The sequence below is a fragment of the Mirounga angustirostris genome, unplaced genomic scaffold (genome assembly GCF_029215605.1).
Source record: "Mirounga angustirostris isolate CCGP_5_RB_7025 unplaced genomic scaffold, mMirAng1.0.hap1 SCAF_4, whole genome shotgun sequence".
NCBI lineage: Eukaryota > Metazoa > Chordata > Mammalia > Carnivora > Phocidae > Mirounga > Mirounga angustirostris.
The window spans coordinates 45,802,060-45,874,148 of record NW_026991712.1 but is presented as its reverse complement, the minus strand read 5'-3'; the positions used below and the strand labels follow the sequence as shown (position 1 = coordinate 45,874,148).

General features: G+C 35.4%; 1 pseudogene; it reads left to right on the top strand.

The window, feature by feature from the left end:
- The first annotated feature begins 47,158 nt into the window (after positions 1-47,158).
- LOC123858590 (ferritin light chain-like) lies at positions 47,159-50,128 on the top strand (annotated as a pseudogene).
- The last annotated feature ends 21,961 nt before the right edge of the window (positions 50,129-72,089 follow it).

Below are 72,089 nucleotides of genomic sequence, written 5' to 3'. Positions count from 1 at the left end.
AATAATCTGATTAAAAAATGGGCAGAAGATGTGAATAGACATTTTTCCAAAGAAGACATACAGATGGCCAACAGACACATGAAAATATGTTCAACATCAGTGATCATCAGGGAAATGTAAATCAAAACTACAATGAGATATCACATCACACCTATCAGAATGGCTAAAATCAAAAACACAAGAAAAAAATGTTGGCAAGGACATGGAGAAGGAACCCTTCTATACTGTTGGTGGGAATGCAAATTGACGTAGTCACTATGGGAAAGAGTATGGATGGAGTTTCCTCAAAAAATTAAAAATAGAACTATTCTATGATTCAGTAATCACACTACTGGGTATTTACTCAAAGAATACAAAAATGCCAATTTGGAAAGATATAGGAACCCCTATGTTTATTGCAAAATTATTTACAATAGCCAAATTATGGAAGTAGCCAAAGTATCCATTGATAGATGAATGGATAAAGAAGAAGTTGTGTATATATACAATGAGATATTTTTCAGCCATAAAAAAGAATGAATCTTGCCATTTGCAACATGGATGGAACTAGAGAGTGTAATGCTAAGTGAAATCAGTCAGTCAAAAAAGACAAATACCATATGATTTCACTCATATGTAGAATTTAAAAAACAAAACAAATGAACAAAGGAAAAAAAGAGAGAAACAAACCAAGAAACAGACTCTTAACTATAGAGAATAAACTTATGGTTACCAGGAGGGAGGGAGGTGGGGGGACGGGTGAAATAGATGATGGGAATTAAAGAGTATACTTATCATGATGATAACTGAGTACTGTATAGAATTGTTGAGTCACTATATTGTACACCTGAAACTAATATAACACTGTACATTACCTATACCAGAATTAAAATTAAAAACTTAAAAAAAAATAATGGGAATCTAGCTATGTTCCCTGCTAGAGGGTTCCCTTTCTGAAAAGCAATCTCAGATCCTAGAGTTATAAAGCCAGGGTACACAAATTTTCCCAAGTGGGGCATGAGGAGCATAGCCACTCATATTTCAATCCCTTCATTCCTGGGCCAATGTATACTACCTACTGGGAACACAGCATCTCATAATGATTACTGATTTAAGGAGTATACTATATTCTGCAGGATGATGCCACATTTCTGCAGGCTAGCTTCTCCAAGCTTGTCCCTCAGCTTTCTGCTTACAAAAATGCTGTTCTCTCATTCTATCAGGTCAGAAGCTGTGACTAAAGAGAAAATATTCTGAAAGCCCTTGTTAGGTCTGTTGTCTGTGCAAGAAAGGCATACCTGTAAACAAAATATATCAATTTCGATCAAAATAAGTTAAGTTGTCACCAAGTTGGCTAGCCAACTTTCTTGAAAGATGGGCCCAGATTGGGCTGTGGTTGTATATTTCAGGTTGTATAGTTGGCACTGACAATGGCCTTAAGTGACTTGAGCCTCAATTTCTGCTGCCATGGTTTCCCTGATCATATTTCTTTGTCGATAGTCTTTTGATCTTCCTTCTTCTGGATCTCTGAACAACCAGCCTACTCATTCCCCATGGCATGAGTCCATATATATTCTTGGCTTGAACGATTTCACTTCCCCCATAAAATGGACGATCAGGTACACCACCTGAAGCTCTGCACATTGGGAGGACTTCTGTTCATCACTGTCTTTCAAGGCCATGCCTAAATGGGGGTATAATGCAGCAGTAGTTCATTTTCAGCTCCCATCCATATACCAAACCAACCCAGGCTTGAATCAAGTTTAGACTTTTTCCCTCCCCATCAACTGATCTTAAGAAACCCTGTGTGAACCGAGAGAGTGGTACATCAAACAGGGATGAATGACAGGTGGTTGAGACACTTGTTTGTGCAACTAAGGTGTCTCTGGCTCTCCTCATGCCTGATTCCAGATGAATGACTTCTATTTTGTGACTTCTTGCTGCTATACCCCACCTTCCTACCACCACCACCACTACTATCACCACACACACACACACACACACACACACAAACTTATGAACCCATTAGTGTGAGATAACACAACTCAAAGTGGACAGTTCTAGCAACACTGTTATATGGTATCCCATGGTCACATGTGTCATATCTACCAAAGCCTAGTAGAATTCCAGGAACTTTTCCTTTGAATGGTGTTGAGTGTGCTGCTGTATGTGGCATGGCACTGCCCTAGAAGTTTAGGGTCTATGTTGCAATTCTCCAAGTAGAGTGTGACATAAAATTCACATGACCTTTTTTCCCACCAGAATTACTCTTTTATTTTTTTTAAAGATTTTATTTATTTATTCATGAGAGACAGAGAGAGAGAGGCAGAGGGAGAAGCAGGCTCCCAAGGAGCAGAGAGCCTGATGCATGACCCTGGGATCATGACCTGAGCCGAAGGCAGACGCTTAACCATCTGAGCCACCCAGGCGCCTGACCAGAATTACTCTTAATAACACAGGTCTTCCAGGGAATGTGGTACAAATGCCAGGGATGTTGGCACTATAATCTGGACATACTTCGGAATCCTTTCTTCTTTTAGCCTCACTTAAAGATGATAGCCTTTCCTGTTACTCAGTAAATTCATTAAATCAGTATTCCAAGTATGATATCATACTATCCCCCAAACCCAAAAGGACCTTCTAGTCATTATAGTTCCTTCTTAGCAGTGGAAGGTGTGAGATGCAATCATTTATACTTTATACTAGAAGGGAAGTATCAGCATGCTTCAGATCACTCTACCCCCTAAAAGTTTCACTAATGTGTCAGGTCCATGAATTTTTTTTAATAGAATTTATTTCACTTCACTGGAGCTCAGATGCTCCTATTCACCTGTCACTTCTTTTCATCTGATCCCAAAATAATATCCTGGGAGATCTGGACAGTATGACAGAAAGCAGAAGAGTTAACATAGCCCTTGAACAAGATCATAAATACTGCTGCCTGTCCTGTAAGAATATGAACTCTTTTTCCAGGCTAAGGATGGAAAAGAATTCAATCTCCAAATCAATGAGCCAAGAGCTTTGACAAATACAGTCAGTATGTACATTTCCCACAGGGAGAAATTTCATATCTACCATCAAATTATCAAGCTTCCCAAAAGGTTAAAAACAATCCGTTCCAAGACAATACTCTTATATTGTCTGTTACCATTAAAAGTTATTAAAGCTTCAAAATCTTATTGACATTCTAAAAAGCATCAGGCAAAGCATATCATAAGTCAAAAACACCTTAAATATATTTATACACATGCATTTTTAATATTGTCCCTTCTCTTGCTAAGTGGGGGTGGAACGCTAACTGGGATAATGTGGTCTCAGGATCCTCAGGGTCACAGGAAGACTGGGGGTGACTGAGTGTGGCAGAGCTCCCAGGCATTGGACGGGGGAAACTGGCTGCAAAGTGTGAGCCCAGGAGTGGGCTCTCAGCTCAGGGTTACAATAAACCATGAACTGGCATAGTCAGGCAACTGCTCTCTGAGCAGGGGCCCAACAAGTGGCAGAACAGGTGAGACCTCCCCTTCCCCTGCCACCTCCCCTGGGAGGGGCAGCATGGAGTCTGCAGGTTTGGAAACTCCAAATAGGGTCACGTGCCAGGCTGGGTGAACATGGAGTTTGGCTAGAGACCAGGGAGGCAGTAGTGATTGACTGCTTTTCTCTGAGGGCTCACTGAGGAGTGGGGCCCTGAGCTTTTGACTCAGGCCGGACATTGGGAGGATGCCATTTTCATTCTCATCCTCTAAAGTTGCACAGAAAGCCTTCAGGAAACAAAAGCCACATAGGGCAAACCAGAGCAGATTACTTAGTAGTCTGGCCCCCTGGCAAGGGCAGTGCAATTCCAGCTGGGGCAGACACTTGAGAATCAGTGTAACAGACCCTTCCCCCAGAAGATCAGCAAGAACATCTGGACAAGACCAAGTTTACCAATCAATGAGATCTGCAAAACTTCAGTGCTAAGGGAATAGAGTACATAGAATTCATGGCTTTTTTCCCATGATTCCTTAGTCTTTGAACTTTATTGTTTTTTTAATTTTTTTCTTTCCTTTTCCAACCAATTTCTTATTTTATCAACTCTTTTTTAAAATCTTTTTAGATTTTCCTTTTTCCAGTTATATTCTATCCCTTTATTGTATTTAATCTTATTTTTGTATATATATTACAATTTTGGGATGCAGTTTCTTCTTACAGACCAAAACACACCCAAAATCTAGTGCATGGCTCTGTTCTATTCACTTGTCTGACCATATTCTCATTTATGTTGTTTTTTTTCTTTTTGTTTTGTTAACGTCCTTATTAATTTTCATCTTTATAGTCCCATTCTATCCTTTCAATGTATTTAATTTTATTTTTGTACATATAAGTTTCTCTCTCTTTACAATTTTGAGATGTAGTTTCCTCTAACAAACTGACCAAAATACACTCAGGAGATAGTGTATTGCTCTGTTCTGTTCACCTGTCTGTTTATACCACTTCCTTTTTTTGTTGTTGTTGTTGTTTTTCCTTTGTTTTTTCTTATCTTTTAATTTCCATTTTTAAAATCCCATTCTATCCTTTCAATGTATTTAATTTTATTTTTGTATATATAAGTTTTCCTTTCTTTACAATTTTAGGATCTAATTTCCTAAAAAACAGGCCAAAATACACAGAATCTAGTATATTGCTTTATTATGCTCACCTGTCTTATTATATTCTCTCTCTCTCTCTTTTTTTTCTCCTGGTTTTGGGTCTCTTCTGATTTGTTTAGTGTATATTTCTCTGGGGTTGTTGTTGCCATCTTAGTATTTTGTTCTCTCATTCATCTATTCTTCTCTGGACAGAATGACAAGATGGAAAAATTCACCTCAAAAAAGAGAACACGAGGCAGTACTGACTGCCAGGGACCTAATCAGTATGGGCATAAGTAAAATGTTGGAACTGGAGTTCAGAATAATGATTATAAAGATATTAGCTGGAGTTGAAAAAAAGCATAGAAGACACTAGAGAATCCCTTTCTGGAGAAATAAAAGAACTAAAATCTAACCAAGTCGAAATCAAAAAGGCTATTAATGAGATGAAATAAAAAATGGAGACTTTAACTGTTAGGATAAATGATGCAGAAGAGAGAATTAGTGATATAGAAGACCAAATAAAGAGTAAAGAAGCTGAGAAAAAGATAGATAAACAACTCTGGATCACAAGGGGAGAATTTGAGAGATAAGTGACACCATAAAGCAAAACAATATTATAATAATTGGGATCCCAGAAGAAAAGGAAAGATAGAGCAGAAGGTATATTGGAGCAAACTATAGTAGAGAACTTCCTTAATCTGGGAAAGGAAACAGGCATCAAAATCTGGGAGGCACAGAGAATCCCTTCACAATCAATAAAAATAGGTCAACACCTGACGTATAATAGTGAAACTTGCAAATCTCAGAGACAAAGAGAAAATACTAAAAGAAGCTCAGGACAATAGCTCTGTAACCTATAAGGGTAGAATCATATTGGCAGCAGACCTATCCACAGAGACCTGGCAGGCCAGAAAGGACTGGCATGATATATTCAGTGTACTTACATGAGAAAAATATGCAGCCAAGAATATTTTATCCACCTAGGATGTCATTCAAAACAGAAGAACTGATAAAAAGCTTCCAGGACAAACAGAAACTAAAAGAATTTGTGACCACCAAACCAGCCCTACAAGAAATGTTAAAAGGGATCCTCTAGGCAAAGAGAGAGTCCAAAAGTAACATAGACCAGAAGGGAACAGAGACAATATACAGTAACAATCACTTTACAGGTAATAAAATAGCACTAAGTTCATATCTCTCAATGTTACTCTGAATGTAAATGGGCTAAATGCCCCAATCGAAAGACACAGGATATCAGATTAGATAAAAAAGGAAGAGCCATCCATATGCTGTCTGCAAGAGACTCATTTTAGACCCAAAGTCACCAGACTTAAAGTGAGGGGGTGGAAAACCACTCATCATGCTAATGGACATCAAAAGAAAGCTGGGGTGGCAATCCTTATATCAGACAAATTAGATTTTAAACCAAAGACTCTAAGAAGAGATGAGGAAGGACACTATATCATAATTAAAGGGTCTATTCAGGGCGCCTGGGTGGCTCAGTTGGTTAAGCGACTGCCTTCGGCTCAGGTCATGATCCTGGAGTCCTGGGATCGAGTCCCACATCGGGCTCCCTGCTCAGCAGGGAGTCTGCTTCTCCCTCTGACCCTCCTCCCTCTCATGCTCTCTCTAACTCATTCTCTCTCTCAAATAAATAAATAAAATCTTTAAAAAATAAAATAAAATAAAGGATCTATTCAACAAGAAGATCTAACAATTATAAATATTTATGCCCCTAACATGGGAGCAGCCAATTATTCAAGCCAATTAATAACAAAATCAAAGAAACACATTGATAATAATACAATAATAGCAGGGGACTTTAACACCCCCCTCACTGGAATGGACAGATCATCTAGGCAGAAGATCAACAAGGAAATAAGTGTTTTGAATGACACACTGGACCAGATGGACTTCACAGATATATTCAGAACATTCCATCCCAAAGCAACAGAAGGCACATTCTTCTCGAGTGCACATGGAACATTCTCCAGAATAGATCACATCCTGGGTCACAAATCAGGTCTCAACTGGTACCAAAAGATTGGGATCATTCCCTGCATATTTTCAGACCACAATGCTTTGAAACTGGAACTCAATCACAAGAGGAAATTTGGAAAGAACATGGAGGCTAAAGAGCATCCTGCTAAAGAATGAATGGGTAAGCCAAAAAATTAGAGAAGAATTAAAAAAAATTTCATAGAAACAAATGAAAATGAAAACACAACTGTTCAAAATCTTTGGGATGCAGCTAAGGCAGCCTAGGAGAGAAGTATATAGCAATACAAGCCATTCTCAAGAAACAAGAAAGGTCTCAAATACACAACCTAACCTTACACCTAAAGGAGCTGTAGAAAGAACAGGAAATAAAGCCCAAACCCAGCAGAAGAGAAATAATAAAGATTAGAGCAGAAATCAAATAGAAACCAAAAGAATAGTAGAACAGATCAATGAAACTAGGAGCTGGTTCTTTGAAAGAGTTAATAAGATTGATAAACCCCTGACCAGACTTATTAAAAACAAAAGAGAAAGTACCCAAATAAATAAAATCATGAATAAAGAGGAGAGATCACAACCAACATCAAAGAAATACAAACAATTATAAGAACATATTATCAGCAACTATATGCCAACAAATTAGGCAATCTGGAAGAAATGGATGCATTCCTAGAGATGTATAAACTACCCAAACTGAAACAGGAAGAAATAGAAAACCTGAACAGACTCATAACCAGCAAGGAAATTGAAGCATTAACCAAAAATCTCTCAAGAGCCCAGGGCTGGATGGCTTCCCAGGTGAATTCTACCAAACATTTAAAGAACAAATTCTTCTGAAGCTCTTTCAAAAAATAGAAACTCTTTCTATGAGGCCAGGATTACCTTGATCCCAAAACCAGACAAAGACCACACCAAAAAGGAGAATTACAGACCAATATCCTTGATGAACATGGATGTAAAAATTCTCACCAAAATACTAGTGAATAGGATCCAATGGTACATTAAAAGGATTATTCACCATGACCAACTGGGATTTATTCCTGGGCTGCAAGTGTGGTTCAACATCTGCAAATCAATCAATGTGATATACTACATAAATAAAAGAAAGGACAAGAACCATATGATCTTCTCAGTAGATGCAGAAAAAGCATTTGACAAAGTACAGCATCCTTTCTTGATTAAAACTCTTCACAGTGTAGGGATAGAGGGAACATACCCCAGTATCATAAAAGCCATATATGAAAGGCCCACAGCGAATATTATTCTCAAATGGAGAGAAATTGAGAGCTTTTCCCCTAAGGTCAGGAACATAGCAGGGATGTCCACTATCACCACTGCTGTTCAACATAGTACTAAATGTCCTAGCCTCAGCAGTCAGACAACAAAAATAAATAAAAGGTATCTGAATCAGCAAAGAAGAAGTCAAACTCTCATTATCATTTTTTGCCTAAAAATCTTTGATTCAGTTAACCATCACCTACCTGTCAATAAGTAAAGAAAGGGAAAATGGTAAGACAAAGTGGGTGATTGGTAAAGCAATGTCTTTGAGAAAAGAAGAGGAATGGAATCCAAAAAGATGTTTTATTTGTTTTGTTGTTTGTGGGTTTTACTTTGTTTGCAGAGTAGATGCTTAACGCAGTTCTTTTAAGTGTTATCACTAAAGCATAAATATATGTTTTATATAATTTATATCAATATAATTTAATATGCCTAATAAAATAGGCTCCAAGTTAGATTGCCACCAATTCAAACTCTGCAATCTATTCTCAGATGGATGTGAATTAAAAGACACAATATTTTCAGTTTCTTTCAACAGAACAGGAAATCCGCACTTAAACAAGAAAGGAAACAACAAAAGCCCATATGACTAAAAAGTTTAGAAACACAATTGATTTCAGGTGAGATTTATGCCTGTGGTTCAAACAAAGTGAACAGGAACCACTTCTCACCTACCTTCTATTTATTGGCCTCATTCTTGGGAGGCCGCCCCCTTGTGGTCCCAAAATGGGCTGCATGTTATAGAGAGCTTGAAAGTGGGGAGAGAGAACTCAGTTGAGTGATTCTCTTACCCTTCAGAAGAAAAATAAGGGGACGAGTTAGTTGAATCACCATCTCCAACTAGATTAGAAACCTCAGAAAAATTTTTAACTCTACTTATTAAACAAATATTTTTTGAGCATCACTGCTTATCAGGCATTAGTAATGCCCCAAAGAACAGAGAAGTATATATCCTGCTTACTAAGGGCATACACACTACTAGAGATATAAAATATAAAGAGGTATACACACTGATTAGTGAATTAATTAGATAATAAATAAAACACAAAAATACCAGGATGGAATAGCTGCTATGCTGAAAAATAAAATAGGGTGACATGATGGAGAGTGACTGATGGCTGTTGTAGATTGGTGATCAGAGACGGCCTCCCTGAGCTATTTAAGATGAGTTCAAGATGATGAGAGTGAGTCAGTCCAACCAAAGATCTGGGGAAACCCAGATTCAGAATGAAGAGATCTTGCAAAGAAACTAATCTTTAATGTTTATGGAACAGAAAGGAGATCACTACATAGTCCTGGAAAAGAGGAGAATTGCATTATATGAAAGTGATAGCAATAGGAGGAGGCAAATGATATAGAGCTTTATAGCCTGAATAAACAGTTAGAATTTAATTCTGAGTATAATGATAAGCATAGATTTAAGGAGGAGAGTGGCATGACCTAGTTACTGACTTAAGAGTCACTCAGGCTATTATGTGAAGATTAGATGATATAAGGGTAAGGGTGGAAGCAAGAGGACTAAAGAGAACTACTGTTTTAGTCTACATAAAATATGGTCATTGCCTGGATGAATGTAAAAATCATTGCAGAAGAAGCAGAAGGAGTTGGCATAAATTTTGGAGGTGGAGTCAATAGAACCTGTTGATTGCTTTGATACGGAGAATAGCCTAAATAGAGGAACTAAAGTTAAATTGTAGACGTTTTTTTCTGGGCTAATGGATAGATTAAGGGGCCATTTATTTGGTATAGGAAAGAATGGAAACAGCAGATTCAGATGGGGGAAATAGGCATCAAGAATTTCATTTGGCTATGGTTATCATCAGATGCTTATAAGGCAATCATGTGGCAATGTTCAGCAGGGAGTTGGACACAAACCTGGTGTACAAGAAAAGAACATGATGGGAAATATAGATTTTGGAGTCATAAGTACATAAAAGGATATTGAAAGATACAGAAATGAACTAGTCAATTCAATGAGAGATTAGGCCAAGAAACTGGATATATAGAAAAGGGAAGGCATCAGGCGCCTGGGTGGCTCAGATGGTTAAGCGTCTGCCTTCAGCTCAGGTCATGATCCCAGGGTCCTGGGATCGAGTCCCGCATCAGGCTCCATGCTCCTTGGGAGCCTGCTTCTCTCTCTCTCTCTCTGTCTCTCATGAATAAATAAATAAAAATCTAAAAAAAAAAAAAGATTAGAAAAGGGAAGGCATCACAGAATAAAAAGGTTAACTGAGGAAGAGAAATCAGCAAAGAGCCTGGGAAAAGTAGCTAGATCAAAAAACTAAGATAAGAAGAAATTCTTTCAAGTAGGAACTAGTTAATTGAGCCAAATATTGATAAAAGGACAGATAAATGGCCACCAAATTTAGCAACATGACCATGACAAGAGCTGTCTCAGCGGTGTGGTGGGGCAAAAACCAGAGAGGAGTAGGCTGAAGAGAGAAAATAAGGTGACCAAGTGGATACAGCGGTGACTATGGTAACTCCACTGGGGAGAGACTCAGGTAGCAAAGGAAGGTTATTTACTCAAGAAAAGAGATACTCTTGGAAGTATATTGATGAACACTATTCTGAAAAAAATTGTTGGAGAATTAATTCATTACAAGTTATGCAATTTTCTCTTTCATCATTAATTCACTGGATTAATATAATGTGTAGTATGCAGTCCAGGATGCTCTCTTAAAATGTAAATAATTATAGAAGTTGTGCATATAATCCAATATAAATTAAAAACAAACAATAATTTTTAAGATTATTAAACTCTTATTCAGCTTCTCAGAATCTGGGTGTTGTGGGACATGAAAGTTCTAATTAGAAGGAAAAGAGTGAATGAAAGCAGTAAAAAAGAAAGGAGAGGGTTACAGAATAGGAAAAGAGGGAATGTAAAAATATGCTAGCAGTTTTCTTCACAATTTCATTTGCATACTCTTGGGCATTATTATACATTTTGGAGGACATCAACTGATAAATTTAAAATTTGAAGTTCTGAGTTTGAATTTTAGTTTTGCCACATAATCTCTGAGATACAGTTTCCATATTGGAGAAAAGAAAGAATAGTATGTCCTGTAAATCTACTTCCCATATAGAGTTTTGTGATGATTTAAAAAAAATAAGGTATTATACATATTGGGAAAAAGAAAGGTCAAACAGAGCCTTGGATACTCTAGTTTGGGTGCAATTAAATGCCATACAGGTGTACATGATCATTCCAATTTATCAAATAAAGAATTGGTTCACTTCATGTTTGAATTTACAAAATTATTTTAAAGTCCTAGGTTCCTTATCAAATTATATTTCTGCTTGATGCAAAATAAGAACTAAGTTAGTTTAAACCCAAAGATTGGAATGTTGGTTGAAGCACATATCTCAGTAAGATGACTCCTGGGAGAATTTATTAGAACAACTCAACAAACATTAAAATGAGTTGCGTGCTGCCTTTGTTTCTCGATATACTTTACACTCCTCGGTATCAATGAACATTGAACTGCACTCACAGAAGAAATCTGTGTGACAAGCTCTTTAGTGCATTGCCATTTCCTAAATGCCTTTCCCATTGACATCTGCTCTGGAATTCTAGACTGCCAACTCAGTACTCCCACCACTGAAGGCCCTATGATGTCTGCTGCATCAAGCAGCATGCCATAAATATTAGCCCAAGCTGTAGAGAAATTCCTGTAAATGAAGATTAAAGAAAACCACTTTGTAATTGGCCGAGCTGTGAAATTCATGTCCCTTCTAATGTCATAAATCAACTTACACTGTACAGTCACTGACTACTTAATTAATAGCTTCACGTTCTGCCAGTCCAGAGAGGGTCACCAAGGACAAGAAATAAAAGGTGCAAAATTTCTACCAACCTCTGTATTACTCTTAGCATCAAAATATTGTCACATTAACAAAAATAATTACTGAAACAGCATCAGACATTTTTCAGAAGCTAAGAAAAAATAGGGTTTTTTCTCTTTGCATATATTTCCTGTCTTCTCTGTAGCCTACTACATGTATTTTTATGAATAGCAATCTAATAGAGCCAGCATCTCTAGTAAGAAATGAGCTGTATTTATATAGTGTCACTGATTTTCATAATTTTATACTTAAATGTATAAAATGTACTTAAGGTTTAAACCCAACAACAGAATTCTCAGTCCAGGGAATAGATTATAGGCAGAATAATTTAAATGGCAATTAAACAATCATTTAGTATATCTTAATACGATTAATGTAATCTTTCACTAAAGTTTTCCTGATTAATTCACCAAACAGTGAGAAAAAGTTCTTTGCTACATCTGGAAAACACTGATAAATATAGCTTATAAATAGGGAGGAAATCGAATTAGTATGAGAAATGTTGGAAGAGAGTTACAAAGAACTACGAGCATCAGTTACACTCTATTAAGATAGGTAGAAAAAGTATTAAACAGTCTTGTTAGCCAATTTGAATTTTTATTTAAAAATGTATCTATTTCTGAAATGGAGTTTACATTTTAAATCGTTATTTAAAATATGATTTCTAAGATTCAAATTGTGTTTTAATGCTTATATTCGTCCTCAGTCATTAAGTCCATCCATTACTAACAGGCTGGTGCTAGAACTGGTATTTCAAAATTGGAGTAACCAAGAAGGAAGATATATTGACCTGACATAGCTACTTCTGCTCTTAACCTGTGAATTTCAAAAACTGGCCTGGTGAATATCAGGACTAGCGGCTGTAGTTACATCTGCTCTCCAGGTTTCCTCTCCAAGGGAAGAAAATAAAAAAGCCAAATCAATTTAAATTCCACAGAACTTTTCTTTGCTATTAAGATAATGTGGGTTGCCTGGGTGGCTCAGTCAGTTAAGTGTCTGCCTTTGGCTCAGGTTATGATCTCAGGGTCCTGGGATCGAGCCCCGCATCAGGCTCCCTGCTCAGGGGGAAGCCTGCTTCTCCCTCTCCCTCTGCCTGCTGCTCCCCCCTGCTTGTGCTCTCTCTCTCTGTGTCAAATAAGTAAATAAAATCTTTAAAAATAAAATAAAGAATGTATTTTCTACAGATTAACAGAGGAAGTAGCATAATATTGTATTAACATGCAAGCTTTATAGTCGCATTTCCTGTGTTCTTAATCAGGTACCACTAGCTATTAGCTATATAATCTTGACTTAAGTAATCCCTCTTGGTCCCTGTTTTCTCATTTTTAAAATGGAAATGATTGTAGGAACTACATTTGTAGAGACTGCTACTTTTCTCTCATTGTCAACTCTTCTTTTAAAGTAATACCTAATTTTTAGCTGAGTGCATGGTCACCTGGGGGAAAAAAATTTATCAGACCCTCCTCCTCATAGGTGTGGCTGTATCAGTGAGTTATAGCAAATGAGATGTAAGTGGAAGAGATGAGTATAATTTTCAAGAAGCACTCTTTTTTTTATTATGTTATGTTAATCACCATACATTACATCATTAGTTTTTGATGTAGTGTTCCATGATTCATTGTTTGCGTATAACACCCAGTGCTCCATGCAATACCTGCCCTCTTTAATACCCATCACCAAGCTAATGCATCCTCCCACCCCCCTCCCCTCTAGAACCCTGTTTGTTTTTCAGAGTCCATAGTCTCTCGAGGTTCATCTCCCCCTCCGATTTCCCCCCCTTCATTTTTTCCTTCCTGCTATCTTCTTTTTTTTAACATATAATGTATTATTTGTTTCAGAGGTACAGGTCTGTGATTCAACAATCTTACACAGTTCACAAGAAGCACTCTTAAAGACCAAAGAAAATACTCTTCTTAATTCCTTTCCTACTTTAATTGGCTGCCATGCAGACATTATGACCTGACCTGGAGCACCCATATTGGACCACAGGTATACTTGGGAATAGAAGTCACACCTATTAAAGCAATGAGACACATGGAGCCTGGGTCCCTGATGCTATAGAGCATCATTCCAGCCCCTGATGTCTATGTCATCGAGGACAAGCCTAGTGGCTTAAAATAGAAAGCATTATTTCTTAATCATGAAACTTTTCCATCTTGGGTCAATAAAAGGCTCTGCTTCATCTTGACCTAAACAGAGACTAAAGCTGATGGAAACTTCACCGCATTAGAATACCATCTTCAAAACAAGAGAAAGACAAGAGAATGAAGTGTGTGTCAGATCTTAAAGGCTTCTTCCCAGAAATGACACATTGCTTCCACTCATAATTGTCTTGGCTAAGACAAGTCATATGGTCATGTCTAACATCAAGGGCTTGGAGAATTACAATCCTACCCAGTACCTGGAAGGAGAAGAATCAGAAACATCACTGAAGAACACTAATGATGATCACAACCTTCTACTGTGGCACATTTAAGTTAGAAAAAAAATGTTCTACTTGTGTAAACCATTGTTACTCTGTGTTTCTTATCCCTTGTGATCAAACCTAAACTTACCATGCTATAAAGATTAAAGGAGATGGAATTCATGAAGTGGCTCACCCTGCCTAGTACATGATAACCACTGGGTAAAAGTAAGCCACAACCTCATTTTTATTATATTGGAGTATCACAGTAGTCAGAGGTGAATGTTTTAATATGTGAGCAGAATTCATACTCGGGTTCCATGTATTTGCTATCCCCAAGTCAAAAATCATTGTCCAAAAATTAACTGTGAGTTAAGTAATGTGTTTGGCAGTTGTAGTTTTGGCAAGGATGTGGGATATAAGGAAGCCCTCCTGCTGGAGCTGTCAGTACTTCTCAGTTGGAACGTCTCAGGAGCCTGTTTCAGAAGAACATGATGAAGTACTTCTATCTGTGCCAGAATGCAGCATCTCAAAGAATTTCTAGATCTGCTTACAAGTGAAGATGCCTTGCCTAGTACAGTTTCTCAAATTTTCCCACAAGGGAGAAGTCAGCCTCTACAAAATCGCAACACATATTTTCACCTTCATACAGACACACACAGATTCTCTGAATCAACAAGATCTTGGAGAAATTAAAAATACATACTATTTGAGAAAAGGTTAGGACCCCAGTTTAATTCTGTACCAAAGTGTTTTTCTTGCAGATTTTTAGATATCAAGATAGATAGAATGAAGATATGAAGAAGGAATTACAGTGAGAAAGGATAATGTCTTCTTTCCTTTTATTTAGTTCCTCTAGCACTATTATTTTCTGTTTTTACTTTTAAATGAACTTTTACCTTTACAACAAGGAAAAAAAGCAATATAAATCTCTGTCTCATAGACTACAACATTACATTCCCTGTTGTGTCAAGAGAAAAAAGAATGTCAAATCCCCACATCTTATCTTACATGTTACACTGTTTATAGTGTCCAAATCTTTATTGTTTACTAATCCCAAGTTTTGCCCCCATATAGCCACATTCGGGGATGTCTTGTCTGTCTAGAATACTATTATCCACAGTAATCCAAAATGTCATCTCTAAAAAGAAAATGTGACCATGATTCATCCTCATTTAAAACTCTAAAATGGAATGACAAAGAAATCAGTTTTCCAATCCTCTTCATTTGATAATCTATAGTTCACGTTACTTATTATTGGAGTCTGTTCAACAATTTTGGAGTCAAGGAGCACTAATATGTTTTAGCCATCTTGAATCTTTTCTCAATACAATTTTCTGATGTACAAAATAAAATGCACTATATATTCATACTCGCTGGATTAGATTTGTCACTAATCATAAAAGTGATTTGCTTTAAAAGCAGTTATGTAGGGTTCCCCGTGTAGCTCAGTCAGTTAAGCATCTGCCTTTGGCTCAGGTAATTATCCCAGGGTCCTGGGATGGAGCCCCACATTGGGCTCCTTGCTCAGTGGGGATCCTGCTTCTCCCTCTCCCTCTGCTTGCCCCTCGCCCTGCTTGTGCTTTCTCTCTCTCTCTGTCAAACGAATAAATAAAATCTTTAAAAATAAAAATATAAAACAAAATATCTACTGTTCTATATAATATCCACACTAAAGGTGTTGGTAATTTAATCCCACTTTATAACCTTTGTTCATTTTCATCTAAATTCTCATTGACATAGAATATAAATAATAGGAAACCAAAATTAGAGAAATTGATATGGGATGTTGACTTACTGATTTTATGGTGTTAAAACAGAAAAGAAAGAAGAAAGAAAGAAAGAAAGAAAGAAAGAAAGAAAGAAAGAAAGAAAGAAAGAAAGAAAGAAAGAAGAAAGAAAGAAAGAAAGAAGAAAGAGAAGAAAGAAAGAAAGAAAGAAAGAAAGAAAGAGAAGAAAGAAAGAAAGAAAGAAAGAAAGAAAGAAAGAAAGAAAGAAAGAAAGAAAGAAAGAAGAGAGAGAAAGAAAGAAAGAGAGAAAAGAAAGAAAGAAAGAAACTGCAGTATGATGTGGTAGATCAGAGCAGGTCAACTCTCTCACTGCCACAACTAGCAATAGCTGGATAAATTACAAAACTCTGGTTTTAAAGTTTTCAGGGATTTCTGTAAGTAAGGAGGATTGTTAGATGAACTAAAATGCCAGAAAGAATAGAACTTTGTCAAGATAAGCTGATGATTACCAGCTGTGTCTTTTCTCTGTGGGCATTTGGCAATCTTCTATGTAAGGTTTTTGTACTCGTCCACACTTCAGTTTTTCCTAGGCAGAAAGTCTCTAATGGGGAAAAGAGATGCCAACAATGTTTTAAGTACCCATATGGAGCTGGAGAGGATAAGATTGGGGCTTAAAACTTCTAAAGTTCTAGGACTATCAGAAAAATTATACAATTACATTCTGTATTAGACTATAATAAGTCAAGGATAATGTTATAACTTCTAGAGTTACCATATAATAATAGTGATAGAATGTATAATAGATTAATGAAATTTTTAAAAATGGAGTATTTTTTTAAAAATCTGATGAATCTAAAATAAATCAAAAAAAAAAGGTGGGAAAGGAACATAAAAAATGGGCCTAATGCAGATTACTACTGCAGTAACAATATATGTCCAAATACATCAATAATTAAATTAAAAGTAACTAGAAAAAATACTCTAATTAAAAGAATATAAGGGTATTATTATTAAAAGGACTACAAGTATAGATTAAAATTAAAATTAAAATTAAAATTAAAAACCCACCCCAAAAAAGGGTGGGGACTCACAGCAACAAGCTCATAATCTCAACAACCTACTATGGATCCAACCAACTAGTTCACAGTCTTACCCATGAACCACATAGGTTTCCTCACCTATGAACTCCCCACAAATGGCCTATGAGCTTCCACAGGTGGTACATGGGAGCTCCTAAAGACAGTACATGAATATTATCAGCTAGCTTGACTCTACTACATTGGGAAAAGGTGCAAAGTCTTGAACATTTTAAGGCACTAATCCAGGGAAAATAAACTATGAGGCTATGAACACCTGGCCAGGCTTTGTGGGATTAAGAGAAAACATAAAACCCTGAGACATTTTCCTAAAAAGGGAACAAGTGGAGTGAAGCGGACACATCCATAGAGAAGGTCTGAGAGACTATCAGATTCTCTAGTAAGGCAGAATAGTGAAAGTCTTTCCTGAAGCCTGTCAAAAAGACTAGATGAGATGACTCTTTCTTCAAATGTAAAAACAGCAATGGAAGGCTTCAAAGTATATGAAGAATCAAGGAAACATGACACTACCAAACAAACAAACAAACAAACAATAATAAAACAAATCGCTATGGTTGATCCCCCCCCCCTGCCAATATGGAGATCTATAAATTCTCTGAAAAAGAATTTGAAATAATTGTTTTTAAAAAGCTCAGTGCTACAATAGAACACAGACAGACAATTAAATGAAATTAAAAAAAAATACATGAACAAAGTGAGTTTAACAAAGAGGTAGAAATCATAAATAAGAACCACAGAAATTCTGGAACTGAAGAATACAATGGATGATCTAAAAAAAAAAAGTCAATTGAGGGCTTCAACAGCAGACTTGATAGAGCAGAGGAAAGAATCAGCAAACTTGAAGACAGATAATTTCAAATTATTAGATGAGAAGAACAAGAAGTAAGAAGGCAAAGAAGTGAAAAAAAAGCCTACAGGACTTATGGTAAACCATCAAGTGAATCAACTTAAATATTTTGGGAGTATCAAAAGTATCATAGAAACAGAAACAGATAGATATCATATTTAAAGAAATAATGACAGAAGATGTCTCAAAACTAGAGAGGGAAATGAGCCTTCTGATCCATAAAGACCAAATTTCAAATAGATTGAACATAAAGAGGCCTTCACTAAAACACATTATTATCAAAATTTTTAAAGGCAGTGACAAAGAGAGAATTTTGAAAGCAGCAAGAGAAAAGACTCATCACATGCAAGGGAACCAAGAAAAAAATATGAACGTTTTAAACTCAATGGTAAAAGTAAGTATAAAGTCAAATTTAGAATACTCTAATACTGTAATGGTGGTGTTTTAATCACTTTTAGCTCTAGTATAAAAGTTAAAAAGACAAAACATTAAAATAACTTTACCTATGATAATTTCTTAATGGTTACATGATATAACAAGATGTATATAACAAGATATAACAAGATGTAAACAAGATGTACATGCATACCATAAAGTATCAGGGCTAGAGAAAAACAAAAATGCACAGTTTTGCATGCAAATTAGAGTTAAGTTTCTATCACCTTAAAATAGACTGCTATGACTATAAAATATTTAATGAAGCCTCATGGTAATCACAAAGAAAAAATCTGTAGTAAATACACAAAAGATAAAGAGAAAGAAATCAAGGCAGACCATTATTAAAAATCATCGAATAACAAAGGAAGAGAACAAGAGAAGAAAGGAACAAAGGAACTACAAAATAATCACAAAACAACTAACAAAATGTCAATAGTTAGATCTTACCTAGCAATAATTATTTTAAATGTATACTAATTAAATCTCCAATTAAATTAAAGGGAGTGGTTAAATGAATAAAAAATACAAGACCCAACTATATGTTGCCAAAAAGATATTCACCTTAGCTTTAAGGACACATATAGGTTAAAAGTAAAGGGATAGAAAAGATAAGCCATACAAATAGTCACCAAAAGTGATTAGAGATGGTGATACTTATATCAGACAAAATAGACTTTAGGTTAAAACTGTCAAAGAGACAAAGAATGACACTATATAGTGCTAAAGGGGTAAATGCATCATGCGTATATAACAATTGTAAACATATATGCATCCAACATCAAACCACTTAAATATATAACCCAAATACTAAAAAAATTAAAGAAATTGGCAGTAATAAAATATTGGTGGGAGACTTTACTACTCCACTCTATACAATGGCTAGATCATCCAGACAGAAAATCAATAAGGAAACAGTGGAGTTTAACACTACAGACCAAATGAACCTAACAGACATATAGACCATTCTATCCAAAAGCAGCAAAATACATATATTTCTCAAGTGCACTTGGAACAATCTCCAAGATAGATTATAACAAAACAAGTTCTAAAAAATTTGAGAAAATTGAAATATATCATGTATCTTTTCAGTTTACAATGGCATGAACTAGAAATCAATAACAAGAGGAAAACTGGAAAATTCACAAATATGTGGAAATTAAACAATACAATCTGAAACAACCAATAGGTGATGAAAGAAATCACAAGGAGAATCAAAAAGTATCTTGAAACAAAAAAATATGGAAATACAATATACCAAAACTTATGGAATACAGAAAAAGCAATTCTGAAAGTCCTAAGTTTATAGCAATGAAGATTACATTAAAAAATATATATATATATCAAACAACCTACCTTTACACATCTAGGAACTAGAAAAAGATGAACAAACTAAGAACAAAATTGGTGAAAGGAAATAATAAAGATTAAATCCAAAATAAATTAAATTGAAATTTAAAAAAATCAATAATAAAGATAAGGTAATAAAAATAAAGAGGTAAGGTAATATTATTACCTTACCCTAATTATTACCTTACCCTAATAAAGGTAAGGTAATAATAATAAAGAGTTGGTTTTTGAACAGATAAAGAAATTTAAAAAACTTTAAGCTACATTAAGAAAAAATAGAGAAAACAAAATTAAAAAATGAAAGAAGGGAATTACAACTAATACTACCGAAATACTTAGGATCATAAGAGACTACTATAAACAATTATATGCCAACAGATTGGAAAATAAACTAAAAGAAATGAATTAACTCCTAGAAACACACAGCCTACCAAGACTGAATCATGAAAAAAAATAGAAAATTGGAAAAGACTAATTTCTAGTAAGAAGATTGAAAGAAATCAAAAAACCTCCCCCAAACCAAAATAATAATAATAATAAGCCCAGGTCCAGATGACTTCACTGGTGAATTCTACCAAATATGTAAAGAAGAATTAATTAAAATCCTTTTCAAACTCTTTCAAAAAATTGAAGAGGAGGGAATACTTCCAAACTCCTTTTACAAGGCCAGACAAAAATATTACAAGAAAACTAGAAACCAATATGCCTGATCAATATATATGTAAAAATCCTCAACAAAATACTTCCAAATCTAATTCAAGAGCACATTAAAAAAAAATTATATGCCATTATCAAGTGGGATTCATCCCTGGAATGCAAAGATGGTTCAACATACTCAAATCAATAACTATAATACACCACATCAGCAGAATGAAGGATAACTATGCTACCTAGAGCAATCTACACATTTAATGCAATCCTTATCAAAATACCATCAATTTTCTTCAAAGAAATGGAACAAATAATCCTAAAATTTGTGTGGAACCAGAAAAGACCCCGAATAGCCAGAGAACTGTTGAAAAAGAAAACCAAAGCTGGGGGCATCACAATGCCGGACTTCAAGCCCTATTACAAAGCTGTAATCATCAAGACAGTATGGTACTGGCACAAAAACAGACACATAGATCAATAGAACAGAATAGAGAGCCCAGAAATGGACCCTCAACTCTATGGTCAACTAATCTTCGACAAAGCAGGAAAGAATGTCCAATGGAAAAAAGACAGTCCCTTCAACAAATGGTGTTGGGAAAATTGGACAGCCACATGCAGAAGAATGAAACTGGAACATTTCCTCACACCACACACAAAAATAGACTGAAAAAGGGTGAAAGACCTAAATGTGAGAAAGGAATCCATCAAAATCCTTGAGGAGAACACAGGCAGCAACCTCTTCAACCTCAGCTGCAACAATTTCTTCCTAGGCACATCGCCAAGGACAAGGGAAGCAAGGGCAAAAATGAACTATTGGGAGTTCATCAAGATAAAAAGCTTTTGCACAGCAAAGGAAACAGTCAACAAAACCAAAAGACAAACGACAGAATGGGAGAAGATATTTGCAAGTGACATATCAGCTAAAAGGCTAGTATCCAAAATCTGTAAAGAACTTATCGAACTCAACACCCAAAGAACAACTAATCCAATCAAGAAAGGGGCAGAAGACATGAACAGACATTTCTGCAAAGAAGACATCCAAATGGGCAACAGACACATGAAAAAGTGTTCAACATCACTTGGCATCAGGGAAATCCAAATCAAAACCTCAATGAGATACCACCTCACACCAGTCAGAATGGCTAAAATTAACAAGTCAGGAAACAACAGATGTTGGCAAGAATGCGGATAAAGGGGAACCCTGCTACATTGTTGGTGGGAATGCAAGCTGGTGCAGCCACTCTGGAAAACAGTATGGAGGTTCCTCAAAAAGTTGAAAATAGAACTACCTTACAACCCAGCAATTTCACTACTGGGTATTTACCCCAAAGATACAAATGTAGTAACCCGAAGGGGCACATGCACCCCAATGTTTGTTTATAGCAGCAATGTCCACAATAGCCAAACTGTGGAAAGAGCCAAGATGTCCATCAACAGATGAGTGGATAAAGATGTGGTATATATATATACAATGGAATATTATGCAGCCATCAAAAAAAAGGGAAATCTTGCTATTTGCAACTATGTGGATAGAACTAGAGGGTATTAAGATAAGTGAAATAAGTCAATCAGAGAAAGACAAGTATCATATGATCTCACTGATATGAGGAATTTGAGAAACAAGACAAAGAATTATAGAGGAAGGGAGGGAAAAATGAAACAAGACAAAACCGGAGAGGGAGACAAACCATAAGAGACTTTTAATCTCAGGAAACAAACTGAGGGCTGCTGGAGTGGAGGAGGGTGGGAGGGATGGGGTGGCTGGGTGATAGACATTGGGCAGGGTATGTGCTATGGTGAGCGCTGTGAATTGTGTAAGACTGATGAATCACAGACCTGTACCCCTGAAACAAATAATACATTATATGTTAATGAAAAAAATTAATAAAATAAAATAAAAGAATATCAAAATAAAAAAATAAAATCTCATAGTTCTCGTTTCATTTTTAACTATTTCACTCATTGATATTAAACTATTTGCCAAGAATTTCAATTCCATCATCATTTCAGCCTTGAAAAGGATAAAGTCTGTGATTTTACTAACAATAATAAAGCTCTTTTGAAAATTATCTTTGCTTCTAAGATTGCAAAAGGAAAACAACTTATTGTAACAACATATTTAGCACTATGGAATTCATTTATTCCCAATGCCTTAAAAATCTTAAAGATCTAAGATTTCAAGTTTGGTTTTATTAGTAGAATTCATAATTTATCACATTATTGACATTAAAGAATTAACAGAGCAGTGTTTGGATAATCTGAATGTAGTTTTAATGAATTGTTCTCCATTTTCCACCTTGCATGCCTCTGTTATATACATCAATTTCATTTTCTATATATGTTCCCATGCTCTGTAACATATATAAATATGTTTATCTTCTTTTAAGATAAAAATCCACATGATTTATGATAATTCTTAGAAATTATTGTAAATTTAGAAAATACACTGTATGATTTTACATGTTTTAGCTCTGTGCCTCAGTTAACTGTTTTTTTTTTTAATACAGGTGTCAAATGCACCCCAAATTAAGTAATTCAGATGCCATGAAGATAATCTGTCTTAACAAACTGCATTTCCTAGAAAACTAATATATAATTTTTCCTGTTTTTTTTTCACTTTTTTCTATGTATTTTTTGTGTCTTTTATCCTTGTTTAGAGAAAGAAAACCAAAAGTTGAAATGTCTTTCAATTTATTTTGAAAAAAACAATTTAGCTTTAATTTATATTTTAACATGCAATCTCTGATCAACCCTCTTTTGCCATTTAAAATATTTAACAGAGCCATTCTTAATAGAATATGAGTATTACAGCCATACATAGGAAGTAGAAGTAGAGATACGGACAAAATAATACAGTGTGATTTCCACTTCCTCTTAATATATATCATTAAAAGAACAGGAATGAGAATCACAAAAGTGCAGTGAGTGACATGTGGAAGTTATGAGATTTTTTAATACTATTTCTTTCAATTTGCTAATAGGGAACTGGACTTTTAGGACTTGTGTGAATGTTTCTCAAAGACAGCTTTCTATATATTGACCAAGACAACTTTTTACATTTCTTTAAGCTTGACTAAACTTCAGACTGGCTTTTTCCTGACTTTTGGCCTGACTTCCCATTTCTTAAAGCATTTATTTAAAAAAAAAAAAAAAAAAACTTGCAACTGTATATTTTTCTTTGCTTCTTTAAGATGTATACTTTCTGTTTTTTTTAAGCCTCTTGCCAGTTTTATAACCTAGGAATGTTATTCTCAGGACTTGGACCCTTCTGTTTGAAATGTAAACATCAAGGGAGAGAGCATCCCTATTTCTCGGTCTCTGTAGGAGGGTAGAAGCCTGCCTTTGGTGCGTGTTTTGCTTCTGGTTGTAAAACTACCTCTAGTCATAAAAAATACTAGAAAGTTTACTTTTCCTTGGGGTAAAGCCAATTAACAACACAGCTGGCCTGTGCTGTCGCTCTCACCATAGAGCTTAAAAATCATCCCGTTTTTTTTTTCAGGGGAATTAAATTCAAACTGTGTTCTGGTCTCTGTCCCCTATTGCAATAGCCTTGAATAAAGTCTTCCTTGCCTATCTAACTTTGCCGAGTGCATTTTTTGCTTTGACAATAGCTACATATATTTACTTTAGTACTACCTATATAGCTACCACCTTGCCAAAGATCTACAATCGATGTATTTTATTTCTTTAATTAAATTAAATGAAAAATTTGCATAGAACATTTTATTGACAGGTAACTCTTTATTGGGTTATCAAAAAGGTTATCAACATGTGACATATTAAATAGCAAAATGCAATTTTTAATTTCTAAATGTTAATGGTGCAGTCCCAACTGACTTTTAACTAAATTGTTCACAAAAGGAGACAATAATTAGCACCTATGGAGTCTTTTCCTATGCCAGATATTGTGTATAGTTAAAAACCATAAAATAGGTTATATAATTATCCACATTTTACAAATGAGGAAATTGTGGCTTAAGGAGGTTAAATGGTTTGCCCAATGTCACAAAGCTAATAAATGATATGTTCAAAATCTAACATAAGTCTGTCTGATCTCAATGAATTCTTTTTCCATTAGTCCACATTCTAGCCTTAGAATCACTGAATCATTAATTTGAACAAACTAACTTAAAATAAGGTTACTCTTAAGGAATTTATACCAATTCATCAAATATAAGTGTCTGTAGGCAATTCATTTGAGTAGACATTAATTCCAATAAAGATTTTATAATCAGGAAGCTAGTGTCTGATCAGTATTTTGGAAATTTGCAAATTAAAATACATCTAGACACCTGGTCTTGTCACCTATGAAAGCTCATCCATTTATTCTATAAATATTTTATTTATTTCCAAAAGAAATAGAAATAATGTTAAACTCTGAGAAAGTCCATCAGAAAAACTCTATCTGATATTCAAAGGGTGGAAGAACTTTACCAAAAAGTTCAGGAAGTTCAACAGAGAATCATTGAGGTCAAAGAAAAAATTAATTAAATTTGGCATCTATATTCGATAAGGTATCCTTGTTCTCCCCACCTCTGTGCTGCCATTGGGTACGTATTCTTTTCGAAATATCTTTTGTGGATATAGGACACTTCAAAGTGGCAGTCGAGGGTAACCATGTTGAAGCAGTTGCTTTGATGAAGCTATACTGATAGTGAGTATTCTGATGAGGTTTTAAAAACAAGCCTTTGAACTCATTTGTCTTATCTCCATGTAATCTATGAAACTTTTTTTCTAACTTACCCTCAGCCTTGGTTCATTGCTGAATGTCTCACCCAACCAAATTCCTACCTTTTGAAGAGATTGAAGATAGGGTAGGTGTGAACATGGAAATCATTACAGTGAAAAGACCATGTTCCACTCAGACTCCCTCTTCACGGCCAATGCACCCAATTCCTAGCTACCAGGAATTTCCCTCCTGGTAGCCCAATAGCTGCTTCCCTCATGAATTTTCCCTTGGTCACAAGGAAGTAACTTGCTCAAGATTATACTTCATCCCAGAAGGTGGCCATGGCCAATGACTGGCTGATGAAAGAACACATAAATTTGGGACATCTTTGAAATGGCATGCCAGCCCTAGAACATGCAGTATGATTGGCTAAGGCCTCAGTTGTAAATGCACCACTGATCAGCTTCTCTCTCTTCATTTTCTGCATTCCTTTTTTTTTTTTTTTTTTGGATTGTATATTGCCCAAGAGCACTTCCAGGGAACCAAGTCTATGACATCCCTTGAATTTTGCATGACCTGAGACTCAAATTTTCTGACATTACCCTTAACATTCCATTGAGAAATTGATTTTCTATGTCATAATGGCACATCATAGGTTTTTCTTCCTAATTTAAAAACATACTAAATTTTCTCTGCATTTGTTACTGTCTAGTAATTCTGGCTTCATCTATTTGGCTTACATATTGTGAGGGTAGAGGGCAGGGATAGGAATGTAGGAGAGGTAGAAGACGTTAATTTTGCTACAGTTTAATCATTTTCTCTCAATGTCAGATGTTCAAAATTTCAACTCTTATATCAGAATTCAATGCAAATAATCTCTCATTATACATATAATGCAAACTCTTAAAAATCTGAAACAAATAAATGTATTATGGGGAAAAGACCCCCTTAATTGAGTTTGGGGACAACAAATAATGAGTTTTTGTAGCAGACAGTGGTAGGGGCTTATGGAGATTTGTAGTACAGTCTCTAATAGAAATTGTCCCCAAGATTCCAATGAAAATATAAAACCTTGGGGGGAATAAGTCTTGCCTTTAAGCTCTACTTACTCAGATTCTTCTCCTGATATTGCAGTATATCCACATGAATAAAACATTGTTTAAAACTCTAATAAGTCAAACGTTACACACTACTGCAATGCTTGGAAAGTAGCACACTCTCAACATATATTTTTTTAAGGAAGTTAATTAATGATGGTTTGCATGCAGTAATGGACTAAAAGGAACTAGCAGAGACAAAGCAATATTTTTCCAGCCTGAATGCCTCTGCCACAGAAGATGAGAAAAACATGTGCCTCAGCCCACTGGTATCATTTTTTTTCTTTCTTTTTTTTTGGGAGAGGAGCGGTATTTGTGTTGTTTCTAAAATGTTAAGAGTGATTATCAAAAGCACATTAAATACCAAAGTGCATTAAATAATATGAAAGTACAAAAATTTACAAAATAGTGTGATAGGTCCCATATACCTATCATCCAGATTTAACAGATATTAGAATTTTGCAATATTTACTTCAAAAATTTTATTTAGAAATAAATATAACAGATGTAGCTAAACCCCTACTCTGAATTTTTCTCCCTCCATCAACAACAAAAAAAACCCCACTATTGTGAATTATGAATATCATGCTCATTGAATGTTTTATATTTAAAAACATTTAAATGGTTTAAATGTATATAAATGATATCATGCCATATGCAACTGTTTGCAGTTTGCTTTTATACCATATTGATGTATGTAGATGTGTCTAATTTATATCAATCAGCATGCATTCCAAAATAAAGAAATTACAGCTTATTTTACTAAGGGATAGTTGGGTTGTTTACACTTTCAAGACTCTTAAAAATATTGTTTTAATAAACATATTTAGACACATTGTCTTGTGTAAATGAGGACACATTTCTCTCTATAAACATTTAGAAATAAAATTGGTTTGTAGATTATGCATATCTTCAATTTCACTAGGTAGTGACAGTTGTTCTCCAAAGTTGTTCTATCAATTTACACTCCCACCAGCACTGCATATTAATTCACTACTTCTTCCCAATCTTTGCCAAAATATAGTGCTAACTTGAGCTTGAAGTGGTATCTCATTATGGTTTAATTTTAAATTATCTTACCATTAAGAAAGTTGATCATCTGTTTGTTGGATATGAAAGTTTTCTTTTGTGTGATTTGCATGTTCATATTTTTGCCTATTTTTTCTAATTGACATGCAAGACTTTTTATTTAAAATACATGATACCGCATATATATTTTCTTAATTTGTGGCTTGTTATGGTTGCTGCTATTCAAATGTTTTTTATTTGAATGAAATCAAATTGGTTCATATTTCCCTTTGTGACTTATAATTGGTATATAATAGTGATTAAAGAGCGTAGACTCAGGAGACAGGCTGCCAGGATTAAAAATCCACCTCTACCATATATTGGGGAAATGTTTTTTCCAAGTTAAATGCTATTTCTTCATCTGGAAATAGGAGTGGTAATAGAAATTACTTCTAAGGTCTTTATGAGGATTGAATTACTTAGCACATGTCAGGTGCTTAAAACAAGGCCTTAAAACAAGGAAAACAGTTCTCCCAAAGAGGCTTAGTGATTACTATAATTGCTATTAGTAGTAGTGGTGGTGGTAATACTATTATCATTCAAGAACTACTTCTCCAGCAGTTTAAGTTTCACGTATATTTATTTTGTTAATGTTCAATTTTGCTTTTCACATTTGGATATTTAAATTATCAAGATTTGATTGAGATATGAGAAAAAAATTTACTTTTATATAAATATTCAGTTGTTCTAATCAAGACTATTTATTGAATAGTTCACCAGTTTCCCACTGATGTGTAATACCACCTCTGTCATATTTCATGTTATCAGATCTATTTATTATGTATTCTATTGTAGTAGTCTAGAGCCTTGTGCAAATGCCACCTGGATTTAATTATTATAGCTTTTTTTTTTAATAATTGTTACCTAGCATTAAATCCCTTTGTTATAACTCTTCAGAAATTCTTGATAATACTTGAAACTTTATTCTTCATATGAATTTTAGGGTCAGCTTATTAAAAGTCTCTGAAAATTCTTTTGGAGTTTCAGTTGAATATTTAAGTAAACTTGAGAAAACCTACATCTTTTAATATTGAGCCTCACCATGTATGAGTATATACCAGGCACTATTCTAAAGACTTCCCTTGTTTTAATCCACTTAACTTTTAAAATAACCTTGAGGTAAATGCCATCATATCCCCATTTTCAGTTGAGAGTATGGACTAGATCCATATATGAGGAACACAAAGATAAAAAACCATGTCCCACTTCTCAAGGAGCTTATAAGTTCAAAGAAAACAAAAACATGTAAACCAACAATGTCAGTAAAAGATAAATGTAATTATAATGAGAAGAATATACAAGATGAAATGGAAGCAGAATAGAGTCTTGGGAGAAGTATAAGTGTGTAACAAATGGGCAAAGGGAAGGAATTCAAAATTGAGTAAAAATCAGGACAAAGAATATAAAAAATCAGGAGGAAGTTCTATGTGGAATGGACACTGCAAATACTTGTTTATTCCTGGAGTATAGAAGACAAAGAAGTGAAGGAGGATGAGGGCTCAAATGAGGAAGGAGCTGTTGAAGTCAAATTTGAGCAGGAGAATAAGATTTACACGTTAGTATGACAGCACTGAGGGAAGGCCAAGAATGGAGGCAGGAAACATAGCAGAGAAGCTATTGCAGCAGTTCGGGGAGGTACGGATGTTTGCACAAGGTGTCTGCTGTGTTGATAGAATTGGCAAGGTTTGTTTCTGATTCACAGGTGTGTATGTGGCAGCAGGTGAGGAGGCTAAAGCAGTTTCTGAATTTCTGGTTGGATGACTTGGTGGGTGACAATATAATTCACCAAGCTATTTCAAGGGGTCCCTTTATAATCTAGTCCACCTTCTTCAGCTAGTCCTACTCAGCAGTCATAAATAGATACAGTTTGTTACCACTTATTATATTTACATATAAATATATGCATATATGCATGTAAATAAACATGAAATATTCCTGTAAGATCCTGGTGTACCCTGAAAGCATCGAAACATTGCATAGGAACACATTGAGAGAATACAGCTAAAAGATTCATTTTAGAAAAAAAGGCAATGAAAGATAGGGACTGCGTCTACCTTATAATTTCACTTGTTATATAGTACCCTTTGTGAATATTAGTTATTTGTCATGGGACATTTGAATCAAATAAATCAAAATTGGAGACTAATATAAATGTATTGAGGACTTATTATCTAAACAGATAGGCCTTGAATGTGTGGCTATATATAACACAAACATATTGTCCTCTTCATTGACTAACTTCCAGGGCCCCATAATGTGCTATTACCTTATATATGTATAATCCATGCTTTTAGGATTACTGCAAGATCAAGGTCAAAATACAGTCACTTTAAACCATTTAACAACTAGCATTCCAGGGGAGAGACAAAAGTCCTAGATTGTAGTGTTTGCTGGTTTTCATGTGGTTTGGCTGATTTTAAGCTACAGTGTGATGTAACTGACCATGCATGACACCCTATTAATTAAACTTTAATTTATGAAGTTTTTAAGATGTTTGGGAGAGATGGTTTGACCCATGGACTATCCACATCAATAATAAGCCAAGCCATAATGTATATCTCATAATATCTTTCTGCAAAAGGCAGCCTTTTCTTAAAAAGAAATCCCTCACTTTCCAGACTGAGGATTTAATTGACTGCCTAAATCATTGCTATGTGACAGACAATAAATAGCAAACATCTATAGACTACCAAATTGGTGCATAACCCACTATGTCCATCTACCTTGGTTTTCCAGGGACTAAAAAGAATAAGAAAGATTTCTTTCCTTGAATTATTCAAGGAAAGAGATGTAAACTAAGGGGGAGGTAGAAATTACTAACTCTAAAGTCTCCACTATTTTTGAGGCAAAGTTTACTTCCAGAAACTTAAATCATTGTGTCAAAAGTGAAAGCAGGTGACCATGTCATATTCCTTTAACATGACTCTTGCTCAAAAGTAATGGCTCAATTTCACTCATAGACAACAAGTGAACAAATACACAGAAGGCAATAGAAAGATGTAGCTTTAAAAATAGAATCATTTTTGTCTCTAAAATATAGGTTGAACAAGTGAGCAATCACAAAAGTGGGAGATGACATATGAAACTGTTAATCTCTTCTAACTACATATTGAGCCCAATTCTGTCTCCCACAGGAGCAGATGAAGTGCAGAGCCATAGAGAGAAGTCATTGGCCTTGCCCTTCAAGCAAAGGTGAAATAACATTGTCTGGGCTTTTTATGAGTTCATCCCCATTTGAGAGATTGACCTGAGGTAAACTGCTTGGGAAATAGCATTTTCCTTAGATAGACTGAGGTTTCTAACAGAGTCCTCTAATACAACTTTTGACAATTCTTTTCCCTTCTTGTTTTCTTACCATTGACAGGTAACAAGAGCCCAGACTAATCTTTGGCTACTCCTTTAAACCCTATCTAAACTTAGCTATCTCCTGTTCAAATACCCTGGGACGCAAATTATTGTTAGGTAGAAATAAAACTTAACCTGATAAACTCATTCTAAATATTATTCTTCATCTTGAAAGATTAATGTTCCAAGTCTAAAATTAAAACACACACGATCCCACCATCCCAAGAATGCCTTTAAGAAAGAAGTCAGTGAGGGACATCCTAGACACTGTGGGAAGGAAAATATGTGTTGTGGTAGACATATCTTCTGAGTATTCAAATCTCACTTAAGAGACTATTTTAATCAAGGTTGGGCTCACCTAGAGATATAATTATTGTGACCTCCAAGGGCATGAGTAAAGGAAGACTCTCACCAAAAATAATTCCCTCACAGTATGGAATTTTTGTCTTTCATTCTTTATATTTAAAAATTATGAAATACTTCAAAAATAAGGTACAAAAAAGATAACATTAACTGCTTTCTACTGCTACTCACCACCCAAATGTATCAGACTTTATTGCAATATTTGTTTCAGATTATTTAAGAAATAAGTTATTACAGATAAGATCAAATATTACAGTACTCCACTACCAATTCGTATTTTCTTTTCTTCTATATCTCCAGAAATAACCACCATTCTCATTTAAAGGTTCATCATCCCTTAGATTATTTTTGTACTTTTCCTACATATATACTTAGAAAACCAGATTGCTTTGCATATTTAAAAACTTACACATGCTTATATATCAAAGAATAAACAAAATCCATCAATTTCCTTTACTGTTCAAAATTATGACAATACATACAGCTTTAGTTAATTTATTTAACTATTATCTTATATTGTATTGATAAATAGACTACAATTTATTTGCTGCCTATTCTCCAGGTAATAGGCATTTAGATTATATCCAACATTTTGTTATTCTAAACAAGAAAACATTCTTATACATGCCTCCTTGCAACATGTAGAGAGTAGATATCAAGAAAAAGAATTAGTCACAGAGGCTTTGTATTTCCAAATTTATTACATATTGAAAAATTATTCTTTAAAGATTATTTATTTATTTATTCATTTATTTTAGAGAGAGACAAAGAGAGAGACTGTCCACACAAGCAGGGCAGTGGCAGAAGGAGAGGGTGAGGGAGAAGCAGGCTCCCCTGAGCAAGGGGCCTGATGTGGGACTCCATCCCAGAACCCCAGGATCATGAGCCAAAGGCAGCCACTTAACTGACAGAGCCGCCCAGGCACCCCGAAAAAAATATTTTTTAAATCACCAACCTAGGGGCGCTTGGGTGGCTCAGATGGTTAAGTGTCTGCCTTCGGCTCAGGCAATGATCCCAGTGTCCTGGGATCAAGTCCCACATCGGGCTCCCTGCTCAGCAGGAAACCTGCTTCTCCCACTCCCCCTGCTTGTGTTCCTTCTCTCGCTTTGTCTCTCTCTGTCAAATAAATAAATAAAATCTTTTAAAAAAATAAAAAATAAATAAAAATAAATAAATCACCAACCTAATTTAGTCTCTTAGCATCTAGCACATGCTCTACATTCTTATCAACATTTAGGATTGTTGGATTTCATAATTAAGGCAAATAAATCAGATGTGTAACAATTATTCATTGTTGTTTTCATTTGTATTTCTTTGATTACTAGTGAGAATGAGCATATTTTCATGGATTTCAATGGTTTGTCACCATCGAATCATGTTCTGCATGTCCTACCTACCTTTATACATTATTCTGTTATGATTTTTTTTAATTTCTTAGAGGTCTTCTTTCTAACATAAAACTCGTGTTTATATGTACTACAAGTATCTTCTCACAGTCTTTGATTTGATTTTTAATGTTGTTTATAATACAATGTTGCTGAGACAAATGATTTTATTCATAAAAAGAAACATAAATTCCTATATCATAATATACACACAACAAACTCCAAATAAGATATGGAGGAAAAAAATTAAAAGTTTCTTTTAAAAAAATAGAAGAATATCTTTGTGAAATCGAAACAAAGAATACATAAGACAAAAAGGAAATGACTAATAATAAATTTGCCCCATCAATACTTAGCACTCTCAAAGAAAGACAACAAAATCCAGACTGAACAATGTAGCATTTCCAGTATTCAGAATAAAATAACAAATCACCTAGTGATGAAAAAAATAGAAAAACTTGACAAAAAATTGTCAATAAAACAGATTCAGAGATGATATAGGTGTTAGAATTTAGCTAAAGAAAAGAAACAAATAATCTACTATAAATATGTTCAGGGATTTAGAGGAATAGATGGGATTAGTGAGTGAACAGATAGTAAATCTCCAAAAAAAAAAAAAAAAGGAACTAAGTGCAAAATTCTAAATATACAAATTTTAGAGATTAAAAAAATCAGTCTCAGAAATGAAAGCTTCACTACAAGCTTAAGAGCAGACTGAGAGCTTTCCCCCTAAGGTCAGGAACATGGCAGGGATGTCCACTATCACCACTGCTATTCAACATAGTACTAGAAGTCCTAGCCACAGCAATCGGACAACAAAAAGAAATAAAAGGCATCCAAATCGGCAAAGTCAAATTCTCACTCTTTGCAGATGATCTATTTTATGTGGAAAACCCAAAAGACTATACCCCAAAACTGCTAGAACACATACAGGAATTCAGTAAAGTGGCAGGATATAAAATCAATGAACAGAAATCAGTTGCATTTCTATACACCAACAACAAGACAGAAGAAAGAGAAATTAAGGAGTTGATTCCATTTACAATTGTACCCCAAACCGTAAGATACCTAGGAATAAATCTAACCAAAGAGGCAAAGAATCTGTACTCAGAAAACTATAAAATACTCATGAAAGAAATTGAGGAAGACACAAAGAAATGAAAAAACATTCCATGGATTGGAAGAACAAATATTGTGAAGATGTCAATGCTACCTAGAGCAATCTACACATTTAATGCAATCCTTATCAAAATACCATCCACTTTTTTCAAAGAAATGGAACAAATAATCCTAAAATTTGTATGGAACCAGAAAAAGACCCCAAATAGCCAGAGGAATGTTGAAAAAGAAAAGCAAAGCCAGTGGCATCCCAATTCCAGACTTCAAGCTCTATTACAAAGCTGTAATCATCAAGAAGTATGGTACTGGCACGAAAACAGACACATAGATCAATAGAACAGAATAGAGAGCCCAGAAATGGACCCTCAACTCTATGGTCAACTAATCTTCGACAAAGCAGGAAAGAATGTTCAATGGAAAAAGTCTCTTCAACAAATGGTGTTGGGAAAATTGGAGAGCCACATGCAGAAGAATGAAACTGGAACATTTCCTCATACCACACACAAAAATAGACTCAAAATGGATGAAAGACCTAAATGTGAGACAGGAATCCATCAAAATCCTAGAGGAGAACACAGGCAGCAACCTATTCGACCTCAGCCACAGCAACTTCTTCCTAGAAACACCACCAAAGCAAGGGAAGCAAGGGCAAAAATGAACTATTGGGACTTCATCAAGATAAAAAGCTTTTGCACAGCAAAGGAAACAGTCAACAAAACCAAAAGACAAGCGGCAGAATGGGAGAAGACATTTGCAAATGATATATCAGATAAAGGGCTAGTATCCAAAATCTATAAAGAACTTATCAAACAACACCCAAAGAATAACCAATCCAATCAAGAAATGGGCAGAAGACATGAACAGACATTTCTGCAAAGAAGACATCCAAATGGGCAACAGACACATGAAAAAGTGCTCAACATCACTTGGCATCAGGGAAATCCAAATCAAAACCTCAATGAGTTCCCACCTCACACCAGTCAGAATGGCTAAAATTAATAAGTCAGGAAACAACAGATGTTGGCAGGGATGTGGAGGAAAGGGAACCCTCCTACACTGTTGGTGGGAATGCAAGCTGGTGCAGCCACTCTGGAAAACAGTATGGACGTTCCTCAAAAAGTTGAAAATAGAGCTACCATATGATCCAGGAATTGCACTACTGGGTATTTACCCCAAAGATACAAATGTAGTGATCCGAAGGGGCACATCCACCCCAATGTTTATAGCAGCAATGTCCACAATAGCCAAACTATGGAAAGAGCCAAGATGTCCATAAACAGATGAATGGATAAAGAAGATGTGGTGTGTATATATTTATATAATGGAATATTATGCAGCCATCCAAAAAATGAAATCTTGCCATTTGCAATGACATGGATAGAACTAGAGGGTATTATGCTGAGAGAAATAAGTCAATCAGAGAAAGACAAGTATCATATGATCTTACTGATATGAGCAATTCTTAATCTCAGGAAACAAACAGGGTTGCTGAAGTGGTGGGGGGTGGGAGGGATGGGGTGGCTGGGTGATAGACACTGGGGAGGGTATATGCTATGGTGAGCGCTGTGAATTGTGTAAGACTGATGAATCACAGACCTGTACCTCTGAAACAAATAATACATTATATGTTAAAAAATAAAATGAAGATAGTAGGAAGGGAAAAATGAAGGGGGTAAATCAGAGGGGGAGACGAACCATGAGAGACTATGGACTCTGAGAAACAAACTGAGGGTTTTAGAGGGGAGGGGAATGGGAGGATGGGTTAGCCTGGTGATGGGTATTAAAGAGGACATGTATTGAATGGAGCACTGGGTGTTATATGCAAACAATGAATCATGGACCACTACATCAAAAACTAATGATGTAATGTATGGTGATTAACATAACATCATTAAAAAAATTTAAAAAATAAAAGAGCAGATTGGACACTAAAGACAAAAAAAATGGTAACATGAGCTTCAGGGCAGGCAGCCAGTGGAAACAATCCAAACTGAATCAGTTGCTTTAAAAAAGTCTCAGCTGGACTGATGGGAGAACCCAAGGAAAAGATGCCTATTTTGAGGAATCCCTTGTCGGACTGGAATAGGTTAGAACTGGGACCTCCCTGTTCTCAGTTATTGGCCACATCATGGTGGTGGATCCACGATGGCAGCAACTGAAGCAATTAAGCAACTCTGCCCTCTACAGCAGGCTCTCTTGAAGGAAATGTGAGGAGGTCACCTCCTCCCTACCACAATAGCCATCACAGATACTGCTTAATATGAGAGTCAACCCAGATTAGGAAGATTTATCCATCTAAAGACAATAATGCTGGACTAGGGCAGGCCGTTTCATGGAAGTGGGGGCATAAGGCGGGGAGCTGAAAAGCCTACCTGACTAATACTGACATATTGATAAAGGAAGAGGAATAAGGAAGTTAAATACTCTCATAAAAAAGAAAAGGGTGGGGGGCTGACATGAGCTGACGTGTGCACTTTATTTTTCCCAGTTCACCTATTATGTCAGCTACCCTGCCCCCTCCCCAGGAGATGAGTGGGTAAAGGAGTGGAGAGAGGCCACAAAGGATAAGAAAAAGCTTGGAAGGAAGAATTAGAAGTGCCAAAAATTACGTGCCTCCCTGTATATGTGCATGGTAGTGGTTTTTATCTTTTGCTGTTTAATTCAACTAGTGTTCGTAATTCTATGGATGAAATTGATACTTTTCTACTTGAGAACTTGTTTACTGCCCAGTTTTTTCCTCCCCCTCCTGATTTTTACTCCTTAAAACCACTTCCTCTTAATAGTCAAAAGATAAGGATATATCAATTTTAAGATAACAAAAAATCTCTAAAGAGATTTGAAAAATTGATTTATTTCACACACATTTTTAAAATGTGATTGAATATCAAAACTAGATATATTTCATAAGAGGTTGAGAATGTAAATTCCAATGTACAAGAAGAGATGGTGCTGAAATAGAGTAGATATTGGTTAACTATCAAACTGGAAGATACTGTGAGCAGAAGAAAGAAAACAACTGGTATCTGAACTGAGGTTCAAGAAAAACTCACAGACTATTAATCTTGGCAGTTATATTTTAGAACTTTCATTATCTCAGTAATACCTGTAAAAATCAATACCTGAAATAAGTGTGTGATTTTCCCTGATTTCTTATGCAGTAGTTTCTGTTCTCTTCCACATAAACCCTCTTGGGTGGGACAAAATTAAATCAGACCTTTCATGATGTCACCTGGTTTAGTCCATTATTTTTGTTTCATGGTTTTGTTGATTGTTACAGTGCAAATATGACACAAAAACATCCAACTAGCATATTTCAAAATTTACAAAAATTATCACAGACTCAATAAAGTGTCCGTTTGTTATGTGATCACTTTTCCTAAAATGTTTTTTCAGGCAGTCTACACTGAGAAATAATTCTGTCCTCCAGGTAGAGCTGAAACCACTTCTACTTGTGAAGGTCTATACCTTCACTTAAAGTGAATGCTTTCACTTTACTGGAAATTTTTAAAAGAAATTAGTACCATTCTGGATTTGCAACTTAGTCAGCCTTCTTGATATATATATGTTTTTTTAATTTAATTTATAGCTATCTAATTTGGAGTTATTAAATTCTTCGAAGCATTTTCCTATTATCAACAATTTTATTTTTGGAATTGAGTTCAATTATCCTTAAGGCGATAGAATTTGAACACACTTAACGGTTCAGGCAAATTTCCTCCACTTTTTAAGATACTACCTTTTTTGTTGTTGTTGTTCAATCTCAATATATTAATAGGTATATTATTTGGTTTTAGTTTTGTTTTTATAAAAAGTTATAAAATAAATATATAATAAGTCATGATCCTACCAAATTTCCAGATAACACCATTTATATATTGTAAATCATCATGTAATTTCTACAGCTCATTCTGAGCCTATCTTATGTTTTAGTCCATATCTTTCTTTATTTTAGTTTGCATAGCAACTATAACATGGATTTCTTTTTCTACCAGATTCCATTGATCTACTGTAAATGCCAGCACTTCTGTCATAAGCATCTGCAGAATGAGCACATAGTTTGTATGTTCATGTGTTAATAAGAACTTTGAAATCACTTTAGTAAAAAGTGAACAAAATTTGTTAACCAAAGAAAGCTGTAACATAATCAATTGTATAGCAATACATCTTATATAATAATATAATAAGATAATAAACAGTTTTATAGTGTACATGGGGTATATAACAAGTAAAGTCAGGTAATATAAATTTTCTTTTTATAGTTCCCATTTTATTTATTTATTTATTTTTAAACTAACTTTTTTTTTTAAGATTTTATTTATTTATTTGACAGAGAGATACACAGAGAGAGGGAATACAAGCGGGGGGAGTGGGAGAGGGAGAAGCAGGCTTCCCGCCCAGCAGGGAGCCCGATGTTGGACTTGATCCCAGGACCCTGGGATCATGACCTGAGCCGAAGGCAGGAGCCTAACGACTGAGCCACCCAGGCGCCCCTTTCCCATTTTATTTTTTGAGATTCACTATCTGTTCACTCCTTCATCCCACCTATGAATAATAGTGAGATACACTACAATGCTAATAGTCTCAGTCCACTTTTTTCTATTAATTTTTCTGTTATATGAACCACATTAAATAAATTTAAAAAACAAACAAATTTATATTTAGAAATTTCCTAAGCTAAGGATAAATGGTGAATCAGAAGAACACAAAACATAGATGGAGACAGGATAAGCAAACAGAGGAAAGCAATAAGAAGGGGAGAGTATCTCCATAACCTTTGTCAGGTCTAGACAAAGGCAGAGAAGGGCTGCTGAGCCAGAATTTTGTGATTCATTATGTGTAAGAGTAATGGTGTGTTAAAAAAAAAATAGCATATTTATTTACATCTTCCAAGAAATGTATTTTCCGGAATTAACCAGCTTAACTAGAGGGCAGTATGTCTCCAGGCTGAAAAATATATTGAGCATTTCTTATTTCTAAGTTGTGTAAATATTTTAAGTGGCCAAAAGACTGGATCTAACTTATTTGATGGTAATAAGGTAGATCCCTGATGTTAGATCTTGGTATTCTTTATCCATGTTTCTGGCTGATGGAACGTTTAGTAAGTGAGACTCAGAGGTTAAATGATTTGATTACCAGCTTGAGAGACAAATCAATCAGACATATCGAGCGCCCAGATCAACTCAAATCTAACCCACAAAGCAGTGTATTTCTAACAACAAATATAGTTATCCGTCACTCTTGATTATGACTCAGGGACTTCGATACAATGAAATCCCCCTACTTCTTTCATAGGTACAACTGATTTGCTTAGTTTGTATGTAAGAGTCTCCTCATAATTTTACTGTACTTCGAGAAAAATAGTTATAAAGGAAGCAGTAGAGAAACCCAAAGCTAATACTGATCTCTCTAGTCAATTACTTATGCTCAGTTACACTGTGAAATCATTAGGAATTAGTGATCCAAGAACTTTGCTATATTGGGCATAAAGAGCAAGTGTTCTCAGCGCTTAACCCTGTCTGTCCACAAGAGCCGAGGGTAGGTTGCGGAAGATGTCCAGGTGAGTGCCAACACTAATACTGTCTGTGTCTTAGTTACTTAACCATATCTAAGCAACATGCAATAAAAATGACACAGCAACAATTTTCCAATTCATTTGCTAATCAAGCAAATTTGAAGGGCATGAGTACTTGGGTTTGCTTTATTTTTTTAAGCTGAATTTTCCAGTTTGACAGTGTTCATTGATCATATATTCCCTGGATAATTTCATAAAGTGATACAGTCTTGGTTTTATTTGGAAAAAAAAAAAAAAAAGCCTGCTTGTTCTCATCCCGTTATCCTTTCCTCTATCATAGTCCTCTTATCAATATCTCATCTATTTTAGAGGTAAATCTTACTGTATGAATCTCTGATCCTGACTTTGTTTCAATCTTCTTTGCAGATTTAAATGTTTTACTTCAGTTATATCATCTGGTATATTATTGTTCTTTCTTCCTGGCCACATTCTTTGGTATTTTGGTAAAATCTCAACCCAGCAGAGAAGGCGGAAGCCCTCCCTCTTCTTTCCTACGGGCCCCTGAATTAAAAACAAACAAACAAAAAACATTTCCAGCTATCCTGCAGAGAAGCCACTAGCACAGATTTGGAAATTCTGGAGTGGCTTAATTATATACATGGATCCAGAGGCCCCACTCAGTACAGTATTCTATCATCAACTTGGGCTACTGCTCTCTGTTCTGGAAGTAATAGGTACTCTGCAAAATGGGTGCTTTTAACTTTGATTCTTTAGCACTAGGCTTTTCTAAGAAGTTACATGCATACTCTTAGTGACACCTGCTAAACAATTATGGTATATCTGAGTAAATCTAAATGTCTTTATTGAGAGGGAACATAAATAATTGGCTATTGAAATCTTCAAAGAAAGGTCTTCTGTATAGGGTCCAATAGTTGCCAAAAGCACATGAACTCCTGCTCTTAGATTGAATCTGCATCTTTCCCCTGATTTCAGAGCAAGGAGGAGAGTGCTGATTGTCATCTGACCCTTCCCATTGCCCACTTGGTAGATAGATACCCTCGTGCATGCCTATTTATCTATCACCTGACTACAGCTTTGTTCAAGCATGTCTCACTTAACCACGAGCCACCTAATAAAGAGACAATCAATAATATACCTAAGTTTACTAACAGACAAGGTCTTGTGGTCTTTTAAATGTATCACTGGTTGGGACGCCTGGGTGGCTCAGTCAGTTAAGCGTCTGCCTTCGGCTCAGGTCATGATCCCAGGATCTTAGGATGTAGTCCTGCATCAGGCTCCTTGCTCAGTGGGGAGCCTGCTTCTCCCTCTGCCTGCCGCTCTCCCTGCTTGTGCTCTCTCTCTCAATCTCCCTCTTTCTCTGATAAATAAATAAATAAATAAATAAATAAATAAATAAATAAATAAAATCTTTTAAAAAATAAAATAAAATAAATGAGTCACTGGTAAGGAGCCATACTTTAGAGAAATTATAAAACTAGGCCACATAGAGGCCCACACGGAACTGCTCAGCTCACATTTAGTCTGTGTGCTTCCAACTAATAGATATTTTCCATTGCTTTTTTCTGGGTGCATTCCAAGAGTCAGGCAGCCTCAAAATCAGAACCAGCCAAGTGAGAAGCTTATGGAATCCTATCATGTGAATAATAAGAAGCTACAATTTCCAAAGATGCTCTTCAAATCCTAATTATATTATATTCTTAACATTCAAAGAAGAGATTTGAAACGTAAGTTTTATTCTTCCCAGTAGGGGTGAGGCCATTCACAGAATATGAAGAGAAAAATAATGATAATATTGAATATTTATTGCATGCTTACTATGTATCTGGTACTGTTCTAAATGCAATATTTATATCAACTCATTTAATCTACACAACATGCCCTTAAAGTAGATATATTGAAGCACTAGGGAGGGAATTGTGGCATAGAGAAATTAAATATCTATAAGTGGTAGATCTACAATATGAACTAATTGGCCTGGTTCTGGAGCCCATGCTCTTAACTGCCTAGCTTAATATTGCATCCAAAAACAAAAAAAAAAAATCCCAATACTACCTAATTTTTAGTAGTTACTGGGTAGGAAAGAAACCTAGCACTATATCAGTTCTTTCTGAGTCTTAGAACTATAAGTCAAACAATTAGAGGCTGAGGTTAATGCCTTGACAGTCACATCTATATATAAACTAATCTGAAACCATTTGGGAAGCAAGACTACCAGAAACAGAGGAGAAAGAAGCATTGACAATCCTGTACTTGTCTGAATAGGAATCTCATTTAAAATACAAAGTTTAGGGGCACCTGGGTGCTCAGTTGGTTAAGCATCCAACTCTTGGTTTTGGTTTAGGTCATGATCTCAGAGTCATGATCTTAGGGTTTTGAGATAGAGCCCCGCCTCAGGCTCTGCACTCAGAGCAGGGTCTGCTTGGGATTCTCTGCCTCTCCATCTTCCTCTGTCCCTCACTCTGCTCACACTCACTTGTATGCTCTCTCTCTCTGGAATAAATGCATAAATAAAATCTTTAAGAAATAATAATAAAATAAAAAATACAAACCTTTACATCATATATATAAACTGGGCTGGGATTTTTTTCACAGCTAAAGATTCCTATGAACAGGTAATTCTTACAATGAGTTTTCACATCAGAACATATACTGACTATTTTAGTTATTAGCTCTTTCTGTGGCTATGAGCATGTTACTTAATCTCTCTGTGCCATAGTTTAGTCATTTATAAATCAAGGATAATAACAGTACTTACATGAAAATGTTTTGTAATAATTAGGTGAGTTGATAGGTATAAAATGGTTTGAAAATTACCCAAGATATGGTAAATACTAGGAAAATATTGTGTTCATATCATCATTATTATTATTATCCAGAACTCTCAACCATTATGGTTAGAAAAAGGTCAAATAAATAGCTATGACATTGTTCAAGTTTATATTTTATCCATGATTCCATTACCTTCCCTCTCCTTCCCCAGAGTCTGCTGGTCTCTTTTTGTAAGTAGAAATATACCTACTAGAATTCCAACAATCCTCAGGATCTTGACTTCTTCTTATACATTCTAAATCTACTCATTCAGATGTTTTAGCTAAAAGTTTATTACTATCCCCATGCTAAATTCAGCCTCAGAAGTCCAAAGGACAGACAGAGCAATCAACACAGCCCTCCTCTCGCTTCCCCCATTGGCACTGTGCTCTAGGCTTCTAGTCCATTCTTTGGGACTCCACCAAACTGTTCTATCTGCCTCCTAAGCCAGGACACTGCATCCTTAGGGGACCATCAGGCACACAATATTATCCCAAGTAACTCTTGAACTAAATACCCTTACTCTCATTTTGCCTTAACCAGTAATCAAAACTTATTTCCCCTAACTCTCATATATACCAGTCATGAAGTTGTTAAATTATTTCCAAGTTTTCATCCTTTCTTTATCCATAAATTTGACATTTGTAATTTTTCTTCTCAACTCTGAACCTTGACTCACTTGAAAAGAATCCTGATTCTCCAGATACATTTTTTTTTTTTTAATCCAAGCTATGCTTCTTCAGGCTGCCATGAGAATAGTTCCTGCAAATCAAAGAGCTCCCAGTAACTGGACTACCCAGTTCTGCTCTAGGGACAATGACCTGAGAACCAGGCATCAGCCTAGATACAAGGTAAGTAGTCAGTTAAATAAGCAGTGTTGAATGAACACAAAGTGCCTAAGATTAGCTATGCAAACATTTTTGTATGGCAAAGAATATTGCAATATTTTCATGTGCTCAATAATGCTCCTTCACAATTTACAACTTTTATCCACAAGAGAAAATAAACACAAAAGAAAGGAGAAATTCTACATTAAATGCATGATGACTTTTTTAATTCTGTGAACAATTGTAATATAAATTGAAAAATAACTTCTTATGAAATTAGTGACTGATCCAAAGAATTCCCAAAGTTCTAATGATCTAAACTTCATTTTGAAACATTTGGAAATGTAATTAGGTAATGTGAATTTCCTGAATATGTAGCACAAACAATTGGCTTGAAATCAACTTGACATATTTAAATTGTACATATTCCTTGAAATATTTTATTGAACTAACAGAACATGTTTCAGGTCAAACATTATGTCCAGTTTTTAAAATAAACTTTATGTTGGGAAATAATTATCTATAAATACCTCACATTTCTGCATGATCTAGATCTTCTGAACAAAGGCATTTATAGTCAGTTTAAGAATGTTTTTATATAAGATGACATTGCAGAAGAGTAAAGTTTAGAGATATCTCCCTCCCTTGAGATGTTCTGGAGTGATAAAGACCTCTCTGGATGAGATTTGCTTATATTCTAGAGTAAAGATAAAATTTCTATCTCCAGAACTAGATGAGCAGTTCACCAGAAGTTGTATATATAATCAGAATTTTCTAATTCTAGGATTTATTCCCTGTTATTTATTCTGCATGTACAGTACCATTCAACTTCCAGCGCATCACCCTTTGGGGACTGGAACTCAGGGAATTGGTGCTATGAAGTTAGCATCTAGCTGATGCTTTTGCTGTAACTAATAAACCGTCTTTGTCTCTGACCTAGGTGTCTTGTGATTTTATGTGTATTGGTACCGGCTGAATGTTTGTGTCCCCTGCCCCATCAAAAAAATATATTTTTTATAAATATTAGGAAGTAGGACTTTTGGGAGATAATTAGGTCATGAGGGCTCCACCCTCATGGAACCCTCATGAATAGGATTAGCGCTCTTGTAAAGAAGAAACATAAGAGCTTTCTCTCTCTCTCTCTCTCTCTATCTCTCTTTCTCTGACCACCACCATGTGAAGACACAATCAGAAGATGTAACTGCAACCTGCAAGAGGTTTACACCAGATCTGTCAGCACCTTGATCTTGGATTTCCTAGACTCCGTAACCATGAAAAATAAATTTATTTAATCCGTATAGTCTATGGTAATTTGTTATAGCAGCCCAAACTGATTAAGACAGTTCAGATAAAGATAGGTAAAACCTCAGATCCCTTACAGTTTCTGACTTAACATTATTGAGATATACATACATAAGATAAAATAAAATAATTTTAAATACAGTTTGATGAGCATTGGCACATGTATATACATATGTAACCACCATGATAATCATGATATAGAATATTTCCACCACCCAAAAAAGTTCCTTTGTGTTCATTTCCAATCAATCTCTTCCATACCCTCAGATACAGGTAATCACTGAAATATTTTCTGAACTATGGATTGGACTGATCTTTTCTAAAATTTCATATAAATGGAATCATGTAGTATATAATTCTGTGTTTGATTTATTTCACTCATGATTATTTTCATGTGTGATTTCTGAGATCCAGACATGTTACTGCTTGTTATAGCAATGCATTCCTCATATTTATTGATTGGTATTCCAGGGTATGAATATTCTACAATATACTTATGGATTCTGCTATTGAGAAACACCAGGGCTGTTTTCCATTTTGGAGCTACTATGAAAAATCTACTATGAGTAGTTTGCAAGCCTTTGCATGGAAACACATTTTCTTTCTCTTGGGTAAATATGTAGGAATGGAATGATTAGGTTGCATGGTAAGTGTGTCATTAGCTTTATACAATATTGCCAAACTGATTTCCAAATTGTTTGTGCCATTTAACATTCCACCAACAATGTATGAAAATTCCACTTGCTTCATATCCTCTCTAAAACTTGTATTGTTAATCTTCTTAATTTAGCCATGCTAATGGCTGCATAGGGATGTTTCATATGCTAGATATGGTCAATTTCCATTTGGCATCCAGTTCTATACTCTTCTGTTCCCCCTATCCCTAAGAATGACAGAATGAATCTAAAGCTGTTTTTCCTAAACTCCCTTATGGCTAGGCTTCTCAATACTGTTTAGATTCTTTCAATAAGATTAATCATACCACATTTGGAAGGTGTCAAGGCAGTGGAGACTACCTGGGATGGTGCAGTTGGAAAGACGGGCTGGGAAGTAGCCGGATTCCATGCTTTTCTCTATCTTACTAGAGTCCTGGGTATGGGGAAGCTATGACATCAAGTGGTCAAGAAAGCAACCTCTGGGTTGCAGCTGTAGTACTGTATATTCTTGAAATCAAAAACAGTGGTGACTTCCTGACTTTCATTTCTTTAGGCATCCAATGATTTTGAAATCACTTAATCTTAATATTTTGCTGCTTGAAATGCCTAGAGTACTTTCTGTTACCCGAACTCTGATTGATTCAATAGACATTAAGAAAGAAAAAAAAGTTGATAAAATGTCTATGAAATACAGACAAGGGATTTTAAGGGGGAATTGGCTCAGCATTCTAAACTTCTCCACCTTAATTCTCAGTGAGAATTGCTTAATATGATGTTATCACTGTAATAATTTGTTAACAAAGATCTGTTGGCCATTATTAATGATGTTAATATTTATTGAGAGTTTACTATATACCAGTCACTGTAAGAATCAATTCAGTGCTTATTACAAACTTAGGTCAGTCATAGTACAGATACTGTTATCTTAAATTCATTTTAGCATTTCCTGCTTTGTACAGAAAAGGATTTAAACTAAGTCTGTCTAAAATAAATTTATTTCCACCAATTTGACTTCCACCATGTTGCCTCTCTGACAAAATTTGTCACTAATTATCATTTTCTACATCACTGGAAAAATAGATATTCACTCTCCCAAGTCCTTGGTATTACCTACAAACTTACCCACTTCTGACTTCCTTTCTTCTTTTCAGGGTTAATGGAAATCATCATTTTCTCCTTCTACTTAAGAAAAAGCCCTATTAGAAATACTATATAATCCAGCAATCCCTCTTCCGGGTATATATCCAAAGGAAATGAAATTAGTACCTCAAAGAGATATCTGCACTCCCAAGTCTACTGCAGCACTATTCACAATAGCCAAGATACAGATGTGACCTAAGTGTCTGTTGATGGATGAATGGATTAAAAAAATTGTGATATGTACATACAATGCAATATTATTCAGCCTTAAAAAAGGAGATCCTGCCATATGCAACAATATGAATGAAACTGGAGGACATTATGCTAAGTGGAATAATGCAAAAAGAAAAATACTGCATGATGTCACTTATATCGAAAATCTGAAAAAAGTTGATTCACCGAAGCAGAAACAGAAATTAGAAAGGTGCGAAAAATGAGAGATGTTGGTCAAAGGGTACAAAATTGCAGTTGTGTACGATGAATAAGTTCTAGAGAGCTAATGTACAGCATGATGACTATTGTTAATATCACTATATTGTATACTAGAAATTTGCTTAGATTTCAGATGCTTTCACCAAAAAAGAAGTTAACTGTGAGAAGAGATAGATATATTAATTAGCTTGACTGCAGTAATCATTTCACTATATATCAAAACATTATGTCATATACTTTAAGTATAATTTTTACTTAAAATGTCCCTATTAACCATATATGATTGAGAGACCCAAAACTCAAAACAACAGTGAATAAAATAAAGTTGATGTGTATTTCTTTACTGAGTCAAGTTTGGATGTAAGAACTCCAGAACTGACCAGGAGGCTTCACCAAAATATTGGAACTCAGACTCCTTCAATCCTGCTACTCCACTGGTCTGAGCATATAGCTTTCACTTTATGGTTGAGGACAACAGCTCGAACTCCAGCCATTTTTTCTACATACTAACCAGCAGGAAAAAAGAAAGGCTAAAAAGTAAAATGGTATCTTCCTCATTCTAAGCATACATGCTAAAAATTGCACACACATCTCTGCTTAGAGCCTATTGGTCATAACTCAGCTATCTTTAACTGTAAGATGGCTAAGAAATATAATTTTTTTTCCTGAAGACACAAGTCCAACTAAAAATTAGATTCTCTTAATAAGTAACAATTGGAAACTGGTTCTTAAAGAACGAGTGAAAATATCCACACACTCGATCTCTATTCTATATTCCATCTTACCTTCTAAGAGATTCATTCTATAAAATGTATACAAATCCATCATAAAATATAAGGTGTTTGATGACCTGTGTCATATTTAACTCTTTTGTCTCAAGTTCTGCCACCATCATCTCAAATCTCAAATTCTCCCTCACCTCCAGACACTTGGTAATCCACTATTTTGCAAAACTCTGTGTGTCACTGAAGGCTCAATCAGATCAGCTGTGCTGTAGATAAGAACCACTACAAATAATACTGAATAAAGAACTTATAGGAATTCAACTCTAACAGGAATGGACGTGGTGAAGTCTATGCAAAGCTATTGTCTCTGAGTCTGAGGATGAGCCTGAAGAGGTATGACTCTCTTGGTCTAGAGGTCAGAAAGAAAAGCTGAACATGGAGGGAAATGATGAGAAACCAGAACCACGAGGATGAGCTGGAACTTGCACCTGTCCTTAGCATCTGCTATCAGCTTCAGTGCTAGGATTGCCCTGCAGAAAAAGCTGACTCTCTTGAGCATAGATCTGTTCACATGCCAGGCACAGGATTCAGAGAACCCATGGGAGAAAATCCAGCAGGAGAGAAAGGAGTTGCAAGCCTGCGTGTTGACCCTTGCCAACAAAGTAAGCCAACACTGCCACGTGCTCAGTGCCCCAGACCAACCTCTAAAACATAAAACACTATCACCACTCCCTCATTTCTGCCTGCCAAATCACATGCAAATTCATCTTGTTGTCATCCATAATCCAGAACAATGATGGGAAGGGGATGTTTGGAAAGGTAGTTAGAGCTCAGCTTATTTGGCACAGAATAAACCTGTCTGTGTTATTTGGGTCTCATTTTTAAAACATATTTCTTCAAGATTCCTTTCCATAACTCCTAAGACTACGCTAACTACTAAAATGTGGCTCTGGAGTACTCCTCTTTTTTTCTTCAGTCATATGTAGGGGTTTTTTGGTTTTTTGTTTGTTTGTTTCTTTTTATTGATCATATCTGCCCCCACAAAATGAGAAAATAAAACTTTTCAGTCTGGAAAAAGGCACACAGGTTTTTCACTGAAAAAAAAAAAAGGTTTTGAAATAGTCCCTTCAAATTTAAAGATTTTCTCCATATTCTTCCACTTAGAACCGTTTTTGGAATTTATGAAATTGATTTCATTGAATGATTTTGTTTGCACAATTTTAAGAATTAACTTTGGCAGTTTCTATATACACAGAAGCTTTTTTTCCAAGAGGTAACTTCTGTGAAGGAAGACAGTAAAATGGAGGCCAACACGGTGAATTATTTGTCAATCTCGATCTAGCCCAAAGGCCTCGGATGTTCGTTATGCACTAGGTTTTTATCTTTCCTCCCCATCTCTACTGAATAAATAAATGTTGTAAGCAATGCAGTATTTTCTGTAATTTTTTAAAAATTCCTATCTTTAGTATTTAATAGGACTAGAAGGTATGAACAAATACGTCGAGATAATCACCAAGCAAAATCAACTGAGTACTGTTTGTCAGGGTGCGTTTTCTATACCCGTAGAGAAAGTGTTTCTAATGAAAGGAAAAATACAAAGAACAAAAAGTATACTCCTTACATAAAAATTAAATTTTCAAAGTCGTTCCCAACACACCTCTTTTCTCCCTACAGAAGTCTCTGTACTTAGTTGAACATAATTATAAGTAAAATGAATTGTTAGGTTCACAGGATATAAAGTCAGGACCATGGGAATATACAAAGTATTAAATCTGAAATATAATTTGGTTTTTCTCTGGAAAAATTTTGTCATTTTTTTCTGACTTGCACTTCAGAAGTTTTTCAATGTATCAAAATATTAGTTGATTTTAAATGTTACAGGAGTTAACAAAGAACTTGCCTCTTCCAACTGTGCTTCTCTCACCTAATGTGAACGGCCCCAGTTTTTTCATGTTGGCCACATACTGAGCGAAGTGCCTTTATGCTAATTTGGAATCACCCTGTCCTATGCTTAGCAATGAATTAATATCAAGATGGTTTTTCATTTTTGAAAAATGAACTGTGATTCTTTAATAAAAATAAATCAAGTATTATTTATTATATTTGACAAGCTACTCAGCTAACTAGGGCAACATTTAGTGATGTCCCCATATAAAGATTTAGGTAACATTCTTTGAAAATAGGAGTCCCTGGTGAATTCTTAGGCCTTGGTACTGTTTGTGATTGTTAGTTTTGCCTGTACCTCTGCGAAATGGTAAAAAGTGAATGAGTTCATTAAAGAAATCGGCTACTAGTGGAATTAATTAAATTCTACTTTTTTTCTTAGTGTATTAGGTATACTGACTAAGTTGCAAAACTGAAACAATCAGCTTAATGTACTTTTTAAGTCGACAAAATATTGTATCAGATTTAAGAGAAATAAAAAACAATTTTTAAAAATGTAAATCGAATGAAACATTGAAGTATTTATTCTTTCTCAACAGACAGTATTGCTTTTAAAATCCAATGCATAAAAGCAGGGCACTGGGCTGTCCCGCGGATCTGTCTCTTGCTTCAACAGTGTTTGGACCGAACAGACCCAGGGATGCCCCTTCTACCAGCCTGAGACCACTCTCCAACCTTTTTTCCAGTCACAACCTTCAGAGCCATCTTCTTGGCCACCCTCTGCCTCCAGGACCAGCCAACACTCTATTTTGAGCTTAGCTCCTTATTACCATCAACCATGAGCTCCCAGATTTGTCAGAATTATTCCACCGAGCGGCACCTGGGTGGCTCAGTTGGTTAAGCATCTGCTTCGGCTCAGGTCATGATCTCGGGATCCTGGGATCGAGCCCTGTGTCAGGCTCCCTGCTCAGCGGGGAGCCTGCCTCTCCCTCTTCCTCTGCCACTCCACCTGCTTGTGCTCGCTCTCTCTCTCTTTCTCAAATAAATAAATAAAATCTTAAAAAAAAAAAAAAGAATTATTCCACCAAGGGGGAGGCTGTCATCAACTGCCTTGTCCATGTGCATCTGTGGGCCTCCTACACCTACCTCTCTCTGTGCTTCTATTTCCACCAGGAGGATGTGGCTCTGGAGGGCATGGACCCCTTTTTCCTCCAGTTGGCTGAGGAGAAGCACGTCTGCTCTTGAAGATGTAAAAGCAGCTCAGCCTCCACACCCTTTTCCAGGACCTGCAGAAGCCATCCTAAGATGAGTGGCATAAAACCCTGGATACCACGGAAGCTGCCCTGGTGCTGGAGAACCTGAACCAGGCCCTTTGGGATCTGCATGCCTTGGGTTCAGCCCGCACACACAACAATTTCTGTGACTTCCTGGAGAACTACTTCCTAGAAGAGCAGGTGAAACTTGTCAAGAAGATGGGGAACCACCTGACTAATCTCTGTAGGCTGGCTGGGCTGGACGAGGATCTCTTCGAAAGGCTCACCCTCAAGCATGACTAGGAGCCTCTGAAGCCCAGCACCCTCCTGGTGCCAGGGCTTGTGCCTGAGCTTCTCCCTGAAGCAATTAAGCAGCATTTTAACCACCTTGGAGCCCTCTCGCAAGCCCTAGACCAAATGGAAACAATAAAGCTTTTTGGAGCCAAAAAATAAATATATAAATAAATAGAATTAAAAATAAAAAAATAATAAAATCTCACGGATAAAAAGTGGTTTTCTGTCTTTGTTTTGAACTATCAATTAAAAGCTCACATTCTTATAAGAAGTAACACTATTATGAAAAAAAAAAAACCTCTAGACATGATATATCTGGTTGTTATATTAGAACTACTGAGGGAAGCCTAGGCTCTGTCCCTCTAAATATATCCTCTAAATGGATTTCACCCACAAGTGAGAACTACCAAATATCCAGACATTGTCAGAAGAGGACAGATAAATGGAAACACTTGAAGTAGGAAAGAGAGTCTTCCCATCTTTCCTTTTTGTGGTGATATGCTACCTGCGATATGCCAAGAGCTATAATGCGGTACATGGGAGAGAGGTACTACCTACATCCTGCCACAGGGTTTAGGAAAGCTTTAAGGATAAAGCAGAATTCGAAAGGGGAAAAGAGAACAGGTTGGGAACGAGAGAAAGGTAGGGACAAGAGGATCACCCATTTAGCAGGAAAGGAAGGGCCAAATGAATGGGACTATATGAATTATTACCATGTTATTATGTATTAAAAGCCATACAACATAAGATACACTGCATTTTCTGCTAAACAAAAACAACCTTAAAAGAGTTTCCAACCTACAGGAAAGCTTCAGTGTAACAGATTTAAAATAGAAAGAACCCATAGTTATTTTACAAGGCCAAGGTTTTAATGCACCAAGTGAAAAAATAAACCCTAAAGGGGGGATGCAAACTAGCCCAGAAAGAAATCAGTCATATCACGCACATGTGGTCATTGGATTTGATTGGCGAAATCTGAGTTCCAAAAGTGCTATGTATTTTATGTTATGTAAGTGATCACAGCAACTTGAGACCAGATTAACTTTACCGAAAGTTTCTTTCCTTACCGCTCAAATTAAATCAGCGATAGTGGATGGGGAAGCTGCTAAGCATACCCAAATGCTCTGTTCTCTCTACACATTAGTCAATAAGCAGAAGCACTTTGTAAACCCACCTGGAGTGCCATTGATGATAAAGAATGCTGTTACCTCTAGTAAAGGACGGAAATTACCCCTTGTTCTTCAGAAACCTCTTATTGGAAACCTCTACAGAAACACAAATTTCTCCACTGGATCCACATTCCTTAACCACTAGGGAGCTTCTTTTCTTTTCTTTTCTTTTTTTTTAAGATTTCATTTATGTATTTATTTGAGAGAGAGAGAGAGAGAGAGAAAGAGAGAGGACAGGCAGAGGGAGGGAAAGGGACAAGCAGATTCCACGCTGAACACAAAGCCCCACATAGGGCTTAATCTCAAGACCCTGAGATCATGACCGGAGCCGAAATCAAGAGTCAGATGCTTAACTGACTGAGCCACCCAAGCACCCCAACCACTGGGGAGCTTCTTGAAGTCAGGGTCACGGCTACTGTAAATGAATATTCCCCAGATGCCTAATAGAATGACTTGCACACACAAAAAAGTTCTGTGTGTTGGATGAATGAATGAACAAGTGAATCTTCTGGCCGAAATTGTGTTCATATGACTTAGAGCATAGTGATGAGAAAGGCTTGCATTATGAGTAAAAGCAATACTCTTCCTTTCATTCTGCCCTAGTGGCAATAAGATACCCAGACTGAGATGGTCTTTAGACTACCTGTCTGACCACATGTGTCAACTTCAAATCACATCCTACAGACACTCAGAATAATAAGAGTCTGCACTCTACTAGGAATGTTGAAGGAGATAAAAATCATTCTACAACTAAGTGAAGGTTTCAGTGGGTGGCTCTATTTTAGATAAATAAGGAAATTCAGATGGAAGGGATACATTTATGCTTACAGATTCTTGATGCCTGAGTGAAGAGTCCAGAATATTCCTGTTTTCTTATGAAGCCATCCTAACATCAATAGTGCTATACTCAAAAAATATTAAATCTAATTTGAGAGAAGATATACAAACTACCATGGAATATAATATAGCAATGAAATATAAAGCAGCAACAAAAAAGAGGTAAGCACAAAGTCATGAAAAGCTTAATCAAGGAAGTAGGACTGGGATGAGACCTTGAGAAGTAAGTAAGATTTGAGTGAGCTGGGATTGGGATGAGCATATTCCATGTAAATAAAACAGTCTTTAAAAAATAAAGTTTGGCATTTTTTTTGTTACACATGCTTCTGATAGTTTCTTCGGTCCCATTCCAGAAATTAAATCTTTACTATTCCTGCATCCCCTCATTTTATGCCCCATCCATGTTGGGGGGAAAAAAGCCTCTTTCTCCTGATACCCCTCAGTTCTAAGGTGCATCAGAGTTTTCAAAGTGTGTTTTAAGCTGATATTTCAAAGCTAAACAGAACCTCAGAGATAATACAGTTTAATCTCTTTATTTTACAGAGGAAGAAAGAAAGGTCTAAAGATAAAAGGTGACTTTTCCCAAATCACATAAGTTAGCAGCAACTCAGTCTAGAACATAAGTATCTAAAATCCATTTGGTGGAAATGTGTAACACTGGCTGTTCAGAATCCAGGGCTTACTATCTCCCAAGATAAAAGAAAATTCAGTGTGTTGGCTTGTACCTTCTTCCTTTTCTCTTACTAAATATCATTGTTGATATGAGACAGCAGAGATTGGATGTCCCCTCAACCCTGATGGCAAAATCCAGCCTTCTTGGATAGCCGCAACCCAGTGCCTCTGCCTTTTGAGTAGCTTATCTTGAAGGAATATGGAAGCAGAATGCTCACCAAAGGAGGGACTCAACTACAAAGATTGGTGAAGACCACACCAAACCAGTCTGCACCAAGGTGGACCCCAGGGCTGACGTTTCACTGACTTCCCCTCATTATAATACTAAAAATTATGCCCAGGGTGGAGATGTAACATGCAAATGAGACACACATTGCCTATTCTGTCCACTGTACCTGTGCACCCAACTTCCTACATGCGCCAATGTCACTCCTTTCCTGCCTTGCTTAGTCTCTTTCGAACATTCGCCGGCCTTTGTTCTGAGAGCCAGCATGAAGCACCTTTCCTTTATTCTGTCTCCTTTGTGCTGGAGCATAAGCCTCAATAAAAGCCTTGCCTGGAAATTCTTTTTTGGCCCCAGTCAATTTTTATTGCTTGGAGAGCCCAAGGACCAGAGCAGGTAACAGTTATATTCTAATAAAATTAGTGATATTATTATTATGTGGTACATACCAATTTCTTGCAATTGTCTCTTTTCTAGACTCTGGTATTCTTCTATCAGTATTCAAGAATAAAACTTATAAATGTCTAGAGGTTTTAATGTATGTTTTTCAATTACAATGTTTTTTCCATAGTTTCTCTATATCAACTGTGTAGATTAATATTTCAGGCATACTGTCTGGTCTCCTTATTTGTTATATCTAAGGAGAAATAATTATACTATTTAATTATCTTCATCCATCTGTGATTTTCCCATGCCATTACCTAAAGAATTTTTACTTATTCCTTTTGCCTTACTCTGTAATTCTTAAAATATAGATAACTTATTGACTAGGTTTTATATAATTTTCACTTTATTCGTTACATATGCTGGCCATATTAATTTGCATTTTCTTCACTTAGTCCTGGAATATTTATATTTCTTCTCTGTAGCTGAATCGAATACTATATGGATGAAGCAGAAAATAATATATTTGTCTATGGAATATCTACTGAAAAGCTTTCACGTTACCATCTTTACAAAAGCATACCAAATTAATTATGAAAGCGATTGGAGATTGTGTTTCCATACTAGAGCTGCATAACTCTAGCAAGGCATGGTCTTGTTCAACAATGAGAACAGCCCGATTCCAAGGAACTCCAGGGGAAACATGACTATATTCTAGTAACCAATCACATAAACCAGATATTAGTCCCAAGCAAGCCAAAAGCTCACACCATTTTCTTTCTTTTTTTTTTTAATTTATTTATTTGAGAGAGAGAATGAGATAGAGAGAGCATGAGAGGGGGGAGGGTCAGAGGGAGAAGCAGACCCCCTGCTGAGCAGGGAGCCCGAAACGGGACTTGATCCCGGGACTCCAGGATCATGACCTGAGCCAAAGGCAGTCGCTTAACCAACTGAGCCACCCAGGCGCCCACACCATTTTCTATGTATTAAAAATTATATTTGGGGAAATTATTTGAGTACTCATACAATCCGTACGATTTTTTAAAAAGCTTTGAGAAAAAAATAGATTTTATACAACAAGGAAAAGAAGTCATAGAGATGTCTTTCTGGCATGACAGAGATAGCCATATACATGCATTTAAACATAAGAAAGCTAAAAATCCCCAATTCCATCTTAATTTAAAGTTTAGAGATAATATTTTATGAATGATCCAGTGGTCAACTGAAGCTCACCTAGAATCCACCAACATTAATTGAAGCTTCCAGTCTCTTATCTGTAATTCTGGTATCCAAAATCTCAGAAAATTGAAAATATATATATAATTTATTTTGTGGCAGTCTGAACACATATACAGTCTGAATTCATTTAACCTGGCTCACACTGATATAAAGTTATTTATAGTATTTATTTGTCCTACTTAGTACGAATATTCACAAATATCCCTGCAGAAATATTTTATTAACATGTTTGATTATCCAATGCCACTAGTCTCTGCTGTTGGTATTACATAATAAACTACATTACTTTTCTAAAATTTAAGTATATTTGAATGCAAAACACATCTGGCAATAGGACATATATTAATATTTTTAATTTATATAGCAATATATAGTTTTTGAGTCATTTTTACTTGTATGACTGTCTATCCTCTTGAAAACATTGAAAGTCATATACATTTTCAGATTAAGAAATTAGATTCAGGATAGCTTGGTGACCTCTCCAAGATTACAAAGCCAGTAATAGCCAAACCTTGAATCTATTACTGAATTAAAGTTTAGTCATTTTATTTAACTTAATGAGTGCCTACTATCGACTACCTACTGTGTGCTAGGGTTCTCTCCACTTTCCCAAATCTGACTCATTATCTGAAGTTGTTTAGTATTTAAAGAAAAAAGCTATTCACAGAGTTTAAGGAAAAGTTTCTAACTTTGGCAAATCTCAGTGATTATTAGAAGTGGGCTTAAAGATCATAAATGAAGCTGATCTTCCCACTTCGTCATGCAAATGTTGATTCTCATACATTGTCTACCACTCAAGCAATCTGACTACCTATTGAAATCTCTCTTCATTATGAATATTTATAATGTTTTTAGTTAGCAAACAAACTAAATCCTAAAAAAACAATATTTTTCCAATTCTGAAATGAATATATGATTAATTTTAGGAAAGTTCTGTGTAATCTGTCTCTGTAACTGTATTTTAAATCTTTCTCATGTTTCTACCTAAGATAAACATTGCATTTCAAAGTATGAAAGTTCATTTTGTTGGTTCCTGTAAAGTTTTTCTTTTCTTCTAATGGAAAGTATACCACTTAGGCTGGGCATTTTTGTGTAATGGCCTCTAAGGAAAATGTTCCAATCTAAACAGTGAGTTAATCAATTTCCTAAAGATAGCAAGACATTCCTCCAAAACAATTGTCCACCTAACATCTATGCAGTGTTCCCGTCTTCTCGTTCCACAAGTATGTGAAACCCAGCTGACTGCTCTCAGATAACCCCCAATAGAATTCCCCATCACGGAATTCCTGAGTTAGAAGTACCCCTGGAGAACACTGACCTTAAAGACATTATCAACAGAAGCCCCAAAGAAGAGGTGAGTCTTGCAATTGGTCACGTAAACAAGTTAGCAAGTAGAAGCATTTGAATGAGACAGAAACACCCAAGCCAAGAACTTTTTGAAAAAAAAGCAATTGTCTGCTAAACTCAAAACTACTGACTGGATTGGTGTGGGGAGAGGCACCAAGAATGGGCATTTAGTGGAATAATTTGGGGAATCCTAGGGCCAATGACAGCAAACACATTCCTACCTATCTTTTTCTTTGCTTTTTTTCTAAGAGAAGCCTGTTTAAATATAAAACAGAATGGAGAAGTAGAAAATTTAAAAATGCCTTCATTCTTAATGAGCTAGCTATATCAACTAACATATGGATGAGAAAAAATTGGATTAAAAATGGATTGGGTTTAGAAACAACCAAGCAAAGCTGGAAAGCAGGGAATACAAACCATGAGCCCATGTATAATTTCACAAAAAATCTGTTTTGTTTTGTTTTTTTAACTGCCTATGTATTCTACAAAATGTAATTTGAGTATCTTCGCAAGGGGCAAATTCTGTCTTTCTTTAATCTCCATCGGTATTTTTATATTTATCTATTTACTTATATTATCTATTTACATATACCTAAATGTACATGTCTGACCCCCAAAACATTTGAGTCTTTTTTCTGAGTAAAGTGTAATTAGTATTTATAAAGGACTTGAAAGTGAATGGAGAGCTTGATGAAGATAGTATTTCAAGGCATGTTAGGATCATAAAAGATTTGTGAATGATAGGAAAGCCTTGAAGATACATACTTGCATAACGTACATAATAGAGGGCAGGGGAGAAGAACAGAACATACGGAAATGGAAACAGAAACCAATAAGCAAAGGAACGTCCCAGAATAAGGAGCCACCTCCTCAGGGAGCAGCCTCTCTACATACACTGGGAAATTCCTCTGATCTGGATCTCTAGGATGTAACCTTCCTTTTGCTTTTTCTCACTGTCTTGTCAGCCTTTTGGGGAACTTTCCTGGTCTTTTTCTTCTAGCTTGTCAGGTGTTGATACTCTAGACTGCTAGTTCCCCTTTCCTTGACACTCTTCTTATCCTGAGCTTTCTCCTTTGGGAAGATTTTCGCCTCTTCCTAGGTAAAACCACGCTGAGAAGTAGAAAATACTTAGGAATAAATGATCATGAAAATGCTTCATGTCAAAACTTATGATTTGCTGCTTAATTGGTACTTAGAAAATTATACTCTTAAGTGTTTATGTTAGAATAAGACAAAGAGAAAACTTACATTGTGAAGAATCCAACTTGAGAACTTTGAAAGTGGATGACATAATAACAAAGGCAAAGAAAAGGAAAGAAAATAGTACATATTAATGAAATATTTTTACCAGGCACACTAAGTTCTGAATTTTCATATCATTCATCATCATTCGATGAATTAGATTGTTATCAATATATACCATATATAACTTTAGAGATGCATAAACTTTAGACAGTTGAATCCACTTATATTTATTGTGATTGTAATACATGTGAATTCTATCAACCATTCCATTTTGTACTATTTGTCCTGCTGTCTTTCCTTACTGCCTTCCTTTGAAATTTGCATTTTTTCCCACTTCATTCTATTTTTCCTTTGTACTACTTTACAAGTTATTCACTCTATTTTTATTCTTTTAAAAGTTTTCCCCACAAATTTAATATGTATCTTTCACTTAGCAAAGTCTAAATTTGGTCGACATGTTTATTGTCTTCCTGAATGAAACAAAGATACTAAATGCTTTAATTTCTATTACTTTCTCCTTGAATCCATAACTTCTGTCCAGTGCTTGTACCATTTTTGTAACCCTACAAATTAAGTATTCTTCTCGTATTTTTCATACAGCCAGCACACATTTAGATTTTACCAGTGGGCGTGTCATCCTTGAACCAGTCCCCTGGTATTCTGCCTTGTGCCTGGTCACATGACTGCCCTGAAGCTGGGAATTTAACCTCACATAAATCACCTTCACCAAGATAGGGGCAGGGAAGTTTTCACCAGAAAGAAAAATCACCTGGATGCTGATAGCAGAGAAAAGGGCAAACGGATTCTGGGCAGGCGAAGAGAGCAGATGTCCACTACAGATGGCCTGGCAGAGCTGAGCAGAAGCCCCCCTCGCTGACATTCTCTACACTGTGCATAGATTTAACCAGAGCTGCTCTGTCACTTCTTATCGTAAGCACCCAGGGTGTTTTAATTTCAGGGAGTTTTACAAGATGGGATAATGAGACCATTTTGAAATGACTAAGTAGAGGTAACTAGCCCAAGTGGGACCATTATAACCACAGTTCCAAAATTTCATGAATATCAAAACAAATCGCTAAGCAAAGAAATGTTCTGGAGGAGATTTAGCAGGTCAGCAATTCCTACTGGTGTAGGCTGACTTAATCAGCTACTGCCACCAGAGAGGAAATAACAACAGGCTGTTCTTGAACAAAATAACAGAGAATTACAATGGTCTAAAAAGCCATCCAACCTGGTAGCCCTGAAGTGTCTCCTTTAGTGAAATGTCTCAAGTAACAGCCCAGCAGGCTATGGGAAAGGGCTGTTTACCTCCCCAGGCTCTGAGCCTTGTTTCTCAGTGGGTCTGCCTGTGGGGATTTTGCTTATAAGGTTTGCCTGAAGACATAGGGTAATGTGATTTTGAATGTGCTGAAACACATATTCATTAGAGAGAAATAAAATTGTCTGAATTTTTTTTAATGGGTATTTTCAGCAACTTTAAGATGTTTAGTCATTGCCCAGCACTGGCTTCTCACTGCACTGCAGAGGAGCTATTAGGGAAATGATTTAAGCACTTTTGGGTAATGAAGGTTTTTGTGTCTATTAGTGTGCTTCTAATTGCATATTTAAAGACTGAGGTTACTTGGAGTGATGGTGCTACATACCCAATGACCAAGAAAAGAGCAATAGAGACAGCACGGTCTGTTGGATTAAAAACCCACAAGGCTCTACCATCCACCCCCTGCTACCAATAGAAAGTTGCTCAGTTGTGTTGTGCCAGAACTCTTCCGTCTGTAGGAAGGCATAAATTACTGGTAACATAATGACAATAGTAATGTCATACACGGGATGTAGACATATTATATAGATATATACATATTTATTATTTATAGCACCCTTATGTGACTACATCAAATATGAAAATGGAATAGGAAAAAATATGTGCTACTTGGTAACGTGGGCTAAGAATGAAAGTATGTAGCATGATTATTAAAGGAAATGAAACATTCTACTGCTATGAGAGAAAGGAATTGAGAAGATAAATTATGGCCATCTCATGAACAAGCCTAGAATTAAGATGTCCCAAAATTCAAAACACAGAGCTCTAAAGGGAACCTGCCGTGCAGGTTGTCTGAATCAATGAATTTGTCATTGTAGATACACTCAGTGCATGAAGTGTGAGCCCTTTTAAAAAGGGGAGCTGAAAATACAATGGTTGTTGCTTACCTGGCTCAGGCAATGGCACTCTCACCTGTTACTCCATCTACTGCTCTGATGGGCCTTTCTTAATGGTTTTCTATCCTGCTGCCTGAGCCTCACATGCTCAGGATTTTCCTGGAATTCCATTTTCAGTTCACTTTTCATACTGATCTAACCCGTTTCTTGGAGGCAGTGCCATTATCTGTGATTTCAAATCCAGCTCTGTGCTAACAGTGCCCCAGGTGAATACTCCAGATCCATTTTGCTAGTTGCCCACTTGAACCGCAACCGGAAAGGCTCAAAGGTACTTCACATTTCATCTGTATTCAATGAATCTCATTATTCTCTTCCCTTCTTCCCCCTCCTAATTTATTCTTCCTATAATTACTAATTTATTAAATAACAGTTCACTCAAGCCAAATACCACTTCTCTACACAGACACTCTATTCACTCGCAAGGTCTAGAAGTGGTATATTCTGTTCAGATCAAAACACATTCTCCCCCATCTCTATTACAAATGCCTTAGATAAGCATCTAATTGCTTCTTACTTACCTCTCCACCTATGATCTTTTCTCTCCAACCCACATCTCTTTTCCTAAACTGCAAATCTATGCCACTGCCTTTTGTATCTAGTATCTTTTCAATAAGTACAGGAAAAAATTCAAACTCTTTTAAAAAGCATCCTGTGCATCTCCATCTGGCCCAAGCCTATCTCTGTCCCCAACATGTCACCTAATTCTTTGGCCAAACTTTGCTCTAACCCTGAGCACATCATGTTTGTCCATGCAGCCATGATGTTATTCCTGGTGCCCTCAGACGCCTTCCCTTCAACCTTCTCCTGGAAGAAAGCTTATCCATTGCTTAATATCCACATTAATTAACATCTCCTTCCCCATTGTTCCATGAATGATTGCTTGCTGCTTGCTGCTTGCTGCTCCCTACTAGATTCCCTTTCAGAGTCACTGTGACTTGTTATCATGCAGCAGTGAAAAGTGTCCGCTGGCTTCTCCCATTTCCTCTTCTACTCTAAGCTCCTCACTGGTGAGGATAGACTTTCTTCATCCGCTATGCATGGACCCTCTCACTTAGCACTAGGTGATGGGATATTAGATAGGAAGCAAGGGAGTCTAGTCAAATACATGACTAAAATAAATTGAAGTAAATCAGATGACATAGGTTTATGTCCAAAATCATTAACTACCTTATTGACCCTGAAAAATGACCTTCGTACTTCTTTCAGCACCAGTTTCTTCATGTCAAAAAAGGGAGTTGGAGTCGGTGTAAAAGAAATGAGCCAGTTTAGCAGAGATAAATCTAAGTTTTTTCTCAGCACTTTGACCCTACACATCCATAATTCAGTGATTCGGAGTTGAAGTTTTATGTCTACATTTCTTTCAAGTTTTATAGAAATTTACCATATTCACTCATGAGAAGACAATATTGGAGTCAGTGGTCTGACAAATATCAAAATATTTTACAGAGTTTTAACAATGTAAACAGTGTAATCTTACCATGGCACTAGACAAATAGATTGCTGGAAAAAAATAGAGAACTCAAAATTGATCTATGTGTACATGGTAATGAATAACAGAGTAAGATTCACTAAGCAGTGGTTAAAGAATAAGCTAGTTAAAATATGGTATTAGGAAAATTGGTCATCCATATGGGAAAAATAAACTTATATGACTACAGTACAACTCCAAAAATACATTCCAGATGAATTAATGGCCTAAAATATGGGAGATAAAATTTTTTAATGATTAGAAAATGATATACTTTTCTAACACTTATATAGTGCTTGCTATATCTTAGACACTCAAGTACTATACAAACATTAATTCTATCAATAACCCTATTAGAGAAGGAAATCCAATTATTATTTTTGTTATTATTCAATTTACAGAAAAGGTAATTATGGACCAGGGAGGTTAATAAACTTACTGAAGGGTCAAAGATAATAAGGGACTGAACCAGCATTCAAATTTAAGAATTCAAATTTCTTGCCTCAGAAACTGAGCTCTTCAGCACACTGCCAGCAATGAGAGAAAGAAGGCTTTCTTTAAAAAGACTTGAAAGGCACAATAACAAAGAGAAAGGCATACAAATGTAGCTAAAAACTTTTTTTTTTTTAAGTCAATTTCACGTTTTGAAACAAATCAGACTGGCAGAAAATACTTGCCTCATAAGTGACATAAATAACTGTTCTAACCTTACATATAAATAAGAAAAAACCAAATCACCCAACAAAAAAGTACAAACAGTATACAAACCTACAACTTAAAAAACTAATTCAGATTCTAATAAGTAAATGAAAAGATACTGAATTGCACTGATAAGCAGGCAAATGAAAATTAAAACAAGGAGAGATTATTTTTGCCCATCGGACTGAAAAACAGTCACTATAATGGCAAATGTTGACAGATACTCCCTCTAAGAATGGAAACTGATCAACCAATTTGGAAACCAATTAGGTAACACATGAAAAAGTTCAAGACGTGACTACTATTTAAAAAAAAAAAGTGACCTAACAGTTCTTACTGTATCTACTTCTAGAGAGATCACTAGCACATAAAATAATGAAATATGTATGTGGATAGTCACTGCCACAGTTTGTAATAGTAAAACATTATGAACACTCTAAGCATCTATCAGAAGAGGATTAGGTAAATAAGAGGCGGTATATACATATAAGTAAATAAATGAGTAAAAGAAATCAGCCAGTTTAACAGAGATAAATCTAAAAACAATTTTTAGTAAAAACAAGAGTTGTTCAGTGTGCAAAAACAGAATACAATTTATGTAAATGTATAAATAACATGAAACAATATTATAAATTCTCTATGCATACATATATGTGCATTTATAAAGTTTACTTTTAAAGGAATAAAATAGGGGCACCTAAGTGGCGCGATCGATTAGGTGACCGGCTCTTAGTTTTGGCTCAGGTCATGATCTCGGGGTTGTGAGATCAAGCCCCTCCTTAGGCTCCACAAGGAATCTGCTTAAGATTCTCTCTCCCTCTGCCCCTCCCCCTGCACATGCATGCACACGCACTCTCTCTCTCTCTCTCTCCCTCAAATAAATAAATAAATCTTTTTAAGAAAGGAATAAAATAACATATACCAAAGTTATGATATGGTTATATCAAAAGAAAAGAGAAGTGGGTAGGTAGAAGTTAGTCAGCTTTATCTACGATATTATAATTTTTGTTAAATTATTGTGTTTATATCTTACATAATTTTGAAAAAACATTAAAAATAAACTATTTTTAATTATGTCACAGGTAGTATTATGGAAACCTGTAGAAATTTCAAGGACTTCCAAAGTTAAATCTTAATAACCAGGATGATGCAAATTATTTGAATTTTGAAAAAAATCAAGTAGGAAGCAGAAGGGGATGAAAAACTTAAGCAAACATTTTTTTCCCCATCTATCATAAGGAAGTGTTATTAAATTATATTTTAAGCTACAGAAATGCTACTACAGATATAAAAGCAATCTGTGGTAACTGGAGGAGAAATACGTATCCACTAGCACTCTGATAAACTGCTGGGGTTTCTGCTTTTTTATTTCTTATTCTTTGGAATAAGCATAAAGGAACTGATAAGATGGTTTAATTAAAAGAAGTAGAAAAAACAGTGTTCTGGGAGATAGCCTAATAATACTGCCATTACTTCCACGCGTACTCAGCTCTAGGTCTTATTGTCTGACTATCTGAAAGAAGACAGCATATTATAAAGCAAAACTCTTTCTTTCTCTGTGTTACTTTTATCCTTGAAATAGACATAAGAGAAGAAAGGTAAATTTCCTTCTCTACTCTAACTGTTAAAAATTCTATTTGCAAGATTCATATATTAATTCTAATATAGACACCATGTGTAATTAACTCATCAACTGAACCAACTATTTTACAATTTTAAAGCCAAAGCCTTATGCATAATTTTATTTCAAACAATTTGTGACTCATTCATTTGTGAAAAATAGAGGCATGACATTTATTTAACCGCTATCATTGCCCAAGTAACCCAGCAACTAGTCTGCTGTGGGCCATTTTTCTCCCTTGGCCAGGACCCATTTTTCTTGGTTTGAATCTCATTGCAGCCTTTTCTCTGACCAGAGCAGCATTTTCATATACTTTTATAGAATTCAGAGTTTGGTCACGTGGCATAGAAATGTCATTCTAGTTTAAGCACCATATCTTCACGCCAAAATTCCTGGCGATCAGTGTTCATGCACTGCTCATGGCACGGCAAACACGTTATAATTTAGAAATGTCACAGTGAGTTGACACGACCCATCAATGATTACATCCTACAAATTAATGTAGATTACCTGATTACATAGTACACACACACACACACACACACAATGCATTATAGTACAATATATTTGAATGTGTATATTCATTTATATATTTTATTTGATTATTGAGTAATCATACTTACTCCATACTCCACACTACATACATACACACACACATACACACACTATTGCACATTTATGTGGTCTCAGGTGAACCATTGGTGGAGTAAAGCAAGTCCTGAACATAATGAACATAGCTGATATAATTAAGAGGAAAATAAGTTAACTTTATGCATAATTGAGGCTTAAAAAAATTAAATGACTTTCCAAATGCATAGGGTCTACATCTACAATGCCCAAATCCTTCTTCCATGAATTAAATCCATAGAGCAAATGTCTAACCTCTCATCTTATTCTTTATTCAGAATTCTTAACATGGGATTATTTTAGAAAAACAGTGGTCTCCTCTATATGTTCTTCTGACTTTAAAGGAAACAGGGGTAAGGAAAGAATTCTCACATCCATCCAGGTATATAAAATAATTAGAAGTCAGGTGCCTGGGTAGCTCAGTTGGTTAAGCGGCCGACTCCTGATTTCCTCTCTGGTCATGATCTCAGGGTCCTGAGACTGAGCCCCAAGTCAGGCTCAGCACTTACTGCTGAGTCTCCCTCTCCATCGCACTCTGTTCCTCCCCCTGCTCACACTCCTGTGTGTGGTGCACTCTCTCTCTCTCTCTCTCTCAAATAAGTAAGTAAATAAAATCTTTAAAAAAAATTAGAAGTGCCTCAGATGCATGTCAATTTGTGCATTATTTATGTGTGGTCATGTAATCTGTCCTAAGAATGTTCAAATTCAAACTGTATTGTAACTGTCCTTAAAATTTTCACTTCATTAAATGTTTTCATCTTTATATGATTCTCTTTCCCAGAAAGACAAAACAAAGAAAAAATATAGGTAAGAACAAATGGTAAAAGCCACCTGAATTTGGTTTTCTTTTATATTGTCTTTTAGACCACGTTTATTAAGCACTATTTTAACCAAAATATTATCATTTGGTATGGGGGTTGAGATTTTGTTTATATGTAATAATAAATCTGCCTTTCCAGAGTCCACCCAAATTGGTAGCATAACCTGACCATGTAGCTGAGTTGGGCACTGGGCCTTAGATAGTACTTGGGACAGAATTTTAGAGACTCATAATGTAAAAAAGACTGGAAAAAAATTCAAGTTACTTATTAAGAAATAAATAAATATTAATTGCTAAAGCTTCATTTCCTTTTTTCTTTCTTTTTGAAAGTGAGATCAAGAGTTGAGTTGCTAATAAAATCATAATGATTAGCCTGCCCTAATTTAATATACACATTTTCTTGTGGTCTTTGACTTAGAAGGGTGACTTAACACTCATAAGGGCAGATTTTTTTTATTGATTATTATTATTATTTGTGTTTTTATGTTATATATACATACACATTATATATGTATATATATGTATGTATGTGTATATATATGTATGTATGTATATGTATAGATGTATATATATAGATGTAAATATATTTATACATATATATATTATATTCCAAAATAAAATTCTTATTTTGATTTGAATGCCTATAAAAACTTATTTTTGTTGATATTTTTAGAACTGTCTTCATAGTCCATGGCAAGAGAAAAAAAAGAGAACTTTTTAAATTTCTAATAATTTATTGGTAAAATCAAATTATGGAAATAGTTCAGAACAGTAACTTCTAAAAAATTTATAATAAATGGGACAATAAGCACAAAAGAATCACCCCATGAACACTGGTTTTCTTTTTGAGTAGTTTACATTGTGCTTTACTGAAACACATCTTTCCAATATAATGTCCATTTCCTCAATTCCTTTTTTTTTATTTTTTATTTTTTTAAATTTTATTTTATTATGTTATGTTAATCACCATACATTACATCATTAGTGTTTGATGTAGTGTTCCATGATTCATTGTTTGCGTATAACACCGTGCTCCATTCAACTTTTTTTTAAATGTCTATTTCTTCTTACTTTCACTAAGGCTTTTAACATACTTCCAGACAATTTTATAGGTGATTTGATACTGATGAGAATTTTCTCTTATATTTAGTTCAATAAATTATTATCCCCCCAAATAAGCCTTTTCCTTTAATTTGCAAACAACAGTATAATATCTTACTATAAATTTGCAGCAATCCCTTCTGGGAAATTCCAGGTGAGGGTGACTTCCCTCCTAGTAAATATAAAATTTGTTTTGACAACCTCTAAACATGTGTATTCCATAACCTAGTTATTTGATCATCTGAATTCTTCTTATCCATAGAAAACATTTCCCAATGGTGCATTAAATTTCCTTGTATACTGAGCAAAACCAGGCCTCAGCATATCCAGAAGCATCTTTGCAAGGATCTGGAGTTTTCATCAGTGATTTTTGTCTATGAAATGGAATGCCCGTGGACTAGTGTATTATTTACTAGAATGTACTAGAATAAGTGTATATATGATAACAGGAATTTTCCAATCAACCCCTTTTCACTGGCAACTCCTTGTCAAAGTATTTAGAAGTATTTGTTCCAACACCAGTTTCTCAGGTAGCACCAAATTACCTTATGTAGTAAATCTAATGTAGCAAAGAATTAGCAAAGAACTTGTGCAAAGATCTTCTAGATGACCTGATTTCATGACTAACATCCTAGCTTACAATATCCTTAATTTCTTCATCTGTAAAAGAAAATAATAACACAGTCACTATGAAGTTTTCATTAGGTCAATAAGCAGAGCTGAGTTTCCTGGATGGCCATGAAACGAGGTCCTGGGCAACCTGATGGGCATCTACCTACCAGCCCCAAAGCAGCTGCTTCTCCAGTTTGTTCTTCAACCAAACTTACACAACTTTATCTGCTTAAGATAATCAAAATTCAGAATGTTAAATATGTGAACCCAAAGATTATATTCCATTTCTCTTTTTTGCAAAAATCCTGCAGCTTGTAATGAATGATTTGTTACACGTATCACCTCCTACTACATAGCATGGGAGGTCCTTCGTGACTGTGACTCTATTTTATCTCTATCAATATTCGATAATACTGATTAGCTTGCTCTCTCACACACATTATACCTTCAATAATCATGGAATCAAAAAAGGGCTTGATTCCCTCCTCCTCTACCACCAACACTAGAAGCAACAACAAAAATAAAATAAGAAAACTTTTCTTTTATATATCAGTGACTCAAATCTATATAATCTTAGATTCTTTGTTGTTTCATCTCCTAAATCTGTCCATCATTAGTCTTGAAATTTTTATCTACAAATATGTTTTGAATCTTGCTGCTTTTCTCCATTGCCATTAGGCATTAAGACATAGAGATTCAACCCCCTCCCCCCTCTTGGATCAATGCAAGATACTCATTTGGTCTCCTTGCTTCCATCAGTGTTTCCAAGTATTGTTCATGTACATGAAGGGACATCATTCCTCTAATAGATGTGGTATATTTTTATTTATTAAAACACTTAAGTTGGAAGAGCTGTCATATTCCAACAAAATATGAACAATACAATAATACAAATTTTCTGACAGGTGGAAGTAAAGTGTCTTAATAAATACCTTTTTCTAATTTACAGAAAAGCATTATAAAGGTTATTGGCATCTCTATTTCCTCCCACAATCTATTCTCCACACAGAAAGCTGAATAATTTTTTTAAAACAGGTGTAAGATTATGTTAATACTCTTTTTTAAAACCCTGCTATGATTCTCATTATATTCTGAATAAATTTCTAATTCTCTACCGTCGCTCCTCAGACCTTAAAGAACTTGACCCTGGCCTATTTGCACAAGCTCATCTTAAACCCATCCCCCAAATATTCATCACAATTCAGTCAGCCTGGATTCCCTTCATTTCCTAGAACATGAAACACTTTTCCCCCTCAAGTTTTAGGCACTTGCTGCTTCTTTTGCCGAGAAAATTATTTTCTCTTATCTTCACATGGCTGGCTCTATTTCATTCTTTTCAACTTAGTTCAAATACCACCTCTTTAGAGAGGCTAGAAGTGTTCATGTATCTAAAGGAGTACTCCTTTCCCTTCTCAGTCTGTCTTATCACCCTACTTGTTTATTTCATAGACTTTTTTGTAAGCCACAAACACATTTTTATTTCATTGTCATCTTTTAATCTTCAACCTTTCTCCAATAAAAATATTAACCCATAAAATTAAGGATATCCCACAATTATCTCCAAAACCAGAAATGGTGCTTGGCACTTAGCAGGTACTCACTACATTTAACAAAATTTATTCTAATTCCATTTGTTTTTTTGGGTGACTTCTATGAACTGAATTATATCCCCCCAAATTCCTATGTTGAAGCTCTAATCCCCCAAACTTGAATCTTCAGGAGACGATTAATGTTAAATGATGTCATAGGGGCAGGGCTCTAAACTGACAGGACTGATGGCCTTATAAGAAAAGAAAGATCTCTCTCTCTCCCCCCTGCCTCACACAAACACACACACACACACACAGAGGACAGATTACGTGAGGATAAAATGGCTACATGCAAGCCAGGAAAAGAGCCTTCAATAGAAAAGGAACCTTCCCAGAACCTTCCCAGAACCTTGATCTTGGACTTTCCAGCCTTTAGGACTATTTGAAAATAAGTTGCTGTTTAAGCCACCCAGTCTGTGGCATTTTGTTACCACAGGCAGACAGACTAAGACAGTGACCAGTGCTGAGCACAAGTTTGTATGCCATTTGTGTATTAAAATATTGTTATTGCCTAATTATTTTTTCCAGTGTATCACAAGTGTCTCACTAAACCATAATAAGACAAGAAAAAAAAATGTGGCTTAAGATCATATTTTATTTTATTTTATTTTGACTTTAGAAAATTAAATTCTTGAAAACTACAGCAGGTAGAAAAGAAAGAGGATGAACTGCTGGATCATGAGTAGCAAAATTTAAATAGCTCTTCTCTTTTTATTCTCACTTGTTGAAATGCCTTACATTTTGAGGATCCAACTCAAGTCCCTTCTCCTTCTATCCTCCCAAGCACAATCAATCACCCCTCTTACACTCCCTAGGTCTATTGCGTATACTTTTATGTGGTACTGATTCAATTCTGCCTTATTGTTAAGGTTATTAGTTAACACCTGATCTCTCCCACTCTGACCTCCTGTCTCCTTCTTAAGATCACTCTTAACTACATTGGGCCTAGCCAGGGAATCCAGCATAATATCCCCATCTCAAGATCTTTAAAGATCTGTAAAGTTCCTTTTGCCACTTTAGAAAACATATTCACAGATTCAGAGGATTGGGATGTGGACATCTTCCAGGAGCCACTAGTCTACCTACCATGCTGGCTATTATACAACAGTAGTGGAGCTTTGTGGCCATGACTTTCTGGAACTGGCTGTCTATCAAAAAATAATGAAGAAATCAATTTCCCATGATCTAGAGAGAATGAGGGCAAAAGAGTTTTTCATGTTCTCTGTAAGAGACTGAACCAAAAGTACATAAAAGATAAAATTTAAGTTAGCAGGCAAATAGTAAATGAATCAAGTTAAAATAAGCATTGATTAGAGATACCTGAAAAAAAACCAGAAATCCTAGGACCTTTAAAATGGAATAACATAGCACAGCTGCTTAGTTAACATTTATTCAGTATTTTCTTTGTAAAGAATATATATATATGTATATATATTCTTATATATATACACATTTATATGTGTACATATGTATAGTATATGTGTATATAGTTCTCTATACATATATATGTATATATATGTATAGAGAAAGAGAGAGAGAAATTTATTATAGAAACCTGCTGTCTGCAAGCTGGAGAAACGTCATCAGTGTAATTCAGTCCAAGTCTAAGTAGGCCTGAGTAAGAGTCCAAGGGCCCAAGTCTGAAGGCTGATGGCATAAACCACAGTCTGAATCTAAAGGTCCCAGAACGAGGAGCAGTGATGTCCGAAGACAAAAGAAGATAGATGTCTCAGCTTAAGCAGAGAGTGCAAATCTGCCTTTCCTCCACCTTTTTGTTCTATGCAAGCCCTCAACAGATTGGAGGATTCCCATCCACATTAGTCTACCAATTCAAATGCTAATCTCTTCCAGGGACACCCTGACAGACATACCCAGAAATAACGTTTTACCAGTTATCTGAGCATCCCTCAGCCCAGTCAAGTTGACACATAGAATTAACTCTCACAAAGTGTATGTATGTGTGTATACTGTAAATCCTTAGAGAAAACACTAAAACAATGCAAAGATAATTAAACAAAATGCCAATCAATGTATTAAATCAATGTATTAAAATGTCACTAGATATAATAAAAGAAATGCTAAAAATGTTTGAATAATTAAAAGAAAGAAAGAAAGAAAAGACCATAACAGGGAAGCAGGACAAACAAACAAACAAAAAGATGGGAGAAACTGAAAATATAATAAATTGGTAGACATAAATCCAAACACATTATAATTACATTTAATGAAAATGGTCAGAACAATTAAAATTCAGAGACTGTCAAATTGAATAAAAAGAAATCAAGATCCAAGAATATTGTGTCTCCAAGAAAACCAATTTAAATATGATGACATATAGTTAAAAAGCAAAAGGGTGACAACAAATTTAGTGAATAAACACAAATCAAAAGAAAGCTAGAATAGCTATATTAATGTCAGAAAGAGTAGATTTCAGATCAAAGGAAATTACTAAGAGGGCCAATATATGATTACAAAAGGTCAATTCAGCAAGAAGAAATAAAAATTTTAAATGTATGTGTACCTAGCAACAAAGCTTCCAAATTCAGGAAGCAAAAATCTAATAAAACTGAAAAGAGAAATAGTTACACCCAAAGACTTCAATACTTCTCTCTCAATCACAGATAGAACAAATGGATGGAAAATAAGCAAAGATACAGAAAATCCTATCAACCAACTTGACCTAATAGGTATTTGTAGATCACTATCCAACAATAGCAGAATAGATATTTTTCTCAAGTACACACAGAACATGAACAAACATAGACCATATGCATAGGCACAAAACAAACCTTTACATATTTAAAAGGATAGAAATCAGACAAAGTATTCTCAGGCCATACAGAATTAAACTGAAAATCAGCAATAAAAAGGTAACTAGAAAATCCCTGATTATTTGACAACTAAACTACATACACCTTAATAATTCATGGAACAAAGAGAAAGACTCAAAGAAATTAAAAACTATTCTTAAATGAGTGGAAATAAAAATAAAATGTCAAAATTTGTGAGGCTAAAGCAGTGCTTGGGGGAAATTTTCAGCATTCAAATACCTCTATTGGAAAAAAAATCTCTGTGATAGTTTAAAATATGTTGTCAAATTCTTTGATTCTCCTCCCTTTCAAGAGGTGATGCTCCTTCTTTGAGGACAGACTGAATGCTACTTGGTTTCATGATGTATTATAAGTCCACAGTAATTAAGACAGGGTGGTATCTGTGTCTGATAGACAATCAGACCAAAGTTCCAAAGCATAGAGTCTGGAATTAGACCCACAGATGTATACAAATAACAACTGCGACAAAGACACAAAAGATAATTAGGTAGAAAAAGGATAGCCTTTTTAACAAGTAGTGGTGGCACAATTGGACTTTCATCCATCACAAAAAGCAACAATAAAACTTCACCCATACCTCACTTCTTATACAAAAATTGGCTAAAAATGAATCATACCTACATGTAAAATGTGGAACTATAAAACTTCTTGAAGAAAGCATTGGAGAAAATCTTTGTAACCTTAGATTAGGCAAAAAAAATTTATTAGATATGGCAAAAAAAATGCACAATGTATGAAAGAAAAACTGATAATTAAATTTCACCAAAATCAGAAACTTTTGTTCTCTGAAAAGAATGCAGAGAGAAGCCCTATGTCTAACGAAAGACTAGTATCCAGAATATTTAAAGTACTTTCAAACTCAACACTATGGTGACAAACTACACTGTTTTAAAAATAGGCAAAAGATTTGAATTGACACCTCACTAAAAAAGATACATGAATAGCAAATAAGTCTATAAAAAGGTGCTCAACATCACTATTCAGAAAATATAAAATAAAATCACAGTGAGATATCATTAAAGGCTCATTAAAATGGCTAAAATTTAAAGAAAATAAAATGAAACTAACAAGCACTAGTGAGGATATGTAGCTACTGGAACTCTCATACATTGCTGGTGGGAATGCAAATAGAACAGCAATTCTACTCTTAGGTATTCATCCAAGATACATTAATTTTAGTTCATACAAAAACCTGTATATGACTGTTTAAAGTAACTTCATTCATAATTTCCAAAAACTTGAAGTGACCCATATATTCTTCAACAAACACGT